Genomic DNA, 71,938 nt, shown 5'->3' with positions numbered 1-71,938 from the left:
GCAATGCCAAGAAAATGGAGCACTGTTTGAGGTACACCATAACACTTTTTCTGTCTCTTCAATAAGATGAGTAAGATCTCACTCCCACATGCCGGTAGTTTTGCATCTATTATATCACGGAGCACAGTAATGTACCATTCAGATATTCAATCTCCATAAATAGATAATATATATATTTATATATTTACATCTGTGTGTTCGCTCATCTCCTTTCAGGCTGGTGCGGGCTGGATTGGTAAATGTGAGTATTGGATTTCTCCCCGGGACTGTCAGCATGCATCTATGATCTTCATTAGCCCCTTGGTTCACTACTACTGTTTGTGTGTGAGAGTTTCCCCCATGCGGTGACCTCTTTATTTGTGTCTGTGTGTGTGTGTGTGTGTGTGTGTGTGCGCGTGCGTAGTGCGCTGGGAGCGTTCTCAAGGCTGTGTTGTGAGACAGAAAAACCAGCCCATGACCCCCGAGGCGGTCCGGGACCAGTGGGACAAAATCTGTGATTTCACAGACGCCACCAAGCCTACGAGTGTACAAGGTCAGTGACGGCTGCAGTACACGCTCGCATGTGCAGCAGCCTGCAAGAGCACATGTGTTGGTGCATGTGTGCATACTGTAAGTGCACTCTCACACTTTGCATGTGCATAAGCACACACACGCGCACACACATACTTCCATAAATGTCACGATGCTTCGAGGTGAGACGTTACTGAGGCCGTTTTCACACATATTTTTTGATTTGAGTCAGACTCTTGAGTGGATAGTGCCCTCCCTCTTAACCCGGCCTGTCGGCTGTCACTCTTGTTCGACTCATTGAGTCGGAATGATTCAGATTGCAGAATGTAATCAAAGCCATCAGATGCTTCCCAACTGAGTAACCACGCTCATTTTCCAGTATGCTATTGTATAGTTGTGTAGGTCAATTTCCTGGTACTCGAGTAACAATGATCTTTCTTGAGAGGGGGGGGGGGGGGAGGGTATTTTTAAAGGTGTGAGTAGCCTCCATGGGGTGGAAAGAGTAGTCATGAACTCACTCTGTATGACTGCCCTTCAGTGAGAGTGTCCATTTTCTGACATGAACTTAGTTTTCAGCAAAGTGAGCTATTCTTTTAATGTTTAAATTCAATGTTGTTATACTATCAGCTCATCTGTATTGACAGAGTTTTGGTAACATTCAATTCAGTTTATTTTGTATAGCCCAAAATCACAAATCACAAATTACTAATTTGCCTCCCAGGACCTCACATCGGATCAGGAAAAACTCCCAAGAAATAGAAAAAAACCCTTTCACGGGGAAAAAAGGGGAGAAACCTTCAGGAGAGCAACAGAGGAGGATCCCTCTCCCCGGATGGACAGAAGCAATAGATGTCATGTGTACAGATGAACGGCATTAGAGAGTTACATAAACACATTCAATGACCAATAAGGCCAGGCCTTTTTAAGGCAGGAGGCACAGACAAGGAGGCAGGGCCATTGGGAAGGAGGATGCAGGAAGCAGGGGCAAGGAGGCAGGAGCCAGGAGCCAGGACCAGCTTCAGAAACAGCCAGGTCCAATGGACCCTATGAGTTAGTAATGTGCAATGGAGAGATGTAAAGTCATCCATAAGGAGAGAGAGAAGAGGAGATAGGTGCTCAGTGTATCCTAAAACATCCCCCAGCAGCCTATAAGCTTATAGCAGCATATCAAGGGGCTGGACCAGGGCAAACCTGATTCAGCCTTAACTATAAGCACTATTAAAGAGGAAAGTCTTAAGTCTACTCTTAAATGAGGTGACTGTGTCTGCCTCCCGGACTGAAAGTGGAAGCTGGTTGATAACTAAAGGCTCTTGCTCCCATCCTACTTTTTAAGACTCTAGGAACCACAAGTAGCCCCGCATTTAGTGAGTGCAGCTCTCTAGTGCAGTAATATGGTACTACAAGCTCCTTAAGATATAATGGTGCATGACCAATCAAGGCTTTGTAGGTGAGGAGAAGAATTTTAAAGGACAAGTTCCGATCAAAGATGACGCCGAGATTCTTTACAGAACCCTAGAGAAACCACATCACCAGATAATTGATCTCTGAGGTGTTCCCCGGCCGAGTAACATAGAGCGAGGACAAGATGACGTTAGAGATCAAGGGAATGAGGCGGAGAGAAGAGAGGTTGAGGAGAACACGAGCGTTGTTCCCCGAAAGGTCTCATGCAACGGACGCAGGGTGGCAAATGTTGATTATCATTCCCCTCCGCCGCCTCCATCCCTCGCCGCGCTCTCAGATGTGCATTCGAGGAATAGGCGACGGTGTTAACGTTAACTGAACGAGGGTGACGGTCCCCACGGGGGCGCCGGCTGGCCTCATTAGCATGCTGTTGTTGTGCCTCCTCATTTGTAGCTCATTCCCGAGACTTGTTGCTGCCTCTTGTTTTCCAACCGCCTGCAACTGAGTGACGGTAATTAGTGGCTGCGGTCCTCCCAGTCTCTGTTTCTGTGGCTCTTTTGTCTCAGCTGTCGTCCCCCGTTTGTGCTGACTGACTGCATGGGTATTCATAGCTTGTGTTACCTGGGCGGATATGTTTGTTTCGGGGCAAACGGAGAACACGCAGCGTGGACTCGAATGTCTTGAGCGAGTAATATTTCAAAGAATGGAGCACCGGTCCGGTTTATTCTTCACGTATGTGGATTTCAAAACCAACCACGCATTTTTTTTAAGCTGTTACTGGACCGGCATGCGTTGGATTTAAATTATTATTGTGTGTCAGCGTCTCCCTGGAAGTCTATTTATCTTTTACTTGCAATTAACTCGAGATTATAAATCTTTTGGAGTTGACGGAGCAAAATAAATCCCCAAAATAAAATGTATCCTTGCGCTCATTTCTGCAGATGTGCAGGTTTAATGATAGTTATCTGGGGGATGAGGACATTCGAAGAAGATGAACCGTGTATACGAACACATTGTCAGATGTGAGGGAGCATAAACTTTCCACCAGTAGAGAAATGTTGATATAATCGGGATTTCTTTACATGTAAGCGTCCACATTATAGACACATCATCAAGATCTCTTGGGGTGATTACAATGTGACAACATTTTAGTCTTGACAATAAAGAGTTGTAGCGTCCTATATTCTGAATAAAATATAATGTTTACTAAAGAAGCTCAGCACCTATTGGATTTTATTCAACTAAAAGCTAACCGTGCTTTCAACTCTCCCCACACTGCCTTTTTATTTTGAAACAGAGCTTGCTGTTTGCAAAGTGCGCCATCGGCGAGGAACAGCGTTTGGCGGATGACGCTTAACAGGATGACTTTAGCTGGTTAACACAACGTTAACCTGTGTTAGCTAAACCACGTAGGAAGAACGGCAAAAACAGCTGGTGGGCGGCCTTTCAACACGCTTGTTAACAGGGAGGAAAGCTATTTGCATCAATATACAAGTATCTGTCTCTCTGCGTGCTCCGGGGCATCAGGGATGCACACTTGGTCCTACTGTGGTCGTCTTGTTCTGGCGCGCTTGTACTCATCTGTCGATCTCTCACCTTTCTGCAGAGTCTCTCCAGTCAATCGTGAGCGTGCTGGCTCCATTGGAGTCCGGTGGAGAAGTGGGTGCGACTCCGACAACCGCTGCATCGGCCTCAGCTTCAGGGCACAATCCCGTGAGTAGAGATGACTTTTGCTGCTTTTTAAAAAATGTTTGTATTCCTTGACGTTAATGTTCGAGGGCATCTGTATGTCTTCCAAAAGTCTAAAATCAACGAATCGATCATTTTCGTTCGTTATCCGGACCCAGGCTGCATGAATGTGATGCATTCTATCGTTGGGAATTATTGTACTGCTGGGAAGTACTGAAGAAGTGTTAATGGATGAATAGTTGTCCTGTTTTTCTTTATTTTGTATCATGTTCTTTATTTTGTATCATATGTCGACTGGTAAGATTGTGAAGTAAACATTATTGTGACTCGCACATCCATCTGTCCTCCTCCTCCTCCTCCTCCTCCTCCCCCTCTTCCTGACTCTTTAATACCGACGCACTCTACTTAGTCAGAGGCCGATAACAACGTTCTTCGCAAAGCTCCGACAACACACATGAGTACTCTGATGTGTGACGCGTCACCGGCGAAGAGCTCCGACTAGCCTTTTTAAAAGTGAGGATGGGATGGGCGCCGCTCCACTTGTGTTCCCTATCATCGAGTCCCGGAAAGGGAACCGGTTGCCGCTCACTTTCACTCACTTCAGTGGCTGAGTTGCTTGAATAAAACATCGAGCCACAAGTGTAATCGTACCGCATGAAATAATGATCCAACAGAAAGATGGCTCCAGTTTTCTGTGCCGTTGGTTGTAGTACGACAGCGTGAGGCTGTTTGAACCGTCGCTCAGATGGACGACTAACACCACAACCCCCCTCCCCCCTGCTGTGGCTTCCTCTGAATCAATATAAAAGAAAATGGCAGATTAATTCAATCAATGTTTAATCGGGATGAATGCTTCATTTAGTGCAGTGTGGAGGTGGTGCGACATGCGTCGGTTATCTTATCAGCATCATCAGACAAATTGTTGCACACTACACCCTTCTCGCCGCTGTCAAACTGTCAGTAATGAAAGAAGAAATGTATATCTGGCAATATTACCTATATTTATTTATATTTTTACCATCTCTGTTCACAAAGACGCATGCAGAAACAAAAAGCAAATCATGACATGGAATAAAACAAACCATAAATAGTATCAAACACATTCAAGGTGTTGTGTGAAACATGTAAGCATGACGCAGTTTACAATTTATTAAAGAAATTGGAGTTTTGTCCATCTGCATATAAAAAATATATTGTTGCATTCATACTTCCAAATATGACATGGTAAACTCTGCTTTGCAACCTGTTTGGTAGAAACCACACTTTTTAATCATTAATTATACATACTTTGTGACCTCATTTCTTAACATCATGCGAATCAGCAATATTACTAGCCTGCTACAAATATATCATGATTCAGTACCTAAAATGTGAAACGATGTGCGTATGTATGTGTGTGTGTGTGGACTTGAGATTTGGAAGAGTCACAATATAGCCTCAAGACAAACATCTCCATTGTGTCCTCAGTTTACTTGGCTTTATGATAAGCGTGTGTGTGTATTTTGTATATTTGTGTTGCGCTACACACAAACACACACACACACACACACACACACACACACACCCACACACACAGTTGCTTGTGTGACTTTGTCCTTGTCACGGTCTTGTGCACGTATTTGAGTTAGGCCACACTGTGCGACTGCCTCGCTCATATTTATTTCATGTCACGCAGAGAGTATCACACCAGCTCCACCAAGGTCGGCGTCGCTCTGTGCGTTCACTTGTGCGTACATTTATGCGTGCGTGTCACGCCCCTAGTTGGATCAGATTCATTCACGTGTGATTCATAAGTGTCAAAATGACATCACTTTTTCTATAAGCATAGCCTAAGTCTTTGAAAAAGGGATTTTTCTTCCTCTCCCCAAGTAACGAACTAACTTGACTTCCACCTTTTTTATGTACGGTCACTGTTCATATATGCAGCGAAGAAAAATAAGGAAACAAATCTATTGATTATTTAACTAACTGATGGAAATACGTGATAGCCATTCCCACGCTAAGTTGTTGCAGCATTTTTGGGAAATATTAGGAATGTGAATTATTTCGTATATTTTTTATTCTGGCTCGAGCCCTGTAACAAAAAAAACCAACTGTTTACATAATGTTTCATTACATTGTACAGAACAAAGGTATAATCCTCGTACGTTCAGCTGACCCGGTCTCTTCTCCTTTCAGGCGGAGGCAGTGGGACAAAAACTGCCGCCGTCCACTTTCGTCTTCAGCCCCACCCAGTGCATCCTCTATGCCCTGGGGGTCGGCATGTCCACCAAGGACCCAGACCATCTGAGGTGTGTGTGTGTGTGTGTGTGTGTGCATGCGTTCATGCTAATGACTCCAATAGCCCTAAGGGCTAATGTATCCAGGCTTCCGAGCACGGGCGTTTCGCATCCTCAGAAACTCTTTTCACTTTTTCCACGTAGGTTCCTGTACGAACGCCACGAAGACTTTGGCTGCCTCCCAACCTTCGGGGTCATTCCCGCTCAGGCGGCCATGATGGACGGCGGGCTGAGCGCCATTCCCGGACTCAACATAGATTTCACACGGGTCAGAAAACATACCTGTGATGTGTGATGTGCGTGTGTGCTTCACATTGTTGTGTGCTCATATGCATATTTGTATCCATATGGTATATTTCACTCACCAATGCACACTCATCATGCTAATGAGGCTTTACGACATTGATATGATTATATACACATCACAGCTGTTCTCATGTTCTGTGTCAGGTATTGCATGGCGAGCAGTATCTGGAGCTTTACAAACCTTTACCGACCTCAGGTATTTCCCTCTCCACTACTATCAGCACCCAATGTACTTGCTGTAGATTAGACATTATGACAAAAGTATAAATGACATTTTAGAGTCCTTTTGTTTGGATTAATGTTGCTCTGTCATTTAACTAGGAGCAGTCTGAGTTTAATTGATCATTTAGACACATTTTTATGATGCATAAGGATCTCTAATTAAGGGCAGTCTACCCTATGAGGCCATGATGGATTTGTGTTTGATATCCTATACTAGCATATTCTTACTGGGGCAATGACTACATGCTGTATGAGACCAGCGTTGCCCCAGTCCTTGCCTCATGTTTTTTTTATGATTTATAATCAAGTCACAGAGTTTTTGTTTTCAAAAAGATAAATCCCTGCTGCCATTTTGAATATTTTTCACATACGAAGAAGCCTTTATAGCTTTCTTCTGGTTTGCTTGATTAATCTGCAGAATAATTCTTAATTTTTCATTATTACGCATTATTTAATTGAACATCTTAATCTAAAAAGTCAATTACATTTTTTTGGGTAATATGAAGTACGTGCGTGACGACATGTCCTTCAAGTGGAATGTAAATGGTGAAACTACCTTTCCAGGTACCCTGACCTCGCAGGCCACCGTAGCGGCCGTGTTGGACAAAGGATCCGGAGCCGTCATCCTCTTGGACGGTGAGATTCTTTTCCCCCCTCGTAGACTGTGTATATCCCACATGCGTCTGTTTCCATCCACACTAATGCGTCCTTTCCTGCAAGTTGCCTCTCGGCTGAATTATTGAAAGTTAATTTCCAGTCTGCGTCTGAGGGGATCGAAATAATGGACTGAGAAGGGATCATATTCCACGGAGATGGATGATATTAGAGCTACTCTGATCCATAATGAATCCGACTTAAAACAAGTCACGTGGGACCCCTCCCCCCCTCCACACACACACACACACACACACACACACAGTTGTATGTTGAGTCTACCTCATGAACGTAGCCGTGTGATTCTTCGTGACAGCTGCTAATTGTCGCCTCTTAGTCAGCCGCCATGTGGCTCCTTTCATGTCTCTTCCAGCTCTAATTTGGCTGTAAATGTGCTGTAATGAGGAAAATGTGTCCGAAAGCTGAGTATATAATTATTTGTTCTGCGTAATGTCGCGATAAGTGCGTTTTGTGACTGCCGGGCCGGAATACAAGCGTGACGCGGCCCCAAAGTGACCGATAGTTTTTCTGTCTCTCCTGTGAAGCGCAGCCAGGAGAGAACTACTGTACATCAAGTACTCGTTTAGATTATTTTCTTTCTGCTCCAAAACAGGCCCGTCTCAATAATTACTATATTGACTTATTGTATGCTATATGGAAATTACCTCAATCACATTTGCTGACCTCCAATATTGTTTACGTGCGTGTTTGTTTACTTTAAGCACATTCAATATTTTAGCCAACACCGTGCTGGCATAAACAACCATCGTAAGAAGTCGGGCGTTGCACACTCTTGGGTTATTATGCTATTATATTATCATTATATCGCCGGCATGTAATGGTCTTCAAATTATCATTATATCGCCGGCATGTAATGGTCTTCAAATGACAATATCATCGTTTATCGTCATTATTTATTAACAATTGCACAGGGTACCTTTTTTAATAGTTAATTACTTAAAACAAAAAAAAAGGTATGATGCCGTTATTAAGTATGACGGATTTTTATAGATTAAACTACCCCAAAATATGTTGATTTTGTGAAACTTAGCTTCCCATTAATGCTGCGGAAATAACAAAAAAAAAAAAGAAAGTAATCAAAGTAAATGACGTAACGCTGGCCGTTGTGCTTCTACCTTGTCCATGATCCTGAATGCCACCTGTGCCTCTTTCCAGTGAACACCTACAGCGGCGACCAGCTGATCTGCTTCAACCAGTTCTCCGTGTTCGTGGTCGGAGCCGGAGGGTTCGGAGGGAGCAGAACCTCCGACAAGGCCAAAGTACGCGCCCCGTGTTTTCATAACCAAATGAGACATTCGGAGCTCGTATTTGATTTAGTTTTGTGTTTTTATTTCCTTCAGGCTGCTCTGCCTCCACCCAAACGGGCACCAGATGTTGTGATGATTGATTCTACCACAAGAGACCAAGTGAGTGTTTCTGTGTGGGTTTGGCTGCAGAATAAATCAGCTGCATTGATGATGATGATGATGATGATGTGTGGGTGAAAATATTGTTTTGTGCCGCTGAAATAAGTGTTGGACAAGATTCCATACATTTATACAAAATAATATTAAGAAAAAAGGGAACGCTGACTGTATGACACAGCAGAAAATCAAAAAGGGGAGGGGAGGGGAGGGGTGGGGGGGGGGGACATAACAAATGAAAATCCCTTGAGCAATTTAAATGACTGCAACCGTATCACTTCAAAGACGTTCCTATTTTAGGTATCTCTTCTTTCGCCTTCATGATAATTTTATTTCATCCCACATCTGTGTATGAAGAGTTCAGGGGTTTATGAATTAGATATAGATCTAAACAATATCTGTTTCCCGTGCGGCTACAGGCGGCCTTGTACCGTTTAAGTGGTGACTGGAACCCCCTTCATATAGACCCCAGCTTCGCTGCCATGGGAGGTGAGTCATCCAAATGTCTGAATTTATATCGGTCGAGACCGGAACTTTCCCTGGGATCACAGCGCAGGTTACGTGTTTTGATCCCATTAATACATAAACGTGCTGTACTTAAAATAAAAAACAACCCTGCTCCGTGACCAGGCTTCCAGGCGCCCATCCTGCATGGCTTGTGCTCGTTCGGCTTCGCCGCGAGACACGTCCTCAAGCAGTTCGCCGACAACGACCCGTCCAGATTCAAGGCCATCAAGGTGAGCGTCGCTGGCGATTTTTAAAACCCTGTCATACATTGTGATGAGTCATCGGGGGGCCTCATGCGAGAACCGCTCCCTTGACCCCACGTGCCCCCCCACAACCTCCCCCCTCCTCCTCAGGTTCGCTTCGTGAAGCCGGTGATGCCGGGTCAGTTGCTTCAGACCGAGATGTGGAAGGAAGGCAACAGAATTCACCTCCAGTGTAAAGTCAGTGGCAGATTGTCTGATCAGTCATTTCCGTGAATGTTTGGCGTGCATCTTCCTTGATGAGCTCTTCTCTTTGGTCCAGGTGAAGGAGACCGACGCCGTTGTCCTCGCTGGCGCCTACGTGGATTTACACGGAGCGTCCGAGGCTTCTCCAGAAAACCTCCCTCAAGTACGTCGGTCCAAAAGGGCTTTTGATGGCATTCTTTCATGGAGGCTGCTTTCCTTGTAGTTCCCCTAGATTATTTGACGTTGTTATTTTGTGTACACAACATTTCTGTTCCTTCCATCTTTGCGCAGCACGGGGCCCTGCAGAGCGAGCTGGTGTTTGCGGAGATCGGCCGTCGCATTAACGACTCGGGCTCCGAGTTGGTCAAGAAGGTGAACGCCGTGTTCGCCTGGGAGATCACCAAAGACGGCAAGAGCGCCGCGGAGTGGAGTGAGTGTACCGAGGGCCGTAGCAACGTGTGGAACCCACTGCGGGGTTCTTTGTGGGGGAAAATATCAGTTCAGTCAAAAATAGGTTTTGAGAGCATTTTATTGTGTACATACGTGGGATGAATTGGAACTGGACCCGGCCTCCGGGACGAGGGAAGGATGTCAAGTTCGATTTGACGGATCGACGTTGTACAAATAAGCAGTTCAAACGTGTTGTTGTGATACTAATGCAGAGTGTTTACGACTCTTCCTCCAGCCGTCGATCTGAAGAACGGCAGCGGCTCCTTGCGACGGGGCGCTCCCAGCGGGAAGGCGGACGTGACCCTCACCGTGTCGGACGAGGACTTCGTGGAGGTGGTGCAGGGGAGACTGAACCCTCAGAAGGTGACGGGCAAAGAGTCCAACCTATTCAGTCATAATGGAGCTCTGCTGATGTGGCGTGTTTTGTGTGAAAAGCCGGATTTATACCGCGTCGCGATGGGGAGCGAAATGTTGTCATGCTGAAAAACGGAGCCTCGTATTTTCAACCCCCGCCGTTTTCCGATATTAAAACATCATCTTGTACATTTTAATTAAGCCCCTTCAATCTGTGACGACTTCTCTCTTGATCTCAGAAAAGAGGGACATGAAATGATCCATCAAAGCCCGGCTTGTGTCTGTAGCATATAATGCGTCAGATCATCTGTAGAGAATTGGTATTAATCTGAGGGTCTGTTGTTTTTTTTACGAAGAGCGTCAACAGGCTGTGAGGCGTTGAAGGTCCCTCAGGCAGGGTGTGTGCTTTTATTTGTTTTACCAGCTCCTCCGATGATGAAAGGAGCAGCTGGAGAAAGATAAGTTGGAGTTAAAAGGACGCTGGGAACTATTCCAGCCGAGGAACCATCAGCTGCTCAGCTCGCCCAATAACGAGGCTCCGCTCCGAACCCTATGATTATTATTATTATTATTATCTCATTGTTCTGCTGCCGGAGCACTCGTGGTCGAGATATTACCTTTTGCTCGGTCTTGTTGCTTTTCATCTGTATGAAGTGTTCGCTTCAGGCCTCTTCTTGGCCCCATTCGCCGGGAATCAGAAAAAACAACAACAAACAAACCATTTTTTTCTGTCATATTTCCAGGCATTCTTCTCTGGCAAGCTGAAGGTTCGAGGGAACATCATGCTGAGTCAGAAGCTGGAGGTCATCCTGAAGGACAATGCCAAGCTCTGAGCTCCTCGGCCCACCAATCGGATAAACAGAAACTAACCGGCTAACCAGCTCCTCTTCCTCCGTCTGCCTTTTCTCCTCCTGAGTTGTGTGTGTCCTGACATGCTTTAGCCGGTCAAGAAAAACGCTTACCCCCCCCCCCCCCCCCCCCCCCCCCCCCACCCCCCCACACTGCCAAGTAAGATCACTGCTGCTTCAGAATGAATTATCTCTTATATATTAACTTTCACTGAAGCTGCAGAATGGACAGACTATTTGAGGCGAATCAAGGTTTTCTTCTTTATTCCACGGGTCCTTATGATCCGTCCCTGCTTAATGTGCATTTAACACAAATTCCCTTTTTTTTTTATAGATTTGATTAAATCATACTAATTGTTTATTAAATAAGCTATTAGGAGGAACAAGCGTCTACTACAGGGAACCAGAATTCCTCACCATTGGGGCGAATGTACCGGATGAAGTGATGACGGCAACAATCTGAACCGTTCTAAAGCTCGGGGAAATAACCACCTCCTTTTTTTTTCCCAGCATACCCATCGATCAGCCAAAAAGCCATTGGGATATTTGGCTCAGTTACGCCACATGTAACTGAGCCTGTGAGATGTATAATAATGTAGAGTTAGCTAATTATGCAAAATAATGATTTTCACTTTGTTTTTCATGTGTATTCTGTAATTGTAAGGGAATTCAATGCAAATAAAGTAATTCAGATACAAAGCTCATTTCTGTATGTTTAGTGCTGCACTATGGATGGTCATTAAAGGGGCTATTATGTATATTTGTATTAGTCTGGTTGTATAGAAGTTTGAGAAAATGACTTTACTCCTTGATTTATTCCCTCACATTGTAAACTAGAACGGGCACTCGGTAGAGCGCATACCTTCGCCGCAGACACTTTTTGGTACTTGGCATGAGAGTGTGGGGAACAGTAAATTGATGTAACTTGATACCAGATATTGTGGTAAACATCACAAAAGAATTATGTATGAACATCAGCCTTGATTTATGATTTTGACCTTTGTATGTTGCATGAGAGGGTGGGGAACAGAACAGTGAACATTTTGGTGCTGTTTTCATGCAAATCGGATAAGAATTGACTGTTATGACAAACCCCGCACATTTTGCAAGGTCGTGACCCCCCCTGACCTTCGACCCTCAACCGCTAAGAAGGGTTATGACGTCATTGTATCATGTCGTATATCACAAGATCGGGCATTGAATTCTGAACATTTTGGCATTAGTTGCATGCCAATTGGATAAAAAGTTACCGCGTTATGATAAAAATATGATTTTGACCTTTTCATGACCTTGACCTTTGACCCGATCGCTCCCAAAATCTAATCAAATGGTCCCCGGATAACAGCCAATCATCCCACCAAATTTCATGCGATTCGGTTTAATACTTTTTGAGTTATGCGAATAACAAACAGACATATTTACACAGCGATCAAAACATAACCTCCGCAAAAGTATTTTGCGAAGGTAACAAGAGTTTATGGTCTCAATCTCTAGTTTCAATTCAGCATGATGTTCATTTAGTAAAAGCCCAACGTATGCAGTGGCATAATAAAGTAGTCACATTTATGTAGAATAAGCATATCATTCGGTTATCGATTTTTAATTTAACGAGTTCCTAAAGCGTCACTTCCCCTTGATCTCAATGTTAAAATGCTCGACTTTATAGCAGAAATAAACAAGTCTACAGTCTGGGGGGAAAAAATGCTGTTAGTCATAAACCTCGGTCATGACCAGTGTACAGGGGGGAAATTGTTCTATAAGTCACCCGTTTAAATTATATTAAGGCTAAAAGTTATGCATAATTAAGGCCGTGGGTGCTTTAACTTGTTTGTTGGAAAGATCGGAGGCAACAGATTCCACCAAAATCTAATAAATTCAGCCTTGAATTTATTGAGTGGATTTGTGCCAAATTTGAGGACATCTTCGCAAGGTATTCCTGAGATCGATTTATAGCAGAGCCACAGAGTTATGGCATTACAAAAAGTAAAGTATGCCATGAAAAAAAACATTTGTATAAATGTAATAACTACAAATATTGATTTGTTATTCCCATTAGATTTGGATGAAACTGAATTGAATTATTTACTAATGGATGAAGTCATAAAATTGTTTACTCTTAAAAGGTTTTAAGACAAGATGACGATTTAAGGATGGCGAAAAGCATGTAGGTTTGACATTTACTTAAACTATAATCACAACTTCAACATAATCTATCATTTATGCCTAAAACTAAACTTGTTTTTTTCATGACTTTATACATTTCATGACAGTTTGTCAGATTTTTTTAACACTTATGATTTCTTTATGACTTGACATAACTTTTTTTCAAAAGACTTTACTGACTAACAGGACATTTTTACAACTTTTTTTGTATGACTTGACGAATGATGATTTATGTATAACTTTTTTCATGAATTGTTTATAGTAATACCTATGGCTTTGTTTTTAAAAGCCATATGGCTTTTTATTTTTACATACTATACCTTTGTTTAATATACTAATCACTTTGACTTTAAATGTAAACATGTATTCCACACACCTCAAACTGCAACCACATCAGAAACTTTAAATAATTTAGTTTACTAGCTCTGAAATGAATTTCACTTTGTTTCATAGAGTAATTATGAAGGTTTTGTTTTCTTTAATGGAAGTAAAATAATTCAGAATAGAAACAATTGTAATAAGTTAGTTTTAATACTTGATCTAATATTCGGCTCCCCATTGAGACGTTTGTGCATCAAACTTTATATAAATATATATATTTATATTATTAATCGGCGGTCACTTCCGTTTTCCCAAAAAAAAAACATCTGCTCATGTTACAGAATTTGTGTTTATTCCACCGGTACATATTTCTGGATATAATACATCGATTTACATGACATTATAAAATTAGAATTATTTGATCAAATTCACATTTGCAAGATTGAGGAGGGAAACGTTGCGTTTTAGGGCTTTGACGAAGCCGAGTGAGTTACGAGCTCTGAGCTGTTCGGGACCAGTCTGCAAACGACAATAAGCAGTAGTTCAGCAAAGGAAACTTGGATAAAAAATATTTTTATTCTACAGTTTTGGTAGGAGTACATATAGTTTCGCTCTGATAAAAAGTACTTAATCTCCAGTTGCTGCAGGAGAACACATCATTGACCACAACAAGAGCGTTGCTCAACACCACATCGGGAAATGAGAAGGAAAAATAATAACAGAAAGAAATGGTGACCCTTGAAGAAAGAGAAAGAAAACAGCAGGAAATACATAACATCTGCCTTTTGGTCACTCAATCTAGAACCCTAAATATGAACATATTTCATAAATATACCTGTATTTGTCAGAACGATATTCTTCATAAAGTGGCATTTGTAATATCTACGACTCGTCGTTATGATTATGTACCCATTATGATAAGCTTAGATTATGGATCCATGTATATACATATGTACTGTAATAAATGTGCTTCATCTAAAAAGGCGTTTCCTCAGTTTATCCTCCCTGAAATCAAAACTAATGTACACGTGTCACTCCAGCATTGAGGAGGAAACATAATCATGGTTGGATCATATTCCTTCAGACTCGTTTATGTGGAAGACGTCATATGACACTCGTGTCCCGAAGCATGTACTGAAGGCAATGTGCTGCATTTGGATGAAGTACAAAGGAACTGAAAGGTAACGTCATCGCTACAACTGAGACAAAGTGGAGTATAAAGCATACAACGAAGGTTACTACAAGGCAAACAATATTGTTTCCAAGGCAGCTTTCAATCACGGTCCACGTGGAAAATTAAAGTTGGGAGTCAATGAAAGAGAAGCGCATCATTATTGGAATGAAACATTTCCACAACACTGCATTGATTAAAAAGGGTTGCACATCACACCCTTTCCATTGTCCACCGCTAGGCTTCCTGCTACATGGTCTCAAGCTGAATATTGAACATAAAAAAGAAACCGCAGCCAGAAACGTTATTATTCATGGTGTCCCACACCAACGAGGGCCTTATTGAGCTGCACAAAGTAGCTTTAATTTAACTTCAATAATGATTAATATCAGCACTATAGTATTGTGCCAGCATGGTAGACGTCGTTTTCAGAGGTTAAGGGCACTTCTAATAATAATAATAATAATACACCACTGGGTAGAGGAGTCTCGTACTGCACATGTATATTGACCGTAATACCAAAGATGAGGACCGCTTTACTGACCACCAGCCTCGTCGTTATACACATTACAGGACAAATAGGTTGGCTTCATGTGGATGTGCAAATTAAGTAGGAGAAAGGTTGTATTTAAGTAATAAAAAAACATTAAAATTAAGAAACCGTTGGGGAAAACTCAAATCACATTTCTCTACGTGTTTTTGGGAAGTATGCGTACTTTCTTTCTGGCGGAGAGGCGCCGCTAGAGGAGCTCGACGTCCCTCTCGTACAAAGAGAGTCGTCATATGTTCTCCTCACCGGGCGGCGACTCTCCGGCTGAAAGTGTATTTACATACTTTTGGTCTTCAGAGGGAAGCGTTTATTCTTTCCACCTTTAAAAAAAAAAGAAATCGGTTTCCTGTGTTGGTTTCAGGTTCGGCTGGAGAAGGGTGGCAGCCAAACGCCCCCCACCCGACTTTAAAAATGGGAAAACGATAATAGTGATGGGGAAATGGACATCCTGGAACTCCTAAAGTGGTTTGATCGTCCTCAACTTCTCCAACCAAGCTGGCTCACACAAAAGGAAACAACGTGCTTCGCACGACGCCCACTGGCCTCGCCGCTTTGTGCCGAGTGGGTTCAACGGTGTTGTACACGACGTCTGAAACCCCTCAAAAATAATCACGCGGCAGGTCTCCAGTACGACACACTGTATACGCCACTGACGTCCTAATATTAACTAATAAGATCTAGTGAAACTGTTTAAGAAGAACAACTCTTCAGCCTCTCGCTGTCTTCTTCGGTGCCGTTCGGTCCTCACCGAGGTGGCTGTTGGTTTTCATAGAATCTGCAGCTGCATTTTTGTCTCTCGTTGGTTTATCCGGTGCGACTGCAGCCGCCGTCGGCTTTAACTCGCAATACAGTTTGAAACACTCGCAGAGGCTCCTGCGATTGGTCCGCTCGTGTTTGTGTCCCACACAGAGTCCCACTCGTCGGGGCCCACCGAGGCCCCCCCCGCGACTCACTTTGAGAAAGTCTGTAAATCCTATGAATCCTATGAATATGCCACCTGGTTCTGTCATGAAAGCCTTTCTTCATTACACCGTTAATAACACTAGCGGCCATTGTTCTGTCACTGCATGACGGGCAACTGTTATTGACATCGAGGTTTCAATGTCGGGAGCATTATTTTTAATTAACTGCTTTAACCACCTTATTCTTCTATATGATGAACTTGACGTCGTTCTTGAGGTTGCCGTGGTTGTTGTTGTTGTTGTTGACACTGAAGCGGTTGGGGAGGACCCTCATCTTCATGGTGCCGTCGGCGCCGCAGGAGAAGATGTGATTGGTCGGCCCCACCTCGATCTGCATGACGCCCGTGCCGAGGTTCCTGAACAACGACTGACGAGCGTGCTCGTTGGGGAAGGTGTAGAGCGCACACTGCGTGGCCAGGCTCCAGATCTGAGGAGGCAGGAGGAAGAGAGATTATTCTTTTCAACAGTGCAGCATATGAAAGAAGAAGTCTGGGGATGTTCTGTTTTTGGTTTTGTTTTGCGAGGAATCTGCAAAACCGTTCCCTTGAGGTTATGCTAGGAACGTTTTCTTCTCGGTAAACAAAACACACACAAAAAAAAAAAAGATGTTTTATAAAATTTCTGTGAGCATAACGCTCCGCTGCCTTTCGTGAGACGCAGTTTTCCTGTGAATCAGCTAAAGAGCTTTGAACGAAGGTTATTTGTGTTATCAATGATGCAGGAAAAGCGAGAGGAGAGGTTAAGTCTATAAGGACGGAGCAAACAAGGAGAGCGATAAGGAGGAGTGACAGGTCTGACTGGGCGAGGGAACGGGGAGAGAGAGAGAGAGCAGCGCTTAGCAACAGCATCTCAACAGCTTGATGGATGTGTCGGGATGAAGCACTATTCTCTACTCGTGGGATTTCAAGACGTCAGTAAAACTTCACCCTCATTGACAATTCAAAGAAATATAGAATTATTATTTGACATCATACTGACATTGGATGGAAAAATGATTTTTTTTAAAAACACACATTATGTGATGATAAACTGAAATGGGACAAAGAACTAGGCGTGAATATGAAAGGATGAATGGCTTCAGATTGGGAGAACAACGGTCGACATCCTCACGTACTTGGAGAACATTGTTGGAAAAATGTAACGAGATTCTTTATTACCCCTCAAATTACAAGCAAATGTTGAGCCACGTTGGAGGGGCAGTCCATGGAGATCATTCCCATGTATTTGGGTTATGTGCTGACAATTGTACAGTTCTGGGGAAATGTCAATATGGTTATAGTCAAAATTCCAAGTCATGCACGTTACTTTATTTTGGTCATACGAAAAGAAATACCGCGTAAAAAGAAGACTGGTTATCTGCAGGAAATATTAGCAGCTTGTAAAATGAAGAGATGGTACAAAACCACCAGCTGGACGGCTGATTGGGAGTGCAGTCTATGAAACGGAAACGTTAACTCACAGGAGGACGACGAGCATAAAACAGGAGAAGAACCCCTGAATGGTCAAGTTTTGTTTTTCCTTTTTGTGTCTATGATGAAAAGGCAACATTAAAAACACTCAGGTAGAATCTCTTTATCACACACACAAATATAGTCGTAAAAAATATACCAATAACACTATTTACTCCCGTTTAGCCTTAAAAAAAAAAGTATTAAACTAGACATTTGTGACCCGTTTAAGGATTTCGCTACATTTTTCATATCGAACAACGACGGAGCAACCGGCATTGTTGGATTGGTATTCCCATCTTGGAAGCTTCCTCCTTTGATAAGGTACTTCATAGAACCAGGGCTGCACATATTAGTTAATCTTCCACTTCCACGGCTTCTCATCAAACGCAGCTATGGAGTTTTTTTTTTTTTTTTTCCCTGAGCGAGAACGAAAGTCGTTTGAATTTCAAGCAGATGTGCACTGCACCACTTCTTGTACATCTGCGTGAAGCGGCGGCTTCATCCTTGGAGTGACAGTTATTTCAGTCAAAAAGATTAAAGACCCGCAAATGTATTCGCCGAAGACGGCAACATCTCCTGCCTGTTCAGTGAAAATGCTTTCCTCTGACTTCCCTCCCCGCGTCGACCCGCTTTCACCCCACGGTTTCAGTCTCCATTTTTCACACCGTTTTCCTGAGCGAGTGCTTCATCATACGTGTGACATTGGTTTGGAGTGACTTTGATGGGGCTCACTGTCTCCACAGATGAATGCATCAGTCATCTGCATGTTGATGTGGAGGAGAGGGAGACATTTCCACCGAGGTGGGGGTTCACTTTGTGTTGAGGAAAATTGCATTTGATTTTATTTATTTATATATATATATATATATATATATATATATATATAAATAATACAAAAATAAAACAGAAACTCCTGACTCTACATCCCTCAAAATGTCACATGTATTCCGTTGCATTGACCAACCAGTCCAAATACCTTAATGTTGCCCTCAGCTGATCCGCTGATGAAGCAGTCCTCAGTCGGATCGACCGCCAGGGCTTTGACAGGCGAGTCGTGGGCCTGGAAGCTCTGACGCTGGTGCCTGTGGGCGAGCTCCAGGATGCTGATCCAGCCCTTCCTCCCACCTGTGATAAGCAGCTGCTGCCTGGAGGCCATCAAAAGCACGGTAGCTCCGGACTCGTGGCAGCAGAAAGCTTTGGAGGGAGAGAGAGAGGGAGGGAGGATGGGATATGGAGTAGAATACAGTGGATGAATCAGAGGGAACGGAAAACAATTGAGAGAAACATTGAGAGAGAGTGGACACGGTGAATAAAAACATAAAACGTTCCAGGCTTCAGTTTAAAAAGGATTACAATTTTTTGCTAACTAATTAATTGTTGTCCTCAACGGTTTCTACTTCTAAACCGTCTACGAGGCTGCTTAAAGACGTGTTGCCTTTAATTGGCACCTCTCTGCTGGATATTGTTAATGTGTCTTTGCTAACAGGCCATGTACCACATTCCTTCAAAGTAGCTGTAATTAAACCTCTCCTGAAAAAGCCCACTCTTAATCCAGAGGTGTTGGCTAACTACAGACCGATCTCTAACCTTCCCTTCCTCTCTAAGATCCTTGAGAAAGTAGTCGCAAATCAGTTGTGCGACTTCCTACATCAGAATAGTTTATTTGAGGAACAGAGACAGCACTGGTGAAAATTACAAATGACCTCCTAATTGCATCAGATAAAGGACTCATCTCCGTACTGGTATTATTAGACCTTAGTGCTGCGTTCGACACCATTGATCATGACATCCTATTACAGAGACTGGATCAGTCGATTGGCATTTAAGGTACCGCACTAAGTTGGTTTAAATCCTATTTATCAGATTGATCTCAATTTGTATTTGTAAACGATGAAGCCTCAATGACCACCAACGTTAATCACGGAGTTCCACAAGGTTCTGTGCTTAAAACCAATTTTATTTACCTTATATATGCTTCCTTTGGGCAACATTATCAGGAAACACTCCATACACTTTCATTGCTATGCAGACGATACTCAATTATATCTATCGATCAAACCAGAGGAGACCAACCAGCTCGCTAAAATTCAAGAATGGCTTAAAGACATAAAAACATGGATGACCTGCAACTTCCTGATATTAAACTCAGACAAAACTGAAGTTATTTTACTGGGCCCTGAACACCTCACAGATCAATTATCTGGTGATGTGGTTTCTGTAGATGGCATTTCCCTCGCATCCAACATCACTGTAAAGAATCTTGGCGTTATCTTTGACCGGGACTTGTCCTTTAACTCCCATGTGAAGCAAATCTCAAGGATTGCATTTTTTCATCTACGTAACATTTAAAAAATCGGGCACATCTTGTTTCAAAAAGATGCAGAAAAGCTGGTTCACGCGTTTGTTACTTCCAAATTAGATTACTGCAACTCCTTATTATCAGGCTGCTCTAATAAGTCTCTTAAGTCCCTCCAGTTGATCCAGAATGCTGCAGCTTGTGTACTCACAAAAACTAAGAAAAGAGATCACATTACTCCTGTATTAGCTGCTCTGCACTGGCTCCCTGTAAAATCAAGAATCACATTTAAAATTATTCTCCTCACCTACAAAGCCTTGATTGGTGATGCACCATCATATCTTAAGGAGCTTGTAGTACCATATTGCCCCACTAGAGAGCTGCGCTCACTAAATGCGGGGCTACTTGTGGTTCCTAGAGTCCTAAAAAGTAGGATGGGAGCAAGAGCCTTCAGTTATCAAGCTCCTCTTTTATGGAACCAGCTTCCACTTTCAGTCCGGGAGGCAGACACAGTCACCTCATTCAAGAATAGACTTAAGACTTTCCTGTTTGATAGTGCTTATAGTTAGGGCTGAATCAGGTTTGCCCTGGTCGAGCCCCTTGATATGCTGCTATAGGCTTATAGGCTGCTGGGGGATGTTTTAGGATACACTGAGCACCTATCTCCTCTTCTCTCTCTCTCCTTATGGATGAATTTACATCTCTCCATTGCACCTTATTAACTCTGCTTCCTCCCCGGAGTCTTTGTGACTTCACGTCTCATAGGGTCCATTGGACCTGGCGGTGTCTGATGCCTGGTGAACCGGCCTCCCCCGTTGGCCCTGCTGATGCGCCCGGCCCCCCCTCCTCTCTACCTCCTTCTGTTTCATGGATTGGAGTTCCATTCATACATTGTCATATTCATGTAATGTGTTTATGTAACTCTGTAACTCTGTTCATTCTGTACACATGACATCTATTGCTTCTGTCCATCTGGGGAGAGGGATCCTCCTCTGTTGCTCTCCTGAAGGTTTCTTCCCTTTTTTCCCTGTCAAAGGTTATTTTTAGGGAGTTGTTCCTGATTCAATGTGAGGTCCTGGGACAGGGATGTCGTATGTGTACAGATTGTAAAGCCCTCTGAGGCAGGCACATTTGTAATATTGGGCTATACAAAATAAACTGAATTGAATTAATGAAATTATTTTCTCAAATAATTTTTTTTTGTGCAAATATTTCCGCAGAAATAAACGTTGTTTGCAGACCTAATGTCAATTAACATGTTCATTTAATATATAAAATAAAAATACATTACATTTAATAATAAATGAATACACCAATTGTCTCGATTTATATATTAACTGCAAAAAAAATGCACATTTTTAATTTCAAAAGTCCAAGGTGACTTCTTGAAATTGGGTTTCTAACTGTTGGTGGAACGAAACAAATTGCTGAGCCGATTCCTGAAAGAAGCTGATCCAAGTAGAAGGAGCTTTTCTCGTGCTGCATCTTACCGTGAACGAGGCTGTTGGCAGGCGTGACCAGAGTGTCCCACAGACACACGTTCCTGTGGAGTGAAAAGAAACAAGACAAAATGATTATCCAGCTCCACGTTTTAATCCAAGGACAGGTCATTAACCCCGCTCTCTCGTACCTGTTGTCGGTTGAAAGACCTGCCGTGGCGATGAGGGAGGAGGAGCCTACGAAGACAAAGTCGTGCGCCGTCTTGTTGTGGCACTGCAGCGTCTGGCAGAGAAAGACACACACAACGGAGATGAATAGTGATAGTGACACTAATAGAGAAGCAGCCCAATCAAAAACTAAAATAAGAATGACAGGGAGAAAGCGTGAGGACACAGAACGTCTAGACGGGAAAATCTAAAAACAAAGGAAAGGTAGCACGTTGGTCGGAGACTTCCTTACCAGGTATGGCTTGGGTGCAATCCCGCTTGTGTTGGTCTGCCAGAGACTCAAACCTCCATCGGCGTCGACGATACCAAACTGTACGAAACATCCAGAGAGCGGTTATCAGGCTTCGAGTTCAAAAGACCCGATCAGACAGACATATTGCTGTGTGCTCCTTCTGGGTTTCTGCACCCATTGAGAACCGTCTCTCGCCTTCTGGTGATTTGGATTGCTCTCAAATTATCTTCCAAAAAAACACGTCGACAGCCTCTCGAGTTCAAGCACCACTTTCATAACTAACACAGAGCGCCCTGCCCGGCCTCGCGATTTTTTTAAATAAAAAAAAAAGAAGCATATTTCACTCTTTTGGCCAGAACAGGCAGATAAGATGGTTCTGGCACAGGAGAGGCACCATCTGAGAAAGTTATTAGCTGGAGGCGAGCGCCTGAGTTCAGAGCCGTTGAATCACTCAAGCTGAATAACAAAATGTGCCGAAGCCAAACTCCCCACTGTGGTTTGTGCTCGCATGGCAAAGTGTGAAAACTTTACTGAATCAGACAGGCTTATGTCACAATGCAGTCGGGGGTGCAAAGCTAAGAATAGCGAGACATGTGGATGGGGGAAGATAACCGTTTAAACTGGTCAATTTTACAGTTCACACAGCAGTGTGTAGGTGTGTGTGTGTGTGTGCGTCTGCATGTGTGTGAGACTCAGTAACCTTGTTTCCCTGGTGGTTGAATCGTATCCTGGTTACTCGGGAGTTGCCTGGACTTCTGAAGCAGATGATCTGCTGCGAGTGACCCCACTCGAACATCCTAACACTACCATCCTGAGCGCCTGTCAGGTCTGGGATGAAAAAACAAAAACAGAATTCTTTGCCACTTTCTAAATATGAGAAACTTTTGGGGTGATGTAATCATCTCCCTGAAGGCTCTTCTTTTTGAACATGAGGAATGTGATGTCTGGATGGTACCTTTAATCTACCGAGACATATCAGTCATACTTACAGTAAGGCAGCGTGGGATGGGAGGTCATTCTTCTCACATTGTTGATGTTTCTTTTGATCATCTGGGAGAAGAGAAGAAGATGTTTAGTAAGCCAACATCAGATGAAAACAATGACGAACTTCATTATGGTAAAAAGTATGCAACAGTCGGTTGAAGAAAGCCTTTTTTCCCTTCACACAGAATACATTCACTGCTGGCTTCCTCAATCTGTTAAACTAATGGCTTGCTACTAATGGTTTGTTATGAACTTTTATTAAATTTGGAAAGTGTCATAACATTTATGCAACAAGGTCAAAGCCTGAAAGATGCTCATCGGTAGTTAGAATCCACTTAAATCATTGTGCCAAAGAACTTATTTAATGCTGCGTTTAACTTGAAGCACAAATGGATGGTAGCTCTATCAGTATATAACATAAATTGCCTTAATATACTGTACCTCAGTGACTATTTCCTGTATTGTTATGACTCGTGGCCCAGAGACAAACTGCAATGTCTTGCCAAGAATTTCATTTATCATCGTTTCTAAATGTCTTCTGCGCCAATTTTGTGAACACTGGTTACTAAAATAATTACGATGCAGAGTGGCTCTTACTGTCCGTTGTGTGCATATCAAGAGCAACAAGCGAGATGGTTAATAACAAAACATGACTCACAGCTGACTCAAATCAAAGACTCACCACCACCAGAATAAAATCAATCTCCCCACTGCTAATGCCAAGTTTCTCCAGTAAAAACACATTTAAAGACCTTTCCATTGTCCTGGTGTCTCATGAGCTGTCAGCAACATCAAATTAGTGTAAGCTTTGTAAAATGGCCATCACCTAAGTATGAACAGTTTGCAGTTAATTGCTGAAAACATGCAAAAAAAACTCACGCAGCTCCCTAATCAAGCACAGACATCAGGAAAATATTCCAATGAAGCAAAAGACAGGTGGGGCAAACAAACGGTTTGGGTAATATAGTCACATACAACTCCAGGTCTAGAGCTCACCACAGCGGCACCCCGGCCCGTCTGCACCCCCCCCAGCCACGGCATGTTGATGGGTGTGCCGGGGCTACTGTGAGTGTACGGTGTGGTGCCGTGGAGAGCGGCAAAGTCATCCCGTGCATGGACCACCAGGAAGTCATCACTGCCAACACTACAGAGACGTAGAGTAGTAATTAGGTATTTAATACATCCTCAAATCTAAAATAAAATGAATATAACACACAACAGTTCAGAGATGATATATCTGAGACAAGTTTAGCAATTAACAGATGAAGATTTAATTGAGAACGATAAGATGAATAATTCTAAATATGGAAAAATAACTTAATTCAACAAGAAATGAGATTAATAAGTAAAATGGAGAAAGTAAACAATTCCTTAAAAAGAAAAGATTAATAATTCTTAAAATGGAAATAAAATTACAAAATGAAACTCGAAAGGCAACATTAAAAATAGAAATATAACATTCAAACACCATCATGCCAGCATTGTCTTGTTGACTTGAAAACAGTTTGTGTTGTGTTCATTTATAGAGAAACTGTGACAGATGACGATAACAATGCATACTGAGAGAAAGTGACCCAGGTCTGTGATGACAATACATCATACAAGGAGAGGCCATACACAAATGCATATAGATTATGCTGCACATCCACCCAAACAACGCAGATGCATACACACCGCCTACACTATCATTACTGAATCTCACACACACACACACACACACACACAGAGAGAGAGAGAGAGAGAGAGATGGCTCTCTTACCCTTTGACTTCTGCATCATCGTCATCGATCCATGTCAAGATCTGTGTGGCCAAGATGGATGACACATCCAACTCCTGAATGTCATGGGTGGAGGCCATGACTAAACAGTTACGGTTTGCCTGGGAGGCAAATAGAGACAGGAAGTGGGTGAGGAGGTTGACAGAGAGGATAAGGGTTAGGAAAAATAGAGTAAGGCTTAATGGGACTTTTTCCAACTCTATTCTGCCTGTGGTCACAAAAAAACATCTAACTTTAATCATGACCCGAGGTGCACCTTCCTTTGATCACCAGCACCGCTGCTTCCCTCTAAATAAATAGCTATTCAAGCAAGAGCTCAACAGTGTGAACCTCTTAGTATATATTAAAAAGAAAAGAACACAACATCATCATCAAAGGAGCAACGATATTCTGTCGGAGTTCGCCAAAATAATTTAATACTAGTTATGAATTTAAAGTGTGCTTTTTAATCTGTTGGTAAAAGTGAAGCAAAAGATTTGACATGAATGTTCCTAAAAATTCCCTTTGAAATCGACCAGTTTAATACTTCAAATTGAGACATCATTTATTTGTATTTGGTTAGTGGAAAATCTTTAACATACAGAAAGTTACCATGCACAGCTGGGCTTAAACTACCTAAAGCAGTATTAACTGATTTTGTTTTGACACTTCACACACACTCCCATATTTTGATCTTTTGAAATTGAATTGGCAAATGTCACCCATCTACACATCAAGCAGGTGTTTCTGGTATGTGTTTAGTCCAATATTGTTTGCTGTAAGACGCTGGAGGTATTGTGATAATATATTATGCTGTTCAGTGACCTGTGTCAAAGGGTTGTACCTTGTTGATGGCAAAGGCCGTGATGATGTCAGATTCCTTGTGGATGATGCGTGCCTTTCCTCCGGTGGAGCCCAGGTCTGACTCAGTCTGCACACACAGAGACAGAGAGAGAGACAGAGACAGAGACAGAGAGAGAGACAGAGACAGAGACAGAGAGAGAGACAGAGAGAGAGACAGAGAGAGAGAGACAGAGACAGAGAGACACACAGTAAACATTTCCTGCAGACCAATAACAGCCATAACATCAGATACAGAACATTTCCCCTCATACTACAGAAACAATGATCTGATGAATGAGGTGTCGGAGAAGACCGAGCTGACATAACGGAGCCACGGCTCAAGCTAAGCCTACTCTTTGGTTTCCACACGGTGCAATAGTTGCACTCCATGTCGTGTTAGTTTGTCTTGCCTTTAGGTCAGGAGAGGACTTGTGAGGTGCATCGGGCCACCGTGTTAATCACCAGCGGCACACATAACTGGGTTGGTGCCATTGGATAGCATGAGCGCAACAACCAGGCATACAGTGTGCTATAGAGGTCCTCCGGGAAGATGCCGTGGCAGACTAGGCTACACTGTGGCTATGCATATTGTATAGAGACGTAAGATTTTGATGCAACTCAAAATGAGACAAGCATTCTTTGAGCATGAGATTGAATTAAATTCTTTACTGCATCTGTTCAAGGGGAAAAGACCATGTCTCTTTCTGTCAGATGGAATAAAGTAAAATCTAAATATGGTATTTTGCCATTTTCGCCGAGCACGTAATCCCTGTGGGGCACAGATTCACTGCGACAGTGTGCGGCCCATTAATCAGAAGCTATTCAGCTTCATAGCTTGTCCTCTGAGAGACTGGGTTAATTAACACTGAGCCAAATGGAGTAGAGACAACATGGCAGCTTGCACAGCGAGAGCCAGAAGATTAGAAATCTCTATAAAGCATCGATGTACAGTGTAATTTCAGATATTTTGGCTCCCATTCAAATGGATATTTAGACAGCTAAGCGTAAGATTAATGTCAAACACTGACTGGAACTGTCAGAGTTCATGGCCCAGAAAATATGCAGACTTTAATTCTGTCAAGATCACAATTTACATGTTTCTTTGATTATATGCGACAGGCCACATTTACTATTCCACTGTAGGAGGCAAATAGATGAGCACATGATGTGCATGCTCTCATACCTAATCAACGGCACAGTTTGTGCCTCACACTACAGTAATGGGATGTTTCATACGGTTTCACAACATCTGCACAGAGTACAATATTTCATAAACGTGGGTCTTACAAAATGTGACGTACTGTTGTTAATAATAAAAGCATCACACAATTGTGTTTAGAGTTACCAGAGAGCAGGGATGCATGGTTAAATATGGGAAAATATCAATTGCAGATTTCGCATTCACAATTAACCAAACTTGATTTTGGTGCGATCTTGACACCGCCTTCAGAGCGATACTCTAAAGCACGCTGGTGAACTACACAACCAATTTTATTACTGCCGTGTGCGTGACAATCAAAAATTGTTTTTACTTGTAAAACATCACGTTTATAGGATTATAATCCCCAGGATTAAATAATGTCTATCCCACCTCTAAGGCTGGGTATTGTTTGATATTTAGTTTTTAAATATAATAACATTCACTTCTAGAAACAATATCTGATGAAATATGTTAAGGGTAAGGTTATAATCAAATTTTAGTTTGACACAGTTTTCAATACTCGGTGCCACAGACAGAATTCTGTTGGAACTGAGATTTGGTGCCAATCCCACCCCAATTTCAAAAGTCTCAATTATTCTGAAGCAGCAGTACCTGAGTGTTTCCCGTCTCCTCCATCCCTGAACATTTCATATTGTCAGCCTGGTCCTCACACGACTTAAATGATTTGAGGAAGCATGACAGGGACACAGACACACACACACACACACAACAAGTAATGAACCATGCAGTCAAGCACACAGAGAAACTGAATTATTGTGCCGTTAATCAAACAGGGTGTAATCATTGGAATAACATTAAAGCATCAACATGCAACTAGAAGGGTTTACAATACACATGGTTGGCATGCACAACAACAACAACAAAAAGCACAAGTGCGCCAAAAGGGAGTTAAAAGCAATAACGATGCAGTTTGCCGTAAGAGTAAATACAGGAGCATTGCGTGGATTTTATTCATAACAAAATAGTTAGTGTTATTCTGTGACAATTAATACAATGCACTAGCAGTGCAACACAGACGGTCCATGCTGAAGGTTGGCATGGTGTAAACATGGTGTACCTCATTCGGGTCCAGTTTCTTGGTAAAAATGTTTCTAATGAAAGTCTCCTGCACTTCTTCCTGTTTGACCAGAAACTGCCAGAGACGCTTCACGGGCAGTGCCGAATGGTGGCTAGTTCTGAAAATACACAACACATTTCATTAAATCCGTCGCATCCGTTCACTGAAGCACAACAAAATGTGCTAGATGATTTCCGCTTTGATTTGTGCATTGGTGTTGATCTAAAAACTCCACATATTTGGTGCTCGAGGCAAAACGCATCAAAAGCACATACAGTAAATCCCGACAGTGCGTACTGTACATGACATCAGCTGAAGGAAACAACTTTGAATCTATTTATAGATACATGTTACTGGTGTGAATGGGTCTTACAGATATATATATATATAATCAATTGAACAGCATCACTTATTCATGATGTTTAAAAGCTCAATGGTATATCTGACTTGAAGCGATATCATAAAGGATAAGTCCATCGCTTTGCCAACACAAAACGAGCTAAGGCTGACTAAAGAAAGAAACACATTTAAAAATAATTTACTCAATTTCATTTATTTTGTATTTTTTTAAACTTTCTCTACTGATCCCCAGCTCATGGTAGTACCTGAACGGGGTGTTGGATGGTTCAAACAAGGCCTTGTGTCTGAGCAGGGCGGGGCCCGGTGCAGCCGTTTCATCCTTGAGGAGGGTGGAGATGTACATGGAAGGGGGGCCCCCGAAGATCTCCAGCCTTTTCTGCAGCACCTGCTCCCATCGCTGCAGCGTCTTCAGCACAGCGTGACAAAGAGGAGAGCCCACAGGCAGATCTGTTTGGAGTAGAAACAAGACAACTACATTAGTGAAGACAGGCAGTGAGAAATAGGGCGGCACTTGGCTACATCCCAGATGTTAGTGTAGAACAGTGCGTGCGTATTTTAGAGTTTACCTAATAGATCATATCCTGCCATTGGGTAGAAGGACTTGAGGTTGACCAACACAAGCTGAACCATAGCCAGTCGCATCAAACACCAACTGAGAAAAAAAAAAAAAAGTCAGATTACAATTCCGAGCATAAATACTTTTAATGGGTCCAAAGCTCCCTTACAAAAACTGGGGGTATAAATGTGTGTTGAGACTGAATGTGGAGCAGTTTAGAGGCAGTGCAACATCAATGGAAAGACACAAACATGCCCAGGTTTACTCATTGTGAATTCAGGTGAAGATGAGTCACTCTGCAGTAACAGTGTGTGTTGTTACCTGTATGAATTATGGTTTGAATGCTCCCTTTGCGGAGAGCTGGGGTCAAACACATCTTCATATTCAGCATCATCCTCCTCTTCATCATCCTGACTGTCCTGGCTTTCCTCAGAGTCATATTCTATTCGGTCTTCTGATGGTGGCAGCGAAGGCTAAAAGACACAACAACAATGAATAAGACAGAAACATCGTTGTAGCTGAACAAAACAAAAAAGCACGATGTATGTAGCCGATTGACGTAGTTGGATGATTATACATTGTTTGTTTCCATAAACCATACTCTGGTGAAAAATATAATTATTACGTTATTAATGAACCCTGCATGTGTAACATTTTCCAAATGAGAAGTCAATACACTCAAGATCAACTCGGGGTAATGTTTTACCAGATGTGATTTTGGGGTCATTCCCGATATTCTGCCTTACCTTGGCGATAAAGTAATCCCAAATGCTAAGCTCTGGAGGGACAAATCGTTCTTTAAAGATGGAGGCAGCTTCTTGTTCCACTACAGGGCCACGCTTGGGACTAGATGGGCGCTCCCGCTCATTCCCAGCTTCCTCCCTGGAGCCACTGCGTGACGACAGGAGCCTGAATCGTCTGGACTTCCTGTCCGAGCCGCTTGGTGAGGCTGGGGTGTTGAGAGAAAGGGTTTGATATATTGCTGCAGCTATGATTTCAGCTAGCATCACACCCTGACCCAACTTTTGAATTTTCAGATCATATCCACACTCATATTATATATCCGACAAGTTTTAAATATTGCAATGTCTTCCTTAAAATATTTTTAAAACGCGTTAGTTCAAGATGCCAAAATGCACAGGTGTTCCAGTTCCATTACATCAGGTTCTCTTTGCCAACCATGAGGGGATAGTGCAGATCGTGAGGTAAACTAATAAGTTAATGAATTTTACTCTGACCTACAGACTAGAACTCAATACATTTAGCTGAGCTGATTTGATTTAGCTACTGGGTCACCTCCAAAAGAAAACCCCACAGAGAGGCAGCCACTCAGGCAGACTGTCAGAAAGAAAACTAGATTGGCCACACTAATCCCTTCCAACCTGGCGGGGGTGTTCTTGTCGGGCTGTTGAGTTTCTCGATGACAGGGGTGCGGGCGCCTCCCCCGAACACCGCCACCCAAAGCTTGCTGTTGAGTGGGTGGGCCACGATGCGAAACAGCTCGTTGCTGGAGTGAGTGGCCATGCCGTGAACAAACAGACTGAGGAACACAGCAGTCAGGATCTCGCAGAGCAGCACAGTTAAGCCTGGCTGGCTCTCCTCGCCTGCTGAGCTCAACAGGCGGATCAGTGAGGCGATACCTGGAGAGAGACACAAGAAGGGGGAAAGACAAAACGCATTTGAAGAACCATTTCAAATGTGATTGATTGATTATTTATATATATATATATATATATATATATATATATATATATATATATATATATATATATATATATATATATATATATATATATATATATGTGTGTGTGTGTGTGTGTGTGTGTGTGTGTGTGTGTGTGTGTGTGTGTATGTATATATATATATATATATATATATATATATATATATATATTACCCCCCCCCTCTGTTACCATAATATTCAGCTTACCTAATATATCGTGTAAAAAAAGAAAACTACACAAAACAGACTGGTTTTGAAGAAACAGAATGTGATATTCATTCTTAAATAAGCTGACATATATTTGTGAACATCAAGCCCAAGTTAGTTTCAGGTGCAGGACAAGAAACGGCAAACAAAAAAAAGGAAAAGAACTGATTCCAAACGTTTGAATTGATGCTACGTTTCTACCTATCCCCACTGACTTCTTCTCAAAACACACCAATGAGACACATTGGTGCACCCGGTGGCAAAATCCCTTCATTATAAATGGAGATGGGGACTCTTCTTCCATTTGATCCCACATACACATCCATCCTACTGCAAAATACTCACATGAGCACCAGCTGTGCCTGGCTGTTTAAGGACATTATGCCTCATTTACAATAAATAGTTTGACTCAACTCACTTTAAGCACCAGTGATACCCTTTCAAAATAAATGTCTAAATACACTTTTTTTACATCCTTAGTGAGAACACAGCTTTGTTGGATGCTTTGCTCCCTTTAGTTCATGCAAAGAACGTGTGTGTGGTTTGGCTGATTTACCTGGCCACTGTGCAGGGGAAGTGTTGGGCTGAACAGACTCATCCATACTGACAGTTCTGAGAGGCTGCTTCTGGGACAGCAACACACTCTGATACACGATTCCTGTGAACTGGTTCACATGGCTGTGGGACACAAAAGAAAGCAACCACGCACAGTCAGTGCCAGGGCACATATTAAACAAGAAATGCTGTGAGAAAGGGATGTTTTTCTAAATTCTGGGATGATGTTTCCAAGTAAGAGGCACCAATGCCAAGCTCTGTGGAAGATATGAAAATATTAAAAGGGCTGCCTCTCAGGTTAACTACCTCCCTAGGTGTATATTAGGAAAAAGCCTGTGCATTTGACAACCTGGATGTCTCTGGAGACATTCCCGGGAATTCTTGACATAGTTTGGATCTCTAGGGAAGTGAGATCCAACAACACCTCTGCAATTACCGCTTATTGACTGATTTATCTTGAGTTCGAGACTGCAACACACACACACACACACACACACACACACACACTACCTGAGAGTTGCTCTCTCCACAGTTAACTCAATTAAACTGAAGTTCACATGATGAGAGAGAGAAAGGAGCAGAACATGCATCAAAACACTGTCAGCTTGACGGCAACACTCAACCCCCGCAACCTACATCCTGAAATCCCCTTTAAAAAATTCACACACTCTGGCTCTCGCTCTGACACTCAAGAAGAAGAAACAGAAGCACAATTTCATCAAAACTTAGCAGCGACACACCAGGAGAGTTTATTTCATAATTACCATAACAAAGACAGTGTTAAAATAGAAATGGCCGTCTAATTTCGTTGGGCTGATGAACTCCCAACAGTATGTGATAGATGGCTGTGTGTGTGTAAAGAATATAAGGACATTTAAAAAGTGCTCATTTCATTACATTGAGGTGTGAGGTTTGAAATACCGAGGCCAGAAACCTTGCTCTGAAGGAATAATGAAATTAGTCTTTTAGCTTTCTTTTTGACACATTATTTAATTGTCACAAGCTAATCTATTTCTGGGGTCACAGGACTGCGGCTATAAAAAAGACGTAGTCTGGTCAAGCATAAATAAAATGTGTTTTGTATAACATTAAGCAATTTGGCAGAACCATGACAGGAAGTCACACAGCTGTAGGCCAAATACACGCAAAAAAAAAAAAAAAACACGTGTCATAAATAAGCAATGTTCCAACCCATCTGTCAAATACAAAAATCTGATTAAGTATTTACAATAATAATGACAAACAGAAGAAGCCTTGCAGCGCTCATAAATCTTCTTCAACAAGATCAAAACAGACATTTTTGTTTTGCAAACTTCCAACATGCGTGTCTCTTCCCAGGTCTTAAATCACGTCACTACAGCGCTTTGGAAAAGCAGCCGAAAGCCAGAGACGGCAAATGAGAAGTGGACGAAGTCCCCGTGAAGTCACCCATTGATTTGTGGCTTTCGCCATCTTGTTTTTGGCACGAGGGGGAGGAGCACAAACCGACACTGTTGGGCGACTGAAAACGTTCCAATGAACTTTTATGAATGTTACAGTTCTAAGACACGTAAAACACATACGACTCCCAGGCCGAACAAAGCCGTGGTAGTGACCTGTCAATCACAGTCTTTATAACAATCAGACTTCTTTATGCAACCAGAGGAGTCGCCCCCTGCTGTACATTAAAAATTGCTGTACAGCATGTACAAAAGGACTAAGGCACTTCAATGTTGGCTTCACTTTTCAGACCCGGAGGTTCCCCCCTGCCAATGTTTAAAAGCCATCTTTGAAAGCATTTTCCACTTTGGTATTACATTTGTAGTGTTTGACTAACAATGTTTGTGTGCATTACCCTCTTGCTTGGTTACCACCAGCAGTCATGTCCCTTCCTCCTTATCTTATTATTCTGCTCCAATAAGTCCACACACACACACACACACACACACACACACACACACACACACACACACACACACACACACACACACACACACACACACACACACACACACACACACACACACACACACACACACACACACACACACACACACACACACACACACACACACACACACACACACACACACACACACACACACACACACACACACACACACACACACACACACACACACACACACACACACACACACACACACACACACACACACACACACACACACACACACACACACACACACACACAGAATGTAAATCAACATTTTCTTTTGTCGACGGCAATAGGAGAAACATCATTTAAATCACTCTTGATAAATGAATAATCCAGTGGTGGCTAGTGTTGTTCATGGAGGTGTGTCAAGGTGCTGGAATATTGAGAAAGTTGTATCAAAGATAAGCGTCACATAAAGAATTAAAGGAGCTTGCTCGGAGAGATGATGCAATGTAGAAGATACCCACGATGAACTCAAATCCTTTTGAGTCAGGCTGAATGAAATACTTTTATTTTCAAACCATGGTAAAAGGGATATGCAAAGATCCAATTACCTAGATCCCCAAATTAGTTTGGAAGAAATGGATGGCTTGACAATAGCTCAAGGTTTTATGATGTATTAAAGTTCCCTAGCATTTAGGGGGATCTATTGGCAGAAAGAGAACATATTTGATATCATGAATATGTCTCAACACCTGAAAAGGTGTGTTTTCGTTGCCTTCCGATAACAGTTACATAGACATTTCTATAGTAGCCCAGAAGGGACAAACCAAAAACAGCCTTTAGACACGGCCACTTGCGCTTTCGCGTAGTTCCTCGTAGTTTCGCGTAGTTCCCCGTAGTTCCCCTACATGCTTGGCACAAGGAAGAAGTTTCAGATGGTTTCAAACTGCAACCTCATTGTTTGATGCGGTCAAATCCTACACACTGTACCTTTAAAACCCCTGATTGGGAAACTTGTAGCGATCTGTAATCTCTACCTCACGACCTATCCTGCTAACTCCCGACCGAACTGCATCAGACAGACTATGATTTGGGTTTGGGATGGAGTAAAAGGGAAATTCTGGAATGGACTTTGGATGGAATTGTGTGTTATTTCACTATGAGTATTGTTGTGCCTGTCCCTGATCTGTTAAATACAAATGGATGCATTTTGAGCGAACTCTGTTGTGGTGTGTAATTGTTTGGTGGCCGATGCTAAATATTTTGCTTTTGGGAAATGTACCTTGGAGGGTTCAATATGTGTGATTATTATCCTCTATACTTGAGCCCTGTGTGCGGTTGACTTTAAAAGGACAAATAACGACTCCAACCCTGAAGAAACATTGTTAGGCACCGACCTAGCTGGCACCCCAAGCAACTGTCATTACCGTTACAAACTTACCTGTGGGTGTGTCCATCACAAAGACACTGATATATACAGGCTGAGAGGGAGGCAGCCAGTGTGTGCATCACATAGATCTGAATAAGGCAAGGAATAAAAAAAAGAAAAAAAAAGTCAGGTGCATGTACACTAACCCATCTTTTCTGACTATACCGGTTAGCACTTCAGTGGCACTTACTTATGGTATTTTGGGCTTTCTAGAAGAAATGTTACTTTCTTGATTCTTATTGTTCTGAGTTTGTACTCATGGTTGAATGTAATTATTGTAAGTCGCTTTGGATAAAAACGTCAGCTAAATGTCATGTCATGCACAATGGAAATTAAAAACCCAACAGAACAAATTTAAACTCTACATGTCCACGCATTTGCTAATTATCGATACACAACTTTACTTTTTTTTTCTGACATGAACAATGATTTTGATAAGGATCCCTTAAATTTGTTTCTTTTAATATCTTTTTTTTTTGTGAGTCATGCATGAGACCACTGACTGCCTTACCTCATTGTTAGCCACATCCGGATGTGGAGGAGAGTCGAGTGAATTGATGGTCCACAAGATGTCATGAGCCAGATTGGTCAGGTAGACGATGGGGTTGGCGACCACCGTCTTTACGTTGGCCGTGCAAGCCATCAGGAGGGGAATAGATGTTGGCGGACAACATGGCATCACCGCTGGCTGAGTGGAGTCATCCTGTTGGAAGAAAGCAAAGAGAAACATTGAAATGTGGGTTCAGTCCCGACCGCAAACAGGTATGCACCATTGAAGGAACATACCGTTTTGACAATGTTGATCATGTGTAACAGTACATAATATGGGACTATGCATAACCACACGTCACTTACAATATAATAAACATACAAAATAAGAGCAGACATTCAACTTTCTCTCTTTTTTGGAGAGTAAAAGAGACGGCTCACAAAGGGGACCTCGGAAATGAGGAGATGCTTTGATCTGTAAAACAAGAGACTTTTCCAGAGCCCGAATGTGTCATACGTGATCCCATACTTGGAGAGTGCGTGATGTTTTTTCCAGTGAATGTGTGAATGACATTTAAAGAGAAGACAACAAAAGGGGTGCATGGTATTGTGTTTGGCTATCAGATCCCGGAACATATTCTATCCCTTCACTTGTAGCAAACAGACTTAGAAAGTCCATTTGCAACCAAGGAGGGTGCATCTCTGCATGTTGTCATTACCTGGTGAGACTCTTGAAGCAATAATATGAGCTCCATGCGCACAGAGGCCAGTCCTCCACCGTGAGAGCCATGCAAGCTGCAGTAGCTCAGGAACATCCTCAGTAAGGGCTGGTTACTCTGCAGCCAGTGTCTCCTGCTCCTCTGGCTGTGACCATGAGGACTTCCTGGCTGTAAAAGAAACAGTTGAACTTTATTAGTATTGAAGACAAATCAATCAACAGGCCTGTAAGTATGCCAACGTTATCCAGAGGGCTCGTATTTATATTAAAGCCCCAAAACAAGCTATGTTTTAAAACAACGCTAAATAAACAGTTCTTTCAACAAGAATAAACTCATGGTTCTTTGAAATGTCCTTTTTTTATCTGTAAATGCATGCAAACTGTACAAATGTATGTATATATTAAATCAGGTTTGCTGCTGAAACTGATATGTAGCTAATGTTACAGAGGCATGTTAAAAAGAGTTGAGAAAGGGAGCAAAAATCTTTCCAATGTACAACTCTTCACACCAAGTCAACACGCACTGAGCTGTTGGGTTGCATCGATTTTTCATCACGAACATCTGACAAGTCTAGAAGCTGCCAGCTATCTACACCCACCTGTTCCTCCTCCACCAACCCAGAAACGGGGGCATCACCCTGGACAGACAGCTCTGGCAAGCAGGGCTTGTAGCTGCAGCAACGCTGGAGTGCCACCACCTGGGTTAAAAAAAAAAGAGGAAAATAATTTGTTTATCAACTTATCACGAAGGAAGTCATCCTGCATGTGTGGGAGTGGAAGCAAAATATTCCACCGACTTGTCAAACAGGTGTGTGGGACCTATGCAAGTTTTATTGAGAGAATTTAAGGGTGCAGTCAGACGAATGCATCTACGAACGGTAATTTTAGCAATATCTATTGACAAAATTATTGATTTGAATGTTAAAATCTGTAAATATGTTTAAATATGCCTGTGCTGCAATTACCTCTCTCTCCAACCACTGGTAGAGCTGGCAACGTAGCTTGCCTCCATCCAGTTGATAACCGTTTGACAGCGTCCGGAGCTCATTGGTCATAATCTTCAGGCAGGCCGTAAACTTCAGCTGGGCGGCCAAGATGTCATTAGACGGAGCAAGGAAGTCATTGCAGTTCTCTCCGTCCTCACCCGTCAACGTCTCCATTTGCGGCGATATGGCATCCTGTGTGTCCTGGAACACACTGCTGCTGAATACATTTTTGGATTCTTCTTCCTCATCTTCTTCATCTTTGTCACTGTCCCATTTCAGCTCCAGGGGCTCATCTGTATGCGCCAGTGACTGCTGGCTCCAGTCAAAACTTAACACTGAATCCGATTGGCTGTTGGATAAGCTTTGTCCGTCCGACTCGTAGCCGTTCAGAGCCGGCTGAGACCAATCCGGGTTGGATGTTCGTCCGTTCTTGCTTCCGACACTGAGTTCAGCAGCCGTGCCTGTATCCGCCTGGTTGGGCAGCTTGGAGTGCTTGCGGACTTTGGGCATCTTGGAGAGGACTTCAAGCGCTAGCATGGGGCAGCCAGCTTGCAGGTGTGCGTATGCAGCTGTGAAAAACAGCCTCCTCTCCTCCAGGCTAATGGAGTCAGGCCTGCGGCCCTCAGCCGTCAGTCCAACTTTCGCCTTGTCTAAGGAGCCAAAATGGCGACGAAGGAGAAGTGGGTGGGTTCGAAGGTAGGTGTAAAAGTTGAAAACCTCTGGGTTGCATGTAGACACCGAAGAGGAACCTGTCATGGATGCAAAGTGAAAGCATTCTGAATGTACTTTGAGAACATCATTTATGAAACACATGTAGCACAGGGATGTTAATCTGGGACTCATATTGTTCAGTTCATCTATTCGTCAAGCACACCGTATACATGTTCTTAATCTAAATGGTCTTGTTTGTCCATAATATAAATATAAATAATCCAGCAACGACCTGAGGCTATTCCTCTGCTACTGGTTAATGTTTAGTTGCAGGGAAATTCAGGCTAACTCAAGAACACAAGGTCGGTGACTGTTGTACAGACATCTTTACAGAGACTTGACTAGCTCCATTGTAGAGTCCCATTAAGGTAAAGAAAAGAAGAAACACAAGTAATGAGCTCTGCAGACCTACCTGCATCACATTTGCTCTCAGTGGACCCAGAGCTGATGTCGTTTGCCGGCTGCTCAAGTAGAGTGTCTAAGGCTCTACTGTAGTCCTCCAGGACCCAGTGAGCCATGCTGCGTAGGAACGGGTCCTGGTGGGCTTGAATCTGAAAAAAAATACAGATAATCATATTGTCTCATTCTGGTTTCTGGAGTGTATTAATTAGCAAAATGCTAGAGTCAAACAACACTGAGTAGCTTGATGAAAACAAACCTGTTTGTCTTGTCCCAGAACATGTCTCTGAAGGATCTTTTTGTAGGTGGACGCCATCTCAAACTCAGACTCGTACAACCTGGAGATCACCAGGGCAAGCTGTAGGTCCTGCATTTTCTCTAAACACACCTGGAGGAGGAAATAAAGAAAGATATCAGTCTGTTATTAAAAAATGGTTTCTTAGCCATTGCCTCAGGACTGAATGGGGCGAGATAAGACATACGCAGACAAATCATGTATATTCTTGACAGTTATCCAGTTGGACAAAATGAAGCCCTGAAGTTACAGCTTTCGTGTTTGTTTATCTGTTGACAGGGAAAGAAAGTGAAAATAATAGAAGTCTGTGCACACAGCAAAGAGTTTGTAGATTGTTGCTCCCAAGTTGTAAGGCGTGAGGTGCATTTCAATGAGACTCCCGCCCTGACAGACACAAAACAAAGTCAATGATAGCCCTTTGCCTGGGTGACACTCATTTCCATTAAATGCTTAGAAAAGCTCCAGTTACTCACAGATAAAGTAATGCGACTCATTGCTTAAGGGACTTTCTAAACACAGATAACCTTGATGACTTAAAGGTTAAGCAAACAAGACCACCAGAAGCAGCCCTCTTGATATGCGAGCAAAAATGATGGAGCACTGTGTGCTTTTTGTGGCTTAAGCTAATCCTGATAGATGGCAGAAATACTAATAGGCATCTTTCAAACTACATCAGGCATTCTTAGAATTGAGCATAATATACAAATGTACACATCAATATCATAAAATAGTGTGGTAGTTGGCAGTGTCCCCATTTACGACGCCTCAACAGGAATGTGTTGCTGCTGCTTCGCAAATGTATCAACATGCTACTGAAACGTCTCATAAAAGACAGCAAAACCCAAGAGTCAAGTGCAACATCAATAATTCTAAAAGCTCTTGACAAAGACATCACTGCTGGAATCTATCGAGCTGTATCAATAATAAAAATTATGCCGCACGCTACAGGAATGTTGGTGGCAAGATCTGTTTTGTGGATGTGGCTTCACTGCTTTTACTATATCATCAAACACTGCCCTTGATTATGAATTGTGTGGGGGGTGGAGGTGATATTAATAAATAAATCTGAGCTGCACTTGACATTACTCATGCTGAAAGTAAGGTTTCTAACTTGGGCTTTAGCAGGCTGACAAGTGGCACTTGCAGTTGAAAGAACAAGTGCTTCTCGCAAACAGTGTGTCATGTCTTTTTTCCACTTGCCTCCACAGCATCCTTAAGGGAGCCGGCTAGAAGGAAGAAGGCTGCAGAATGCCGGAACCGCTGCTTTCCCAACAGAGCAAAGGCATTTTTCAAGGCTGCTTTCCTCCACCGGTCCTCGCTGAAGTTGTTGCGGAAAAACTCTGTCATTTTGGCATTCTTCTGAGATCTGGAGAGAAAAGCGGATTCAAAACAACACTTGTGCCATAGCTATTCAGCAACGTGACAGAACCTTCTTGCCCCCTTCCCTTGGTTAAGGGGCAAATATTTACATGACTGCGTGTGTATTTCACAGTTTTGACTTACCTGTACAATCCCCAGACCACTGCCTTTTTCTTCATTGCAAGGTAAAATATAGCTGCATCCAGAGGATCATTGTTTCTCTGTAAAGACGTCTTGGCAACCTGACAGAGAAAAACAAGAGAAAAGAAAGTGGTAAAAAAAAATACATTAAGATTGCAACTCTTCAACCTTTACAGTTTTATTTCGGGGAGTGGCATAACTGCCATCGTTCACCGTTTAAGTTTAGAGCAAAGACACCAAAATCGATAATGAAAACCAATGAATGTCATTGGACACCTCACCTTCTCAATACACCTGCGTAGCTTGTTGCTGCTGCGAAGCCACCAGCCCACGCCCATGGAGCGCAGCTCAGGCCAGGTGGGCTCTCCCTTCTGTAGGGCAGGCAGCATATTCAGCAGCTCCTCTTCAGCCTCAGAGTGGAAGGCCCAGGCGTAATGACATGTTGACAGGCCTGAAGAGATGTGATGTGAGAAAAGAGGAAATACTCTGTATTTCAGGAGAATATCAACACTGCAGTGAGTAAATGCAGCAGCACAGTTGATATGAGATTTACAGACCAAATTATCAACGTTCGGACAATCACTAATATTACTTTATTGAGAAGAAAAGTACATAAATCATTTTTGGTGGGAGAATGAAGGGTTACTTGTTTTGCTGGTATTCAACAACAAAAGGTCAGGTTGGCTGGATGCTGCGGATATAAAACCTGACTAATGCATCACTTCTTGGTCAGAATCTGCATATTTAAATAGGTTTCGTCTAATAGCCTCATGGTTGTGTTTATATTACCGTCATCATCGGAAAACACAAGTAAATGGGCAGGTGCGCATTGGGTGGCTCTGAGTGCATAAACTAATTTTGTTTAAATTATTTACTACTTGGCAAAAAGCTTTTATGTTAACATAGTATTCATTTAGGCTACCAGATAGAGCCAGGAGTGTGGCCATTTAGTCAACAGAGAATTGCCTCTTCCAGCTACAGTGTTGTATTGCCGGCCACTGAAGAGTTCTACGGCTGCAAACAGAGTAAGTACTTTGCTCAAGGGTGACTTTACTGCAATAGTTGAGGATGATGAAAAGACGATGACTTAGACTTTTACCGTAAAAAAAGTACAATTGGGACCACCAGTAACCCTCCATCTTTGTAGCTTTAGAGGTCTTTATAAAGTTACTGGCCTGTTATCGAGGTGGCCAATGGAGCTATATCTGAAAAAAGTGCAGAAGGCCAGCTCTTTAGTTGGCAAGCTGGAGACTTAAATTGAGTCTTGCAAGTTCATACAAGGTTAAAATATAATAAAAAGGCAGTACAGTGAGCTGAATGCTACAGTATATGTGTGTTCGATTGTGCCAGCTATGGAATGCTCCCAATGAAAACAAACAGTCTGAACACCACTATACCTTGCCGCAGCAGCTGTGCTCGGTGTGCTGGAGGCAGGGAGGTAGAGAGGAAGGTGTGGAGTCGGACGGCCAGCAAGAACTTCAGACCACACTCGTCCAGCGTCTCTCCACCTAGTCAGTGAATGACAGAAAGCTCTTATTGCTAGTTGAAAACATAATTAAGTGATGTTGTGGAATGGGGCACTTCTCTACTGAATTTCAATCCATTGGAAGAACCCTTATTTGTATGCGTTTTATTTCGCTGCAGTACCTTTGCTTGTGCCCTGGCTGTCCTTGAGGTCAGTGCTTGTGGTAGCGATGGTGTCAGCCAGTGCCATGAGAGACATCTGCTCCATACGGGTTAAGCCCGGCAAACTGGAGTGAAGGAGGTGACTGGACAGAACCTGAGCATGTTCTGGACCAAAGTGTGTCGGACTGTACTGGGACAGGTCAATAACCTAGAAACAGAGAACCAGATAGAGGACAAGATTGATTTAACACGTAATAGAAAGGACTAATGTGTCATGGCTGGATTCATACTCTTAATGAAAACACAATATTGGATGTATACATAAACAATACAAGCTTCTCCAAATGTGTCAACCATTTAAAAAGATCTAGCGACTTAGCAAACGCAGGAACTAGGGCCATCACTGTATTCTAATAACTAAAATGAACACTGACGTGTACCATTGTGTATGTCTAAGCTTCACACTGGAATAGCAAAATATATAAAAATGTTGCTGTCCACTGAAATTGTTTGAGAAATTATTTTTTTAACCAAACATTAGCCAACAGAAACCGACCTTGTTCCCCGTTTCCTCTTGATCGTCTTCCAGGGGGTCCAGGTCTGCAACGGTGGGTGTATGAAAGAGCTCATCATAAACATCAGTGTGAATGGAACCATGTCCACTATCTCCACTCACACTGCTCACTTTATCTGTAGGGGGACATAAAACAGAGGGAAATGACACGAGACAGGTATTTCAACAGAGACATGCAGAAAGATTCCCTCCAGCTGGGGCGATGGCAGATTCAATTAAAATACTTAAGAGCAGGACTTTTCTGTTTAAAAGTTTCTGCTTTTATTCTTCTCACGTCATTTCCCCAGAGAAACTATGAGGTAAAACAATAAGACCGAAAAGTAGGATATTATTCTCAGTCTATTACGCCTCGAGGCAGGGGGGCTAACCATGGTTGCTTTTCCCCTGTAAATACGGTTTTCCCTGTTTTTGTTTGTGTACTTTGTCAGATTATCTAAAGTCGGACAAAAACAAACAAACCCCATCCTGAACGCTTAGTGGTCATTCAGTTCAAACACCGTGATTATGCAAACTTGTGGGCCTGTAAAGCCTTTTGAGATGACGTACACGCATGAACTTGAACTAGCCGCAGCTGCGAGCCATTGCCTATGGTTAGCAGAACTTTTTCTCCAGGATATTTCACCATCTGAAGGGACGTGCGCACACACACACACACACACACACACACACACACACACACATCTGCATTAGTAGAACAGCAAATAGGAACGCCCTCTCTGAAATGACTTGTGACCGGCTAAAGTCTCTGGTCACGGACCTGAAAGCAGAGCCAAAAGCAGGTGCAGGAGTCTAGTTTTCTCTTAGAGCACTTGAATTATAATATGCTGAAAGTTTATCATGGACTCATGTAATGACGACTCATTACTGAATAATAGCATCCTAAAACCACACGTTGTATACCAACCAGGTTTTGGTGATGTGTCCTCATCGGCTGCCAGCAGGGCGTACAGAGGCAGTGGAGGGATGGAGCTTATCTCCGTGTAGTCAGGGGTGGCGTTCTCTGCTTTGCTGAACATCTTCCGATCCCTGGCTGTGCTTCCTCCAGCGCTGATTGTTCGAGAGCGCACACGTTTCTCAGGATTGGTGGTACTGTCTTTAAGTGCCACAATTTCTCCCGCAATGCATTTCACCAGGTGCGACAGGATCGCTTTGGCACGGTGAACCTTAAGATTGACAAATTCTGTTACACATTTATATTTCAAATATAAATCACAACAATTGACTTTCTGGCAAATGTAATTCTTTGTAATTGTATTGGTGCGCTCAACTTCAGCTTCAGACTGTATGAAATTAAATTAACTGACGTGTCATTTCAATTGGGGAATGTGCTTAAATAAAAGAAATGCATCTCATTAGAAAAAAGTATGTATAGAACGTAATTAAGTAATTTCTTTAACTTACCTTCCCTAGGTCCATGAGCTCCAGTAACTGTACAGGATGGTACTGGGGCAGAGTGGGAAAGAGTTGGTGAGCTGCTTCGAAAAGCCCAGAATCCTCCATCTCAACAGGCAGGTCATAAGCTGTTCTCTTCCCACTGAGTTTCTGAGCCAGACTCATCATTGATCTTGTCAGGGACTTTTTGGGAGGCGCAAGTGAAGACATGGGGGCCCCGGAGCTGGGACCGTCCTCCTGGCTCTGCCTGATGGCTGAGATTATAGAGGAGTCGCTGCTGCTGATGTCGGTGTCTTGGGCAATCTGGGCATTGGGTTTGATTGGTGCTGGCGGCTGCCACTGGGAGTAGACGTGCATCTCACAGTCCATGCCTACTACCAAGATTCCATCTCTAACCCAGGAGAGGGAGACTGGGATGGGTAACGACCCTTCGACAGAGGAGACCAGATCGACTGATTGAATCAGAACCAGCGACGAGCTCCGGTCTCGACTGGCATCAGATGTCAAGCCGAGTTCAGGAGGTTTCCCAGAGAGACGGCCGTACATATAAATCTTTGTCCCAATACCAACTGTCAGAACATGTGACCCATCTTCTTGGGAGACCCAGTCCAAATGAACCAGGCTCTTAAAAGTAGAACCAGGACAGTCCTCGTTGTGGACAGTGAGGTCCATGTTACCTGGAATATTGGTACTTCCGGTTGTGGGATCTGTGCTGTCAAGGACTATGGTCTGCTCTAGATGCCACTGTGAACCACCAGTGGACTCACACTGGAAGATGCCAATATGGACCAAAGGCTCTCTAGTGTTTGCTGCGTTGGGGCTTAGAGAGAGATTTGGGCTATGCTGTACAGTCAGGGTTGGGGTGGGGTGGGTGTTGTTGTTGTGCACATAAGGGGAGGAAGACAGGGTAGGAGGAGAAGTCAACAGTTGGAGAGGGTTCAGATAAGGTGTTGAGATAAACGGTGTGGTTGGTATCTGCTTGTAGGCAACTGCAATCAGTCCGGAGTGGCAGCAGCTGACCTCTATGGGACGACCTTGCACCGTCACTGCACTGCTGTTGGGAAGCCTCTCCTCCACCAGCAGAGGCCACTCCTCCCATTGGTAAACCAAGCTGTCCATACTGGAGGGCCCTGTTGCAATAACAATACACCTCCAGAAGCGCACCTTTCCATCAGAACAGGAAGTAGCAAGGAGGTAGGGCACACGATCAGCTGGCAGAGAACATGACGCGCTCAAGTGACCTAGGAAGAGAGTAGACAATATACTATTAGGCAAGGAAGTGTTTCCTCTTTCTTCTAAAGTCTTTGATCTGTCAGTTTTCAAAAAGGTTTTATTCTATATATGCTGTGCAGATGGCAACATAAGCACATAAGAACTGAGGCAAAACCAAAGTTGTGGCACGGTTAAAGAAATCTTGTTTTCCAGATATTTTGTAGACTCTTAAATTACAGAGTTGAAAATCTAAAAACGGACTCATTTTTCCACAATATGGAAGTAGCTCTTTCTTAGTCAAGTAAAGGTAGCACCAATCAATGTTTAATAGTTTTCTAGCTGAAGAAGCATTGCAATGGAAATGTTTCCATGGAAAAATAAAATGTGCACCTTTGTCAACACTGGCATGGGTAAATACCTCCGAGGCTGTGTTCTATTAGACTGGCATGCTTGCCTGGATGGAATAGCTTGTATTGTGCTCGGGGACTGTGTACTCAAAGCTGCATTTCACTACCAGAACAAGTTCAGACCTTTGGCAGTTGTGTGCCTTCATTGTCACTCACCTGCTGAGGGTGTAACACTGATGGCTTCCACCCCTTCAGGCAGAGCCATCTCTTGGCTGTATAGCCTGTGTGTTGTGAGGCTGAGGCGACAGGCACTTTGCAGATTGGAAGTGCAGGGTTTACTCTTCTGACCGACTGGAGAACTGAACGCGTCAAAGCTAAACGTAGAGCTGTTCATAGGAGAAGCGGAGGTCACATCAGTCTCCTTCATGGTCTCTTCTGTGGTGACAGGAAGAGGGAAATAATATTTAGACAAGTCCCTCCCAAATGATTTGTTTTAGAACATTACTTTGTGACAGACAGTGAATTAGAGCCATCTGGAGTCCATAAATACATTTTGTAGTGAGTTCAAAAACGTTTTCAAATTCTACACGGACAAGATGAACAACACTGAACTAATTCTGTTAGACTTCCAGTTCTTGGGGAACACATCTTTTATTTAAAGTACCCATGGTGATGGGTCGAGCAGCAAGATGGAGATGCCACATGTGGAGGAGCGAGCGACCTGTCGGGGTCAATTCGACCACAACAAGGAAAAACCGTGCCGAGAACGCCGCCTTGCTTGAGGCTGCAGGTAAAAACACAGAAGTACACAGAATATTAATGAACTGTTGTAAATGTGTTTGAAGGTGGTGCAAAGGTTTGGTATCAAACCTTAAGAATGTATACATTTCTAAGTAGTGAGAACAATGAATTTGGCTATACCAGTGTGAGGGGAATCAGGAGTTTGCTGTGTGCTCTCTGTTCTCTCACTGCCAAGGATCAGATCCTCCTCAAAAACATGCAGGAGCTGGGTCTCCTTCCCCTGCTGTAAAGGACAACCGCAGCCATTATGAAACATCATTAGATGCAGACACTAAACAACATGCTTCCTCCACTGTGGAGCCGATATGCAGACGCACGAAAACAGACACATCAAGTGTTAATGTTACACAAACATGCACAGGTACACCCACGTGGAATCCGCCTGAGGGGCTGAAAGTACCAATGGTCTGGAATTAAACTATGGCTTGTAAATATGTTTCAGTTTATATATGCATCATTTCAGAGGAGACTTTCATGTTAATATCCTTTTCATCCAAGATGTTGACAGTGTCTGGCTACTGTCGGACAGAGGACGATCAGATAGAGTTATTGAGATTAGTCTTAATACTCGGTTTCTTTTTTGTATACTTACAAAGTCAGTAATGGTATCGAGCTCTATAATACACCCTGGTTTTGCTGTAGATTGCTGACTGATGATGTTAAACACCTCTCCAACATATTTCTAAAGAGAAACAAACATAATATAGTCACATTATTAGGGCATTTACATCAGAACATACCATTAGTAAGCCAATTGTGCTTCAGAAAATGAGGAAAAACTACTATCTGCTGCAACTAAACATGCTGTCATGGTGATTGTCCGAAGTAAGTAGTGTTTATATGCAATGCAAAGAATATTCTTACAAATAGCCATTCATGCGCCTTGTAAATAAATCATAAAAACAAAATAAGTCACTTTGAGCTGGATTCAACTTTGCTGTATTGGATTAGAAAGATCAATGCTATTGATCTTATTTCTCACATGTTCTTTAATTAACTCCTTGGCTAACACTAATTAAGTGACAAGACTGCAAATTAACAACATAGTATTGCCTCACTGATTCCTTCATGGTCCAAGGGAACAATGTATTGTTGTTTTTGGTGTAGTTTAAAGAAAAAGAAAAGTCACTGCGATGCCGACTACACCCTGCAGAGTTTGACAATCCTATTTTAATAACTTACTGAGATCTCTGGATTGGAGAGCTCACTCAAGAGTTTCTTAGCTTCAATAACAGCCTGATACAGCCTGAGTGAGTGGCCGTCGCTTGCCACAAAGCAGGCACTGGGAGAGTTACAGTACACACCTAAAGAAAGAAAGACAGAGAGAGTCCTCTATTATGCTTGTTTTTCAAAATAGACATAAGGGCAAAACAAATATACAGAACACTGTGGTGCAATGCATTTATGAAGTCATATATTATGTACTATGTACTCCCCGGCAACAATGTTATTAGTGAGATAATATTTGGAGATTTAAAGCCTTTGTGGATCTGTTCTAAAAAACAACATCTACGGGGATTTGGTCCAATGTCCCAAAGCTAGTCTCATTGTATCATGTTTATTCAGTAAAAAGATAATTTCCTTTGCATTACCGAACCAAAATAGCTGTTTGGTAAACAAAAGAGAGAAAACCCGTAAACGACTAAATTGCAGAGAACTTTATCCCCCCGTATCTCCCAAATTATTTTTCCTCACCTAAACAGCTGCTGGGGATGAATGTGGGCAGCCAGGCTACTTGAGCAAACGCCGATGCATGAAGGGAATTGATCCGAGCTAGCTCGGAGACCCCGCCAGACAAAGACAGCGGGCCGACAGGGTCCACTCTCCATAAAATCAGTTCACTGTAGATTGCGTTGGGATCCTGGGACACTGCACCCAGGGACACCCGGCTGGGTCGCGCCCCCCGGGGCAGAAATGCTGGATGAGAGAAACCACAGGAGTAGGCGTCCGGAGGGGCCAGGATGCCGTCTGCCTCTGGCGTCCTCAAGGCGTTGTGGTGCGAGGTGGTCAGGAGCAGAGGCAGCAATGAGTGACAGGCCAGGTCGTTGAGGTGGAAGCGGTGGCCACAGTACCTCGACTTGTGAGAGACGCTGAGCACTGTAGAGAAAGCGGAGTCCTCTGCGAAGCCGACAGCCCACTGGTTCAGCGAGCCATCGGCGTGTTTGGAAATCATGAGGACGTTGGGGGTGAAAATGCTGAGTCTTAGACTACTGCTGGGTGCAGCCTTTCCTTGACCTCCGTAACTTATGAGAGCGGATTTGGTTTGAGGCAATGCGCTCCCAGGTGGCCGCTTTCTGCCATGTTGGATGGCCAGATCCACGTTCTTGTTGCAGGCATACATAACCACACCGTGGCTCAAGGAGATTGCATCACCTGTTGGGAACGCTACAGGTATACGGGACACGAACGACACCTGAGGGAGGACGAGAGACATCAAAGCAATGAAATCTAGAGCAACTGAAATGCACAGCTCTGAGTTAGTGATAAGAAAGGCTCAGTCAATCAAGTAATTCAAATGTAGATTTAAATAAGTACGCATTATGAAACAGCGGTGGTACCATTTGAATATGGTAATAGAGATTGCACTGAAGATCAAGAGCTCATCGTACAAAAAAGGTTAGCCCAAAACAAAAAGGGCAAAAACTCTCCTATTTTCCATTCAGAAACTAAATGACAATGACTTGAAATACTTATGATAATAATAACAACAATAATAATAGGATCCTGTCCGTGTTATCCAATTAAAGCAGTCATGCCTACTCAACCTGAATGTTAATGAAACTTGATTCTTTTAGCTGCCTTCCCTGAGTGACTGACTACCACATCACAAGGCTCTCATTATTTCACCACTAATAAAATGCATCAACAGACTTATGAATTTGATATGAAGTCACACATAATTGAAATATAATTGTCTAAACGGCTGGATGAGAAACCATTAAAAAAGCCCTGGACCGTCACAGCTGACATCAAAGTAATTATTTCCCACAGAAGCGACTCTTGAAATTGTGAATACAAACAAGAGTGACCAAGTAAAAGTCTGCATATTTTACAATGTTAAAGTTAAGTAGAAATATAATTCATATTTGCTTTACTGTAGTTTCCCATCTTAACACTTCTGAGTCTAGGTATTTTGTTATCCATCTCGCAGGATTAAGTTTGTTCCTAAAAATGTTTGACAGGTGTGCACACATCCAGGCAAAGATACTCAAGTGGATGAGAAAAAAAAACAAAAAAACTTAACTGCAGGGCAAAAAAGAGGTTTGCACACTCTTGGGCTCAAAATAAACAGTGCATCTATCTTTTTCTCTTTTCAAGGCAACGTTTCAATCTACAAGATCTTCCTCAGGCAAGTGTGAAGGAGAAAAAAAAACAGGCATTTTTTGTAGAGGCAGTAATCTACTAGTTGTTGTTGTCATAGCCGTCTGAAGACCTGAGGCCTGTACTACAAAACAGAATTTGTGGGTTAGCAAAATAACTTCAGGGTTAACTGTGGCTTTTTTTTTCAGGTCGCTGTACACATAACCTGCTCCGGAGGAGGTCATGTTTGAGATAAGAGATCAACTCGTAAAAAAGGTAGCGCCTATCGACCAATCAAAGCTTGGTACGTGGGTCGTAACTTCATGTTACACAAATACTAATGAGTTAGAGTCATAATCCAGACTAAAAGACAGTTTACACATGCAGAAAAGACTGCAGTCAATAAATTGCGACCGTGTGCATGTGTATATTAACTGGTTTATAATCACCGCTTCTTCTAGAGCACGATTATAGTTATGCGACTGTGTGTATTCTGTTTTTAATTTGCTATTAATTTGTCGCGGGTGTATTATTGCGGCTTGTGACAATATTGTAGCCGTATTTTTTCGGCTCTGTGAAAAGACATAAATCAGTATATATTATCATATATTCTCTTTTGCGTGTCAGCTTCTTGAGCCCTGTGTTGCAGAGACATTAGGGTCACAGACTGGATGTATCTTCTTGCGTTACTTTGCTCAGGTTATAAGTTATAGAAGGAAATGTCTTACAGCAAAGTAAGTATGTTTTTATACATTCTTTTGTATTGGTTCCCAAGTCTGTTTCACACCGCCGGGGCTGCAGCTGAAAGAATAAGGCTAACATATTGTCATACACGCCATAAGAAAACATCTAAGTAAGAGATACATTAACAGAATACACACATATCTTTATATTCAGATCCATCTTGCTCTAGATGAAGCAGTGGTAATATAAATCTATTAATGTACACATTCACAGTGTTAGCAATTTCTTGCCAGCTGTGCTTCCTTCATTTCAAACTGCGTTACTTTTAGCCTCAATTATGCATTTAACCTTTTCATATTTCTCTGATATTATAAGTTTATCTTTATTTGTAAAATGCACCTCGTTTGTGATCGGTCAGATGCTGCAAACGGCGCCCCTTCATGTGAACGTGCTCACATCCAGATTGGGAAACCCTGCATCGGTTTACCGAGTTTATAAACAGCTTGTTATAAGCGGTTAGCGGGATCACGGTTGTTAGGGTGCGTTAAACCAGAAGATTTCCCGGGTATGTTGAACTCGCTTTGCAGCACAGGCCCCTGGAGACTGTCTAGGGCGACTAGTGGTGTTTGCTTTGTCACACTGTGAGGACATGTACTCCCGCATAGTATTTACTGACACCCGTTTGATGTAATGAACGAAATACAGTGGAGAAAAATTAAACTAAGAGCGTCTGTCTCCAGAGTAAAGCTGTTGAGTGTTATTCATTTGTGCTTCAGAATGTAACCACTGTAAATCAGAAAAAAATGTCCAGTCAGCTCTCTCGTACGATCTGAACTTTAAAAAAGGGGATAAAAACATAAACCACATCAACATTGAACGTACCTGAGCTTGTCTGAACATGCCCGGCTGGTATTCATCCAACCAGTCGACATGCCAGACTAAAAGAGAGCCGTCCATGGGATGGATACTGAACAACATGTCTGCTCCTTTATTCCACTCTTCTAACAGCACGTCCACCTGGTGCTTCACTGCTGCCAGAGGAAGCTCTGCAGACTCAGGTCCCTGGGAGTCACTTGGCCTGCTGCTGTCATCTTCCTCATCAAAGTTATCCTCATCTTCAGGCACTGGAAGGGAAAGCAAATCATAGTGCCATAGAATGGAAGACTAATGCAAAACGGCTTTTAGATTGAAGTAAAGTTTCCAGTGTTATTCCAGCATCATAAACGCACCCCTTCAAATAAAGTATAAACACCTGAAACATGTTTCTGTACCTTCATGGGAGCCGTTGTCCTGTGGCTCCAGGCTGCCTCGAAGCTGCTGCAAGAAGACATCCATTGCTAAAGTGAAATGGAGCTCTTTGTTGTTGAGCCAGTGGACAGTAAACAGACCTCCAGGTTCCTCGTCATCCACGGAACTCAGAGAGGAGATGGAGGGCAGCAGAGGAATGTCTGTGGAAGATCAAAGCGATGAAGAGATGCGAGTAAGTTACATTACATTAGGGGCATGCAGGAGCAAATTAACTTTTCATGATTATTAGAATGGCTTGAAGTATGCTCAAATGTAATTCAATCATTCACATACCAGTCTAAGACTTCTCAGCCTCAGAGCTAAAGAAATTTACAAGGTCCTCCCCACAATTCATGCCAAGTTAAACTGATGTTAAATAAACAACCTTGGGCAATCTACAAAAAAAATGTGACCGCCAGCTGATTTTATTCAAGCACAGTGCTGTCTATGCTGTCTCTTATGGTTTAGGCATAACTAAAGTGTCGCGATACTGTAGGTGTCCTACGTTCTCCTTGGTTTCTCAACTCGTCACAGAAAGTGATGCGTTTGAGTCTGACCTGTGGCAGGGTTGATGCTGGCAGCAATGTGGAAGTGGCAGAGAGCGTTGGCGTGCGGCATGTTGCTGCTGCTCCTCCTGTGGCTGTAGTGCCTGCTCTGATGGTGAGGCAGGCCGCTAGTCAGGGAGGGCTGCGGGACGTCCCGGTGAAAAGAGCCAAGCAAGTATCTTTGAAAGTTCAACTGTAAGGGGAGCACATTGGATATTCATGTTAGATCACCAATAAACAAAGTTGAATGAGACAATGAGCTCTTGCGTGAACCTCCAGAGAGACTTAGATGTTCTTAAATTACTTTAAAGGCAACAAAGGTTTTATCGGGTACGGCAGAATGTTTAGACGCCACATTTTAGTTGCTCTGCTTTGGTGAACAGGGGTGTCTCTTTGGGATGGGAATTCAATTCAATGTTATAGAAGCTTAAACAACATTTAGGTCAAGCGCCCTATTTAGAGGTTGACCGTTAGTGGATTTTCTTTATAGTTTGGAGCAGTAAAAAAGAAAACGATTTAATGTCAATAACCCTACTAGGCAAAACAAATTAAATAAAAACTATAACTCTGAATGAAACATCTGACACTATTACAGATTGTAAGTACTGAACAACTGTTGAACTTAGCATCCAAGTCAAAGTAATAATACATAAAATACATTTGGATCAACAGCTTAAACAAAACGTTAATCATAGCAAAGAAAAGCCTATATGAATTAGAACATTAAACTCATTCCGTACAAAGCATATACAAATCATTTTGAATGGTAGAATGTACATGAAGAAAATTAGATTGTGATGGAAATCCCATAGGAGGAGTCTCTCACACAACATCCGTATCTGTAAACTGTCATTGATTTTGTGAGAGAACTGTTCATCCCACCCGAAGGCGTCATACTAAAAATGGAGTTTAAATTGGGGCTCTCAGTTTCGTCCGTCCACTCAGGTTTTGGAGGGAGAGAGTTACCTCAGACCGGATCATCCAGCAGAGACTGATTATTTAAAAGGAATAATTTACAGACACTCCTTGAGGCACAGTGGTGAAATTAGCATACCTATTTTTCCTGTAATCTAATGAGCCAAGCTCAGTAAGTGCCATTGAGATCCATCACCATTGAAATGTCTATCTAAATGGATGTTAAGTATTGTGTTTGAGACCTAGCTAGGCTGTCAGCAACCATGCAAGTCACTTAAAAGCAGGCGACAGCACCATTACGGATGTGAACTAGCAGGAGCTAAATGAAACAGAAAAACAAGCATCAAATGTCAAAGTTGTAATTTTGAGGTGTTGCACCACAAAGTACAGAAAGGAGGCCAATATTCTTCACTGATGCTCGTCTTAAGCCTTGTAAGCTTCCAAAAACCACCTTCATGTCTGATAGCCAATTAATTTTCTCCTTTAATTCCGCTAAGCCTCCGTTTGCTCTTGTTCCCTCAGCTCTTGTTCCCTCATCTCTGCAGCACCCGGATGTCCTTCTTCAGGGCCAAAAAGGGAAAACCAGAGATCATAGCATTTGTGCCATTTATTTCTCAACCACTAGTAAAATTAGATCATTAAAGAAACCTGTATATTATATAAGTTAATTTTTATGGTGCGATTTGGGTTCTCATGATCAACTTCCTGCTCTCTTCTTGGATAAATGTGTCTAGTTATTATTATATTCAGTAAGATACACTCACTTTGTTAGATACACACATCTATAACTGTGCATTTAATACAACTGCCCAGAATTCAATTTTTCCTTAAAGATTACAATGTTCAGTTTTTCAGGTGTTGGAGGTAAAATGCTGTGGAATTAAACGACATGTGTGTGAGAGAACATTTTGTCCATTTCATTTGTACCAATATGTGTAATAGATATCATAAATACCATTCAGTATCATGCAAAACAATTCGACCAATCTACAGGTCCAGAAATGACAATACAGTTGAATCAACAATTCTCTGAATGAAGGTATAATTTACTGTTGTATGAGAATAGCCAGTTGTACCCAAATAAACTACATTAGAGTAGCTTACTTCTTGTGCTGTTCTTCCTGGCAACTTCCCATTGCAGGTGGTGCTAGAAGGGCCAGCACATCCTGGTGTGTCACCGCGTTGGCCAAAAGCGTGGTTGTTATGGCAACCAGATAGGAGGCCGTCGCCCGGCAACAGTGTCTCTGCCCAGAGCCGACACACGCTGTCCTTACAGCAGGTGAGCAGAACATTACACACTGCGCCGCTGTTGTGAAAGAGGAAGGAAGGATGTCAGTAACGATTTGCATCATCTAATGCTGATCACAGACAACAACGGGCCAAAGAAGAAACACCTTTAGAGAGATGAACTAAAACAAAAAGGTCAAACATGGTGACAAAGAACTGTTGCCTTGACGTGTCCATACCGTGGCATGTACTTGCTGGTCTTCCTCCATGAGAAGCCAGTAACAGAGCGGGGATGGGCCAGGTACACAAAGGAGAAGGCCAGCTCTCCCTGGAAACATTCACTTGGCTCTGGTGGTGTGAAGAGTCTGGAAACACCCAACTTCCACTTACCGGTGTTGTACCAGACCTTCACCAGGCAGTCATCCTGAGGAGGAGAGAACAACTGGGATGTAATTGATACCCCGTTGTTGTAACCTGCCAGATTTTTATGGAATTAATTTATTTGTCTTTTTGTAATTTTATGTAGCTGTAAAGCACTTTGAATTGCCTTGTGTACGAATTGTGCTCTATAAATAAACTTGCCTTGCCATTACAAGCTAGAGCCATTTACACCAGTTAGGTTCTGGTCAGTTACTTTTAATTAGTCTCGAGCTTACAGTTTGGCCGTATCAGTGAGTAGGCAATGTAAACATAAACTGTACACTAACTTGCATCCCCATAATAATATATACCACTAGAATACTGCTTCTATGTCTGATTAATGTTGTGCTTATGACATTAGAGAACTTGAAATCCTGGTAAAAGCTTGACTTACCTGACCAGCAGTCGCAAAGAATTCCCCATCAGGAGAGAACTTCATTAAACTGACTTGAGATGCCATCCTTCAGAAAAACAAAATATGTATTCATATTTTAAATACTTATATGATAATAATACATGTACTAAATAATGGCAACCGTTTAAGGCGGAGAATAATATGTTGAAATTAATGAAGTGCAAGTAAATTCAATATCAGATATATTGCAGTTTTGGAATATCCAAATAATATTATCCTGGTTTAACTAACTCGTCCATTTAGCACTTAACACAAATAGTGTTGAAAACAAGTTATCCAGTTTGAGCACATTTTAGAAAAAGTAACACTCCTGTAAGCAACACAATCACCATGTTAGATGTAGGAAGCATCATGTGCGGATTTTGTACAAGTCACTTACTTGCTCTGCCAGATGCACCTCCAGGCAGAATGAGTCTCTCCAATGGTCATTTCTGTCTGCGTTCCCACTTCCTCAGCTTCATCTTTCACTCCAGTCACATTGGACCATAACTGGAGGCTACTCGAGCCTGTTAGGAGCATACAGCCTGGATACACAAAAACACATTCACAGAAATGTCTTGCATCATGCATTTGGTAAAAAAAAACTAAAATTGAAATATATAAGATATACACATATATATATATATATATATATATATATATATATATATATATATATATATATATATATATATATATATATATATACACACACACATACATACACACATACACTACATTAAGAAAGCACTTTGTGTTAAACTACCTGTGGGGTGCCAGGCCAGGTTCCGTACCATAGACTGTAATACAAATTGACCAGTCTTCTGCCATTGGCAATTCAACTTCTGTACAAAAACAAAACAGAAAATTAAAACAAACAGTGTTAAAGAATGTTACAGACTAAGAAATAAATAGTTTACAATATAGACCCTTGTATTGGTAGTTACAACTGCAGAACAAGAACCAACAGTGAAGTGGATCACAAGAGAGCCACATGTGATCAGCAGCTGTACTACAGTGAACTTCTGCAATAAAAGAGGTACTTAGTTGTATTTAATCTTTCCATTCCCTATGACTACTCTTGGACTTTTCTAACAATAAATAGATAATACAATAAATAACTTTCCGATGAGTTTTAATATTCTGCTCCATTTCAAATATCAAGAGTGTCGTTGAAAGAGAGAGAAAATAAAAGGTGAAAAAACTCGTTTTTCAAGGATGATCTCAAACCATGCATGACTGTGACTTGAAGGTAACCTAGGCAACTCACAGTCAGTGTAGTGTCTTTTTGATCTGGATGCTGAACCGGCTCAAAGACGCACACAATGCTTCCATAGGAAGCTGCAATCTGTTGGCAGGAAAAAGGCGACATTTTAAATACCAAGACATATTTTCTGATACAGTGAAAAGATTTCACTGAAAAGACATTTGCAAGAATCACACATTAAGATTTAGACAATAACTAATGAGTGGAGATAACAAAAATAAAACTACAGCTTATTATATAGACCATGACATGTGAATGAGTAGAATACCTGAAAAACAAACCTAAAGCACCTAGAGGATATAACAATATTAGTGTTTAGTCAACATTGACTTGTCTGCCGTGTGTGTGCACACCTCCCATTCATTCATTGCCGTGGGCTAAATGCTCAAGTGCTTTCCATGGGAGCCACAGTCACAAAGTCAAACAGACTGAATGGATGATATTTCTGTGGCAGTGAACACAACGAACAAGCTTTAATAAGGTCACGGCCTCGGATAATACGGGCCGTGACTCTATTTGGGAAAAGAATATGACAGAATGAATAGCGTAAAAGGAGTCACACACACACACTAATGTAAATCTATAAAATCGACACCGACACACACACACGTAAGCCACAAAAAGGAAACCTAAAACAATGCGAGTTGCAAAAGACTGAATATCCTCTTTTTGTGTTATAATGACAACAAACACTAATGATGTAGTTTATAAAAGTCAATTTCGTTGATTTCTGGTGTTGGTGCAGGTTGCTCTCTCGCCCGTCTTCAAATTATTGCTCTGTATGCACGCTGTTGATAACTATACAATGGGAGGGGGGGGGGGGGAGAGTTCAAACAAAGTAATATATTTTTATTTGTCTTGTACATTTCTCCTAATGACATTACGCAATGCAAACTTTAACCTGCTGGAATGCAGCATGAAGTTTAGTGCAGCGGTCCGATGCAGATTGCTGTCAGTGATTATGTTATGCTCCAATTTGAGTACTAATAATGGGTGTACGTGAAGAAGGGCAGTGGGGTGGAACTGGCGCGCATACCAACCGAGCATGCTTAAAAACAGAATCTAGACCACGCTGGGGGCATGTGAGGTTACTTCTGACCCAGCTCAATTGGATTAAACATCACATGAGGGGAATGTTGAAGGATTTGGTGTGCACATTTTTCTCTCTCATTTAAATTAAATCAGGTGTAGCTCCGTGCAGTTTACTACCACCAACCCCAAATAATCTCTCTCTCTCTCTCTCTCTCTCTCTCTCTCTCTCTCTCTCTCTCTCTCTCTCTCTCTCTCTCTCTCTCTCTCTCTCTCTCTCTCTCTCTCTCTCTCTCTCTCTCTCTCTCTCTCTCTCTCTCTCTCTCTCTCTCTCTCTCTCTCTCTCTCTCTCTCTCTCTCTCTCTCTCTCTCTCTCTCTCTCTCTCTCTCTCTCTCTCTCTCTCTCGTCAGTGACCGAGCTGAATAGATTCAGACGGACACAGCAGCGTGCCATGAGGCCATCTTCATTCATAAGCCAGCACCTTCCAACAGGTTCGTGAGGAGGTGTGGGTGCATTTTCACACTGACAGTGTAACAACATATTATTAGAGTAATTTAAAATGTAACAAGATGTTGCAATACTTGGATTCTTCCTTTTTATTTAATTACAACAGTAACTAAGAGGAATCGTGAATACAGTGACTGTAGTAATGACTATATGAGCCATAAAATTATACACGTTAATTCTTGATCCCAAATACTTTTAGCAACTCGGACATGCTTATATTTAAGCATGAGTGTTTGTCTGATCCATCTTCTATGCGTGCATGTGGATTGAGACGCTGTTATCTGTATCGTGTGAAGCAGCGTTTTGGAGCCAAAGACAAATTTCCCTACGGGACAATAAAGTATATCTTATCACTTCTTCACCTGAAAATCCACCAAAACAAGTGAAATCTGAACCAGTTCTACATTTAGACTAATCCTGTAGCGAACTTAAAGTGTAAACACAAGCTATTCTCAGACGTCTACTTGTGCTACAGCTTAACTCAGAACAAAGCTCAATAACAAACAGCACAAAGACTACAAAACATGAATGCAGAGCAGATATAGATTACAAAAACATCACAACAAATCTTTTGTTTGCGGCGACCCATTGTGTGGTCATTAAAGGGATTACCAATGGCATTACATCAGCGAATGTACCTGCTTTTCCACCACTTGCTTTACTGGGCGAATTTCTCCCTTACTTTAAGTTGATGACAGAGCAAAAGTCCATTAAAACAGACTTTGATGCCAATAAATCTCTTCCCTGAAAACATGAGCTGTGAACACGTCATAAGAGAGCTTGCCACTAATGTGCCCTGGAAAAAAAGATACAATCAATCTAAAAACGAAATCTGGGAACAGTCTTGGGCATTTTAGCAACGTTTGGCCGAGATTCAACAAATGGATTCTGCTGACCTTGTGAACTGACTGTGGGGTCATTCAAAAATAAAACCAGGCAAAAAAAAAAGAAGGAGAACTATACGCGATTGTGAAAGAAATAAAACAAACGCAGCTTACTTTTTTTTTTTGACTCATCTGCCATTTTGCAGTTTGATCTCTTTCAAACCAATGGATGACATTAAAGGCTATATATTAATTATATTATACGCATATCCTTCATTGTTTGTATATGGTGGCAACATTTTCTGTGACAAATTCTTAATCTCTCATTGATCTACAATATATTATTGACCTCCAATTTAAAAATAAATAAACTGCAATGTTTGTGATCAACAAAAATGATTTTGCACATCGGTCCGAGAGGCCGACATGACCGAACACCACTCCATTACTCTTACCTGTCCACCCTGCAGTGAGCAGTCGACACAGCAGACCTGGATGTTGCCATGCTTGGCCCCTGGGATGATCTGCAGTCGCTCGAAGTCACTGCCCAAAATCACCACGTCGCAACCTGACGCATAGGCCTATTGAGAGACAGGGAGGGGAGAGAGATGAATATGACACTCGTGGAAAAGATTGCATGGAGGGTCACGTGAGCGTCACTTGTCCTGGAGCCAGCGTCACCGCATCAATAGGCCAACGATGTATGACAGCTCTGGAGCACAAGCAGATAAGATTAGAATTCAACGCTCTATTTCTGTGGCTCTCGGAGGGAGATCTTCACATGCGCTGTGATTCACTGACTCTGTCTCCTTCACAGGAGGACAGGCGAACATAAATAGTTCTCTTATTGATCCACTCTCTGAATAGCATCGCGGTAGAATCTCAGATCTGCCGCAGAGATCACAGAGTGCAAAAGCAGTCATTGTAATGCCTTTGTATTTCAGACACACCGGCCTCAGACCTTCAGGACTTCCCACAGTGGAGGGGTGTGCTTTTGCACTTTTAAGCACGATCTAAAACTGATATAGCAGTCAACATAACACAATGAAATAGGCTACATTATAATGTAATTTTAAACTAGAAGTGGTCAAATAAAGCATTTAAATCAAGCCAACACATCCCTATCCGTTATAGGTATGATTGAGGGAACTCTTTGAGGCCTTTGTGGGACACAGCAAATAAAGTAAGTAACACGGCACAAAAATTGCAACTTGGCAAATGCCTTGGTCTGAAGTTATTTTGTATATCACAGGTATATACATTTTTTGCATGGGTAGCCCCGATGGTCTCATTTAAAAAAAAAAAACAGTCCATAGATACTGAACTGCTGATCAATGGGCCTAAACAGTGAAATAATGAGGAAGACCATATATATATTCAGTCTTCAGTCCATCTAAGCATTACAAGTCTCACCGCATGTACATATATATATATATACATGCGTATGTATGAGTCAGAGTTCCCGTACAGGTGTGCACAGTCTCCTGTCAAGTTTGCCATTTATAGATCAAAACCTTTGTGTGGGAGGTGGGGTTTGCCTCTTTCAGGCCGCGCTTTGTGAGTATACAACAATTAAAAGTGAGTCCAGTAAAAAAATGTTTACAGAGTGAGGCTACGGTTACTGTGTCATCTACTTAGCAAAGGCTTAATCCCTCTCAGAGAAAAATAAGATTGTGTGTATGACCAAACACAAAGGGGCACCGACATTTACATCTAGCAAAATGTTTCAAATGAGCTCATTGTTAATTTGATCACTCATTGTACTGCTGTTTTTGAGAGAAAAAAAAGACTATACCACATCGGATTGAGATTTGTCAACAACAACACCATTTTGTTAATAATAGTGATGCAAAGTTAGTAGCGAGTAAGAAACTCCCACATAAAGAAAAGTATTTCTTGAGAGTGATAGTTCTGAAGTGTAAATAGTATTTACCCCCAAGGTGTGAAGGATACTCAATTATCTTCCAAAAATGACAGGAGACCAGGGGCCAGTGAATAACATTCAGGGATTAGCCTGGACCTCTGGCACGTTAAAAAAATAAATAAAATCTTTTTCAAATAAACAAGCCTTGTTACTCTGTTTTAATGCTTGTTTTTATGCACTCAGGTACCTAATTGACAATAAAAGTTAAAAAAAAGAAATTAAAAAAAAGAAATTCCCAATGTAAATCTAATTATTCTCATTGTGAATAAGGAAATGGTCACTTGTCCACCCAGAACCCTACAGAGCCTGAAATATCTTACCGTGAATGGCACATTGTTGACGCTCCCTACAGAGAAACAATTGTCTCCAGGGTTGACAGCTCCTGTAAGGACCTGATGGAGATTCATGACTGATTATTTATAGTCCCCTTGTGTTCTTTTCCCCGCTCTTCCTTCTCACACCCTCCCACTCCAGGTAAGACTCATGGGAAACCATGGGAAGGGCGTCTTCATCTTCTGTTGCCTCTGCTTTCACTTCAGTGTCTCTACAGGCTTGCTGCACGGAGGAGAGGAGACAAAAACAGAGTTGTAAACAGAGAATGTTTTGGTTGAGTACGCGTCGAGCTAAGAGCATATTACTAACTTCTGGATATTCACTGGAAATTGATTTAACACTTAGCATGAGCGATGTTTTTAAGGAGGAAATAGCTGACGTTTCTGTTGAATTACATTGTGTGCCTACAGAGCAAGAAGTGTTCCTAATCCTTTTCTGCGCCAGTCAAAAACATCCATGAAATGTGTCTCACAATGGGACCATTGCATGAAAACATACTGGTAGTATTGTGAAATGACTCACTGCAAATAAGCATCAAACCTATTGGGCACACAGACAGCAAAAAATGGCGTCAAAGCTAATTTGATCTTGGTTGCTTATCTTAAAATCCATGCCACTTGTTTCAGCTCGTTATCATAAAGGGTTCTTTCCCTGCTAATCAGTTGTAGTAGGCTTCTATATTGACAAATAGATTAGTATGTAAGCTAAAAATGGGGGAGGGCTTTCAGGGAACTTAAAATAAATAAATAAATAAATAGGACCTAGGACAACAAGGTGATGCTGTAGTAGCCGATGATGCACAAGTCACACGTGTTGCATTATTCCCAGAGGGCAAGCAACTGTATCTGTATGACTGCCATAGCGAGACACATTTAGTTAGGTCATTATAGGGTTTTAGATTGAGTCTATACATTTTTTTAAACTATAAGGCATTTTAGGTATTGCAATTTGAAAAGTGTTGAGTGGGTATCAACAGATGACAACAGCACCTGGCAAAGCAAATTAAAAAGGCCATTGTCAAAAGGGTGCAGAGCAGGTGTCAGTGAACTTCAGTTCTTTCTCTTTTTGTTTTACAACTTGTTTTACAACTTGTCTGTCCACTTAACTTTGTTGCAGGTAGAGCTGCACCGATACTGATACGGTCATCGGCCTAATATTGACTTAAGTGGCTGTATCGTGGCAATGGGACCATCTAGTATTGGATGGTTGAGGAATCTAACATCCACAAAACAATAACATAAATCCCCATCACATCTCCAAAAAGCCTCACTGATATACTGTAGGCTAGCTGAACCTCACGTTTGGGGCGCAAAGGAACATCACGTATTAAAGCTACCGTTTGAAACGTCACACCACAGTGTTACATCTATACATCTTATGTTTAAAAGTGGAAAACAAGGTCAACATGTTGGTCTGCGACGTTGACACAAAGTGCAGCGTTACATTTAGGCTCGTGTTTGACTGGAAAAGACGCGAGTTATGTCGCTCCGTGGCGACTCACGTGAGAGCGTTTCACACGCCAGGCACTTAAAACACACCGACCGACCGACCGACACCACGCCTGACTGACACCGTGTCAACCCGCACAGATACGACACACGGCCGGTTCAGCGTCTCCGCGGTTTTAAGCGAACACTTCATACATTAGCTCGCGCTAACTGACGCTATAGCTGCCCCGTTTTACAAGTCGCCGCATCCCGACGCTAACTTAGCTGTCAAGTTGAGCTAACCAGCTGCGTTTCACTTTGTGGCAGAAACACCGTGAACACGACCGGTGCTAAGAGACAACAACACGCTACTTACCGTGTGTAGCTACTTGTGCACCATGTCCTGGAGATAACAGATAACACGCTGGAAAAGGGCGTTCGTCTCTCACCTTAAACGTTCCGTCCCCTCAGTTAGCTGGCGGTTGCGTGTACTAGCTCGGGAGGCGCTCTTTTTAGCGCAGCCCCCTGAGCTGAGCTAGCTGCAACGTCAGGTCACTTATGGCGCACACCTGACGACCTCCGCGCGCCGAGACGATTCGCTTTGTGAACACGTCTCAAAAGTGCCAACCGCGAGAAGGGGCCCCACGTCTCCCCAAGGTTAGCAAATAAAACGCTTCCAAGGAGGGAAGCTTTCCCTTATGTTGAAGATGTGTCATGATTATGACCGTTTTCGCTGCGGTGCATTGTGGTCCTTGTAGTTGCGTTGTGACATCAGCGCGAGGCCTGCGAGCTTGTGGTGAAATAAACTCAGGTGTGGCCGTTTTTAACTGTATTCACAGTAGTTGGGACTCAGGTGCGCATGTAACCACACCCCAACAGTGTTGTCATAGTGCACTGACACACATTATTGTTTGCATCACTGCGGTCAGGTGAGAGGTTGGCATACATCACGGTTTGTACGCGTGTGCGTGTGCGTGTGCGTGTGGCATTTAAACGAGTTCCGGTGGTTGTACAATCAAGTGTTTGTTTATTTTCCGGGACATATGTCTCGTGTTTCTTGGTCAGTGTGGTCTCCTGACTTCTTATTGAGGGCCAGGACCTTTTGGGACACTGCTATGACCCCCACTGACGCTATGATTTTCAACCTCTCACTGAGGTTCATTGTTGAATTGTGTTCCACAAGGTTTGGTCATCAGATGTGAATTCACTCTAAATATATCTTTAATTTGACCATTCTCGTCTAAGATGAGGGACAGACAGATGTGCGGTGGGAAGTGTGCGAGGTCCTTGCATTACGCCTACAGATAACCACAAGGTGTCGCTGTTGCTCAATACTCAGGACTACGGGTTACTTTGACCTCACAATGGTTGAACTCCATTATATACATTTTTTCTTCTTCTTTTTTTATGGTATTGCTGAACATATGTAACTTTCTTTTACATTCAACCCTGTATAAATGTGTGGAATTATTACTTTATTTGTTCATAATAATTTATTGAATGGCTGTTAAATTGACTGGAATGTGGTTCTAAGTCTAGTCCCATATGGTCCTTCATTGTAATATGACAATTAATGAACACAGAATAGACACTGTGTAAGATATAATCTTGGCTGCATATTATTTAGCCTCCAGCTCACTTCTTAATCTCTGCTTGCACATATTTCTGCACATTGTGGGAGGGGGCTGTGTGTGTGTGTGGGATGGAAGGCTTCTTACTCGATTAAAGCATGTGGAGATAAATGGGACAGACAGTGCCCATGAATAATTAAAAATGTCTGACACGTCATTGACATTAGGGAAGGTTGGCGACATTTATCGCTGTGGCAGTTAGAGGCTGGTGATGATGAAACTGTTGACTTCCCAGTCAAGAAGTAGGTCACTGCATTATTAAAGAAGTAGTTTTATTACTGTGATAAATATGATTTTCAGTTCCAGACAAACACACACATGACCACCGTATCGCTGCAGGTTAAATGTATGTGCACTAGATGTGCACTAAAAATTGACATTATATTCATGCACGCTTGTGCACACATCCACACACACACACACACACACATCCACACACACACACACACCATCCGTCCTGGTGTAATAACATCCCCCTATCTCGTTTCACCATCTCAGTTTTCTACCAGTATAGTTTTGACTTTGAACAACATCCTCAAAGAAAATGAGAAAACAGAAATCTTTCACAGACAAACTTTGGTCCACAGTGTATAAAAGATGTTGCTGTTCAGTGGGATATTGAACCCTCTGAGTTTGTGTCTTTGCCAGCAACAGTTTCTTCGTAGTGCAGAAACCCCAAAAGAAAGTAGAACAGAAATACTCTCTTCTCCACTCTCCCACCTGAAATTGGAAATAACTACCGGTATGTTAAATTGTAAGTATAGTGTATACTAGTTATGTGTTAAAGCTCCCTCCTGTGCCACCACATGGTCCAATGACAACAGATGCTGATAAAGAATTCAAGGCTGAAATGATTGTGTTTATCAAGAGTGTTCTCTTAAAGTGAGCATGCACTCTCAGCCTCAGCTGTTATTTCAGCGATGTCGGGCCAGAGAGCTAAAAGTCCTGAATATATCATCTCTGTGCATGGTCCCAGTTATATCTGGCAGCATCCCTCAAAACCTGCTAGACAGTTAATCCGGAGAACGTTGACCATGGAAAGGTTGTTGGTGCACTTCATCTCGCACTCTACCTCCAATGTGTTTTGCATCTAATATTGACACATATCTAGGATATATTCTGCCCACCAGCAGTACACACAACAAATAATTGTACACGTACTTCAAATTCTTTGTTTTATGCCAGTACAGTAGCTGCATTTGATGATGCTAACGCTGCCGTTTGCACACAAACGACACTAAACCCACCACGCAAATCAATTCCATCAAGTGCAATCGTCGTCTTTTTAAATAAATAAATATTGCAACCTCCTTGTGTTCTTGATTCATTTGTGACTTTTGTTCCTATTTGTGTCTCAATACAAATGACTGTATAGTTTTTAGTACCTTATATTTTTGTTTTCCTGTGGTGTATTAGGTGTATTATATTTACTCATAATCTACTGTATGTAGTATGCTATTATTATTTTAAGATACTGATCTACCACCGTGTGCATCTGATCTTGTACTTGCATCTGTTATCTTCTTTAATCTCTTTAAAAGGTAGAACTGTAAGGAGAACAAAAATAATCTGTTAATATCCTAATGTCCACGAGTTTCTTGATTTTCGGTGTGAAAATTGGGTATATTTTTGATCTAATCCTATGAATACAATAATATAAAACAGTACAAAAAGAAATACCAGACAGAACCAAATGTTTATATTATTGTGGAACATGAGACACAAGAGGGCAGTCTTGAAACACATACACATCCGAGCTGAGGAGCTGAGGCTGTCCTACCTGTCAAGCTGCTGCAATTCCCTCTCTCCACCAAACACACACTTGGCTGCTGCTATCCTATTGTTACATGTGAAACAGACACATTGCAAAACCAAAACACAGGCGGGCAGAAAAAAGGCCCTCAAACCACTGGCCTGCTCAGTTTTAACAGTCATGTCAAATGCATTTTCAAATTAGCCCGACATAAATCCTGATTATCAAATTTGGGTCTCGCTCCATATAACATGTACTGAACCCAAGCTGCTTTGGAGGCGGGATTCAGTTCTTCCTGATGCATAATCCATGAGTTTTTATTTTCCCCTTGAAATGTGAGAGTTGCCTCTTTGAAGTGTTTTGCGGTATTATTATGCTGCGGTTTTGACGAGTAATAATGTTGATGTCTTGTATGAGCTGTAATTACTGGATCTGGAGGTAGGAGGGCAATGCCAAAATGGGCTTGAAGTTTCAGTGTGGCCGAGCTTTGATGTTTTTTCCCCGAGTGGGGTGTGGGGGTTTGGAGTCAGCTTTTTTCCACAGGGGTGGGAAAATAGCCACAAGTTGCTGAACTTTGTCGGACATCGGGGACACGAGCTAGCGGAAATGATGAAGCATAATGGCAAATGAAGCCAACTGTTCTTTTGAAGAGACGAACCATTTAACACTCAGCTTTGGTAATCACATAAATGATAAATGCTCTCATCTCGGGGTAATTACGATTATCCCTTAAACACTCATCAGACGATAAGCTTTCATTTTGGTACCTGTAAAACTGCACCGAGAGGGATAATGGGCTTTGTTTGCTCACAGTAAACCCAACCAGCTGCACTGCGCGGCGCGATAATAATGTTTTTGTTATTGCCATCTCTGGCAGACTCTCCGTGTTTGTAATCCACCGGCTCTTCCTCCTCTGCACCATCATTTCAACACTGGCCTACATTTCTGCGTATCGCAGTGACCTGAGTAAAGGCATCCTTGGCTGTGAATGTTGTTGAGTCAACTGGAGTTGTGCCTGTGAGTGTGAGTGTGTGTGTGTTTCTGGCCGTTTCGAAGGCCAGCGTACATCAGCGGTGTGTATCCATCTGTGCGAGCGTGCGTCACCGCACGAGGTGTCCATGAGTGCGTTTGTGCTGCTCTTGAGCGTCAGAGGTGACTGGGAAAACGATGGGAACATGGCTTTGCAGCCGGAGGAAGAGGGGTTAGCCGGCAGCCGGCAGGATATCCCATCACATTAGGGCTGCGGCTGCGCCCACTTTGCTCCAACTCTTCCCAAGGAAGGGGTCGACAGAGGTCAAGCAGGCCCCTCCCGTCGTCATTATCCTTCCATCACCTGCCGTCCTGTCTGTGCTGACAGCAGAACTTTCTCCTCTTGTCTCTTCAACCTTTACTCTCGGAAGCAGCTTTAGCTCGCCCCCTTTTTCTTTTTTTTTTTGTCTGACTGCCTTTATGATTTTGCCATCTTTTCTTTTTCTTCCCCTCCTCTCCATCTGTTCCCCCAGCTCCCCAATCCTTTCACAGCCCTTTTATTCGTCTCTCTTTTGCTCTTTTGATAGCTCGACATCACTCTCAATTTCCCTCTGCCATGTTCCCTCGCAGATTCCGACAACTCAGGGGTCTCTTTTCTGAGATCTTTTGTTGAGTCTGCAGCTGATCTCCAGATCGCAACAGCGATACGATACACCCACTGCTGCTTTCACAGACAGACTGAACCACATTCTGTCAGAGGAGGCTCTCTGGTGAGCTTTTGTCAGCGAGGGAGGAGAGGACTGGCTGCGCATTGTGAGGCCTGAGAGCGCAGCCTAATGTGTGTCAAAAACATGGCAAAAATCTGGGGCGAGCGGTAATGCAATATGGATGTTATGTCATCGTGAATATTTCATGACGCACAACAATGTGCCGTGATGGAATAATGTATGGGTATTGACTAAACAGAGCAACAGAGGTGCTAATTTGATGTCTTTATGTTCCGCGCCATGCAAGTGAAATCACTCAGCCATCTTGGCGAGGCTCGGCAGCTGCCGAGCGAACCTCCTTCACTTAATTCTCGTTTCAAACAGCACAAAAAAAACGGAGGTTAGCGATTCGCATCACACTTATCGGATCTTTAATTCCCAAACTTGTACATATCTCTGTACCGAGGATCCCTCCCTACCTTGCAGCACCAAGGCGCACGTTGGCCCGTGTTTGAGTTGCACTCTCCTGGATGTGTCTCTGGACTTTGTTCGAGCTCAGGTCTCTTCATCGTCAGATGCTTCGGCGCCGCCCGAATACGGAGGTAACTCGCTTAATGAGGAGACACGAATATTCTCCCATGATTTTACGCCGAGATCACAGGTCCGGAACGCATCGCGCTCAAACAACAGCCTCCTCCCCCTGTCTGATCACGAATGGAATACAGATGAAAGACACTTTACCAAAGGAATAAGCTCTATTTCCCACCAGGAGAAACCGCACTCGGGTAGAAGTGATGTCCAAGTGTACCGTTTGCATCACCTTCACTTAAACGATCCATGACATAGGGGAATATCATATTCACAGAATTCCCTCTGGTTGACCTCAAATCAAGGATCACGCCATGAATACTGTCAATATTTTCCACAGCATCAAATGATCTGTTTGTGAAATGTGCCATCAAGCGTTGAGCGTCTGTAATGAATGTTGAATATACCTGTAATGGCTCTCGTTGGGCCATTATCTTCCATGATATCTGGTCATTATGCCTCTCTGATTTATACTGCTTCTGTGGACCCTCACCCACGGTGACCTACATTCACTTTCATCTCACCCATCAATCATTTAGCTGTTCAAAGGCTCTGTCTGGGGGGGCTGGATCATAATGGCATTAATTCCCAGACGCCGCTGTATAAAATAAAAGGTGCCGGGTATCATGGTGTAGTTGTATCGCTGTGGACGAAACAACAGGAATGCAAACTGCAATACATCAAGAGGTGACATAAACGGGAAGCCCATCATTGTCTTCGGTCAGGGCTGATATGAAGGCTTGCAGTAAATGCAAACACTGTCTCTAAGGTCAAAGTTCAATTTCAACTAATTGTTCTCTCCTCCCCTAATAAATTCCTCCATTCACCACCAAACCGCTCTGTAGAGATAATGCCACAGAAAACGACTCCTGCAGACTCTAAAGAAAGAAAAGGGAAAAAAGACAGACGGATAATATGCTATATGTATGTATGCGTATGTTTACACACACAGAGACCGAGCAGTGCAGAGACAGAGGAGACAGAATGGGAGTGAGAAGAGAAAGACAGAGAAATGTCCTGGACTGAAAAATAGATGAGCACTTTGTGTGTGTAAGCAGAGGCCGGATGACTTATTCAGTGTGTACATGTCATTAAATCAGCTCCCCACATGCAGCTGTCCAGGTGGACTTAAAGCTGGAGCTCAGGCGGAGAATTGAGACACCCGAGGTCAAATCTGGATCTGGATTTGGATCTGGATTGAGGGATGAAGGGAATAAAGATGGGAATAATATTACGCAATGTCAGGGGAACATCTGCTTCCACTTTGTATGCCATTGTAGTCCTCCCGAGCTCTGCTGTGCTCTGAGGCATCATATCCTCGTGAAATCAATTCAACTCACCACCTGATATGCAGCCGTATAGGTGCAACAAGGTGAGGGAAGGTGCACTGCAGTCCATGGTGTGCCCACCATTCTCTTGCTCGCTGATGTAGCCGGAGCGAGGGAGATCGATGTCAGGTAAACGCTTCCTGCCAGAATGTGTGATCGAATGTAAAGACCTGGCAAAACGTTTCCAATTTTGCACTTGGTACATTCTAAATTGCCAATTCCTGTCCATGAGGGCATCTTTTGCACGGGCCCGATAGATAAGATGTCAATCCAGCGGCAGCAGCAAACGGCGGCGGCTCGCTCAGCACCGGTGTCTCAAAAGAAATGGAAATTAGAATGACTTCAGGCTAACTTATCTAAAGACGAGCTGACATGAGACTGTACAGAAGTCAACGGTTCCATGGCTGGGATTCAGAAAACACCCGTCGGTATTTGATATGTATATAGTGTAAGAAATGTCTACCCGAGCAGAGAATGAAGTCTCCCTCTCTCCCTCTCTGTGTGTGTGTTGTAATGCGGGCCGGCCGTTTGAGTCTCTCTGTGGCACCTCGCTGGCTAGCTATTAGCCGCCGCTCTGCACTGCGCTCATAAGGCGGTTACCACTGATAACGGCGTCCCAGCCCGCTGCACTGTTACAGTTGTTTGAACTGTTACTATCACTCACACCATCAGCTTTACCCGTCTCCAAGAAGCGAAGGGCTCTGAATTCAGTAAAGGAAATCCTTTTAACTAAACGTGTGCTCTCTACAAACACCAACAATACCAACAAATATACCAAAACTAGCAGTATGATGTGTGGAACAAAAGCTAGGTGTGTGCGGGTGTGTGTGCAATGGGGTTTAAAAGGTCAAAATCAATGAGGAGAAAATGAAGTAAAAGTCAAAACAAATAATGGAAAGAAAAAACAAAAATAAAAGAGAAGGCTTGTGTGTGTGTGTACTGAAGATGGAAATACAGTACAATATTCTTGAAAGGAAGAAAAACCTTTTATCATCATAATATTTTGTCGCAGGTACCTAAAAAAGAATCCAGCAATAATGCCGTTTGTTTACGTGATGACCCAGTTTGTTTATCCGAACCCTGTCGGTGGTATTCCCTCTTCACCTTCCAGCTCTATTTGCAACTGACACCAACAACCTCTCTCTCTCTCTCACTCTGTCTCTCTCTCTGTCTCTCTCTCACTCTGTCTCTCTCTCTCACTCTGTCTCTCTCTCTCTCTCACTCTGTCTCTCTCTCTGTCTCTCTCTCTGTCAATTCAATTCAATTCAATAGGCTTTATTGGCATGAATGTTGCAACAACAATATTGCCAAAGCACGAGACATAGTAACACAACAAATATACAATTCATACGGATAATAAGAATACCAATATGACAGAAATAATTACATTGAAAGAAAATACAGTTGTTTCTAGGGACACAATACAAGGTGTGTGTGTTGGTGTGTGTGTGTGCGTGTGTGTGTGTGTGTGTTGCTCACTCACTGTCCCTCAGGTGGTATCATGACAGGACATAAGATGCAACAAGGTGGGCTGTGTTTCCTTCTCCTAGGAGGATTCTTAGTTGGGAGGATTCTCCCAGTTCTCTGAAACCTTTGATCTGGGAGTCTGTGTTCTGTATATTTGTCACACTTGAGGAGGAAGTGCATCTCTGTCTCAACCTCACCTGTCGAACAGTGACCACATATTCTGTTTGCTTTTGGTTGCCAAGATTTCTTCTGTGGGCCTTTTTCGATTGCCAATTGGTGGTTACTGAGCCTGTACCTGTCTGTCTGTCTGTCTGTCTGTAGTGGTCACTGAGCCTGTACCTGTCTGTCTGTAGTGGTCACTGAGCCTGTACCTGTCTGTCTGTCTGTCTGTCGTGGTCGCTGAGCCTGTACCTGTCTGTCTGTCTGTCTGTCTCTCTGTAGTGGTCACTGAGCCTGTACTTGGTAAGGGTCTGTCTCTGCTTCTTACCTCTGACAGAAAAGAGATATTCTGCCAATTCATAATCTCTTTTTAGGGCCAGATAACATTCTAATCTACTTTGACTTTCAGTTTCTTTTTTCCAATGTTCCAAATATGTTTCTTTGCTTTTCTTTATAATTGTGTTTACTGGTATTTGTAAAGCAGTGTTGGTGTGAGACTGGTCCAGGTTCTGCCGTGTTAGTCTCAGCACCAACTGACTCAGGAGACTCTTTTCTGGGTTCAGCTCTTGGCTCTGGAGGGCTTTAAAATGGAGGGTGTCTTGTGAACTTGTTTGAAGGTGATTCCAAAAATTGAGTGCTCGTTTGTTAATGTTTATTATAAGGAGATATCTGCCTAATTCTGCCCTACATGCATTTGTTGGTGTTTTTCTTTGAACGTTGAGGATCGTTCTGCAGAATTCTGCATGTAGGGCTTCTAAGATAAGATAAAATAAGATAAGATAATCCTTTATTAGTCCTTCAGTGGGAAAATTACAGGATTACAGCAGCATTGCTCACAGTAATAAGTAAAACAAGTAGTATAATAACAGAAATAAGATAAAAGAGTAAAAAACAAGAAGAATATTATATATACAGACGGAGTAGAAATAGAATAAAGTGTATAAAATAAATTACAAAAATTAAAAAGTACTTAAACGTATTAGTATTGCACAACTGGGCTAAAGTGCTGTTCAGTGCGAAGTCCAAAGTGTTCAAGTGTTTGTGGCCTACTGGGAGCTCAGCTTGTTGTGTAGCCTGACAGCAGCGGGGAGATTCTGTGGGGTGTTTGTCCCATCTAGTGTAGCTATGGTGACGGAGTGGACCCCAAACTTCACTACCATACAGCGCAATGGGCTTGATCACATTATCAAAAATCTTACACCAGATTTTGATTGGAATTTGGATATTATAAAATGTTCTTTTAATTGCATAGAGGGCTCTTCTGGCCTTTTCTTTTATTGCATTCACTGCCAGGCTGAAACTCCCTGAGGCTGTAATAGTCAGACCCAGATAGGTGTAACTCATGGTGTGTTCTATGGTGGTACTTCCTAGATTAAAATGGTGTTTGTTTTTTTGACATCTGGGCCTTTTTTGGAAGATCATGATGTTTGTCTTCTTTAGATTTACTGCTAGGGCCCAGTTCTGACAGTAGTCCTCCAGGAGGTCTAGCTGTTGTTGGAGTCCCTGCTCTGTGGGAGACAACATAACCAGGTGGTCTGCATAGAACAGAGACTCCACCTCTCTGTCTAGGAGACAGAGGCCTGGGGCTGCACTCTGGTCCAACTGCACTGCTAGTTCATTTATATAGATGTTGAAAAGTGTCGGACTCAGATTGCAGCCTTGACGGACGCCTCTTCTCTGGGCGAAGAAGTCAGTGCGTCTTTCTCCTATTTTTACAGCACACTTATT

General features: G+C 42.5%; 2 protein-coding genes across 9 annotated transcripts in view; one reads left to right on the top strand and one right to left on the bottom strand.

Annotated features, from left to right (window-relative positions):
* The window catches only part of hsd17b4 (hydroxysteroid (17-beta) dehydrogenase 4), a 19,395-nt gene extending 7,603 nt beyond the window's left edge, over positions 1 to 11,792 (top strand). Inside the window, exons 9-25 of the mRNA XM_034541522.1 lie at positions 1 to 31; positions 217 to 241; positions 404 to 532; positions 3,518 to 3,624; positions 5,779 to 5,891; positions 6,024 to 6,147; positions 6,330 to 6,381; positions 6,972 to 7,043; positions 8,238 to 8,341; positions 8,423 to 8,488; positions 8,905 to 8,974; positions 9,116 to 9,222; positions 9,346 to 9,432; positions 9,515 to 9,601; positions 9,730 to 9,868; positions 10,124 to 10,251; positions 10,986 to 11,792. The exon at positions 1 to 31 is cut by the window's left edge and continues 61 nt beyond it. Coding sequence (XP_034397413.1) covers positions 1 to 31; positions 217 to 241; positions 404 to 532; positions 3,518 to 3,624; positions 5,779 to 5,891; positions 6,024 to 6,147; positions 6,330 to 6,381; positions 6,972 to 7,043; positions 8,238 to 8,341; positions 8,423 to 8,488; positions 8,905 to 8,974; positions 9,116 to 9,222; positions 9,346 to 9,432; positions 9,515 to 9,601; positions 9,730 to 9,868; positions 10,124 to 10,251; positions 10,986 to 11,075 — 1,531 coding nt within the window. The 3' untranslated portion in view covers positions 11,076 to 11,792. The remainder of the gene's footprint in view (positions 32 to 216; positions 242 to 403; positions 533 to 3,517; positions 3,625 to 5,778; positions 5,892 to 6,023; positions 6,148 to 6,329; positions 6,382 to 6,971; positions 7,044 to 8,237; positions 8,342 to 8,422; positions 8,489 to 8,904; positions 8,975 to 9,115; positions 9,223 to 9,345; positions 9,433 to 9,514; positions 9,602 to 9,729; positions 9,869 to 10,123; positions 10,252 to 10,985) is intronic.
* A 2,339-nt stretch (positions 11,793 to 14,131) lies between these two features.
* Positions 14,132 to 62,345, bottom strand: LOC117736950 (dmX-like protein 1). Of its 8 annotated transcripts, none has more exons than XM_034542627.1 (51): positions 61,985 to 62,345; positions 60,169 to 60,403; positions 58,380 to 58,505; positions 55,567 to 55,644; positions 55,063 to 55,141; positions 54,697 to 54,841; positions 54,297 to 54,363; positions 53,722 to 53,906; positions 53,360 to 53,561; positions 51,353 to 51,533; positions 50,780 to 50,956; positions 50,391 to 50,632; positions 47,220 to 47,937; positions 46,707 to 46,828; positions 46,117 to 46,206; positions 45,645 to 45,747; positions 45,388 to 45,507; positions 44,940 to 45,158; positions 43,174 to 44,405; positions 42,677 to 42,935; positions 41,755 to 41,888; positions 41,220 to 41,406; positions 40,970 to 41,080; positions 39,854 to 40,023; positions 39,576 to 39,673; positions 39,273 to 39,438; positions 38,037 to 38,165; positions 37,791 to 37,929; positions 36,647 to 37,416; positions 36,281 to 36,379; positions 35,683 to 35,850; positions 34,986 to 35,177; positions 34,487 to 34,563; positions 31,168 to 31,289; positions 30,064 to 30,321; positions 29,428 to 29,630; positions 29,003 to 29,154; positions 28,692 to 28,777; positions 28,371 to 28,572; positions 27,766 to 27,883; positions 27,300 to 27,362; positions 25,488 to 25,574; positions 24,647 to 24,765; positions 23,863 to 24,031; positions 22,893 to 22,953; positions 22,604 to 22,731; positions 21,904 to 21,981; positions 21,635 to 21,726; positions 21,495 to 21,547; positions 18,685 to 18,902; positions 14,132 to 16,684 (listed from the first exon to the last, which is right to left on the bottom strand). In XM_034542627.1, the coding sequence occupies exons 2-51, from the start codon at positions 60,253 to 60,255 to the stop codon at positions 16,445 to 16,447; spliced, it is 9,321 nt and encodes a 3,106-aa protein (XP_034398518.1). In that variant the 5' UTR covers positions 60,256 to 60,403; positions 61,985 to 62,345; the 3' UTR covers positions 14,132 to 16,444. The 8 variants fall into 8 exon arrangements, with proteins under 8 accessions (XP_034398518.1, XP_034398521.1, XP_034398520.1 ...); XM_034542630.1 differs by having other exon boundaries at positions 23,884 to 24,031; XM_034542629.1 differs by having other exon boundaries at positions 55,063 to 55,138.
* Between the last annotated feature and the right edge of the window lie 9,593 nt (positions 62,346 to 71,938).

This window comes from Cyclopterus lumpus, chromosome 9, assembly GCF_009769545.1.
Source record: "Cyclopterus lumpus isolate fCycLum1 chromosome 9, fCycLum1.pri, whole genome shotgun sequence".
In the NCBI taxonomy this organism is placed as follows: Eukaryota; Metazoa; Chordata; class Actinopteri; order Perciformes; family Cyclopteridae; genus Cyclopterus; species Cyclopterus lumpus.
The sequence above is the reverse complement of the archived record's forward strand: the minus strand, read 5'-3'. Positions and strand labels throughout refer to the sequence as shown.

Bases quoted from the DNA above. Each gene is read 5' to 3' on its own strand.
- LOC117736950 (XM_034542627.1), bottom strand. From the start codon at position 60,255: ATGAATCTCCATCAGGTCCTTACAGGAGCTGTCAACCCTGGAGACAAT. The intron at 30,322-31,167 runs GTAAATCAGCCA...GTCTCTCTCCAG, and splicing joins TTCCCCTGCACAGTGGCCAG to GTATCGCCTCACTGATCCGC. The intron at 28,573-28,691 runs GTAAACTCTAAA...TACTCCAAACAG, and splicing joins GGCAGGATATGATCTATTAG to ATCTGCCTGTGGGCTCTCCT.